Source organism: Dermacentor variabilis, chromosome 11, assembly GCF_050947875.1.
Source record: "Dermacentor variabilis isolate Ectoservices chromosome 11, ASM5094787v1, whole genome shotgun sequence".
Taxonomy (NCBI): Eukaryota; Metazoa; Arthropoda; class Arachnida; order Ixodida; family Ixodidae; genus Dermacentor; species Dermacentor variabilis.
The window spans coordinates 114,236,355-114,308,443 of record NC_134578.1 but is presented as its reverse complement, the minus strand read 5'-3'; the positions used below and the strand labels follow the sequence as shown (position 1 = coordinate 114,308,443).

The 72,089-nt window shown below is 48.3% G+C and overlaps 1 protein-coding gene across 1 annotated transcript; it reads left to right on the top strand.

Moving 5' to 3' along the window:
• Positions 1-11,736: 11,736 nt before the first annotated feature.
• Positions 11,737-71,740, top strand: LOC142563439 (uncharacterized). Its single transcript, XM_075673993.1, has 7 exons — positions 11,737-11,872; positions 12,226-12,364; positions 29,085-29,197; positions 33,818-33,886; positions 45,411-45,446; positions 71,226-71,291; positions 71,639-71,740. Exons 2-7 carry the CDS (start codon positions 12,250-12,252, stop codon positions 71,738-71,740), a joined length of 501 nt encoding a protein of 166 aa, XP_075530108.1. The 5' UTR covers positions 11,737-11,872; positions 12,226-12,249.
• Positions 71,741-72,089: the final 349 nt, after the last annotated feature.

Genomic DNA, 72,089 nt, shown 5'->3' with positions numbered 1-72,089 from the left:
TGCTGAAGTGAACCTTGAAGAAAAAATTCATGCTGCAATGGCTATGCTACTTATGGTTGCATTAAAGGGTGACTTCAGCAATTATTTATTTGCAAAATAGCAATATTTGCCCTTCATATCATCAATACATCAGCAAATTTTAAGATACGTTACAAATTCCTTGCCTATGCTACCTTTGCTTCCTTTAAAAATGTGGGGCCTGTGAGTGGGGAGGGGCCTGGCTGCCATAGTGCCTCAGTGCAGCCAGCAGCAGCTGAAGCAGGCGCTCGTTGGTCTCGTTCCACCGACGCGCCACTTCGAGGCGCTGCCGCTGCACTTCGAGGCGCTGCGACTGCACTTCCCACATTCCTGCCACCTCCTCCCCGAGGTGCGACAGGCTCTCCATGTGGGCCTCGTGGTGCTGCCGCAGGCTCTGCATGTGGGCCTCGTGGTGCTGTTAGCAAAGATGTGCAATTAGTTTAATTACAGAAGCTCAGTAACAAGGCCTTCGTGTGTTGCATTCATCCGCATTTGCAGGTATTGTCTTGTCATTGTATATTCAAGCACTGGAAATATCTTTCTGGCCCATCAAACTTGTGCCGTCGCATTCCATTAAGATGTGTTACACTGCTATACCTGCTTCCTTGAACTTAACGACACTTTTCTTTTTGCCACATAATTGCGTAGATATTTACACATGTTATATCACGCGAATGTGTACAAGATATCACCATAGGACTACACGTATACGTTATGCTTGTTCACTGATTAATATAAATTTTAGAGAGGTGATATGCTCATCAATTTCATACGCAGAAAAATATACATCTGTCGCCTTACACATACCTGCCGGTTTCGCTCCAGCAGTTGTTGGCGGAAGCGGGCGTCCTCTTGAGCTCTGGCTTCCGCCAACTGGCTCTGCCGAACGTATTCGGCAGTAGCCGTCACCACGGCACCATCGAGTTCCTGCTGCCTGGGATGTGTACGGGGTGCCCGTGGCTCTCGAGGGGTAGGCTGCGGCACCTGGGGGGTAGGCTGCGGCACCTGCGGGGTTGGCTGCGGCACCTGGGTGGTAGGCCGCGGCACCTGGGTGGTAGGCTTAAGTACCTGGGGGGTAGGCGGCAGCACCTGGGGGGTAGCCGGCGGCTCTTCATGCAAGGCAAAAGCAAAGATTGCACATTCACTGTTATCCGACCTACACAGATTGATTGCCCTAACCAGTCACTTTAAAATGTCATTATAGCTGCATAGCCACAACAATGATACAGAAAAGGTAGTTAGAGCAAAAGATGCCACAGAAAGTTGCTGGTAGCAGTAACCTATAAGAAGCACAAGGAATCTCTATTGCAACATCATGTCATTTGTAGTCTTGCATTTCTCCTCCATGAATAAGAGCGGGATGCTGGACACAAAGGTAATAACAGCACAGTGACGTACTTTACTTCATAGCAAGATCATACAGCAACTGCAAACGACAATGCTACTACAAAAGCTTGGTCCCTGCCTTACGTGTAAGGCCACTTGGCCCAGCATCAGCTGCAGGGCCCGACACCACGAAGGCAGTTGTGGCTGGTGGATGTCTGCGGGAACCGCTGGGCCCTGCAGCTTCCTCTGAACTTGTGTCCTGCAGTCAGAGTAGTGTTCAGACATTGCGAGCAGTGTGTGCAATGCGCATCATGTACACAAGTTGCTGCTCAGAGTACATAACCTTCATTGTCACTTGCAGAAAAAAAGGGCTTAAAACATTTTGCAATATTCTGTGACAATGTAATGCTGGAAATTTGTGGGGCCACAGCAGGTCACACACACAACACTTTTTTAAATCTAATGTACGCACCTCGCTATTGGCGAAGAACTGAGGGGGGAAACAAGGACCCCTCCTGTCCTCATAAGGACGTCGAGGACGCGGCCGTCGACGCCACCCACTTTGCCACCTCCAGTAGCCCTGCAAACACGGCAACAACAACGACAACGTGAAACGACGTTACTGTCAGCATCATTAGAAGCTCACCTCTTCTCGGTCGCGGCCCTGGCCGCTTCTTTTTTGCTTTATGGGCCATCTTGGCGCAAGGGTTGCGCCAACGGCTGGTGGTCTTTACGGCTGGCCCCTGTGCGTTAAGGACCGCCGCCACCTCCTCCCACAGTTCGTTTTTTCGAGCAGCAGTCATACGTGGCGAGAACTCTGTAGAAGCTCTCGCTAGGTATGGGTGCTGCTCGATGAACTGCACCAGAACAGCCGCCTGCTCTTTGGACACCCGCTGCCCTTTTGCTGCCATTTTTAACGCGATAGCGTTAAGGAGCTCGTGTCGCATAAAAGCCGGTGTCGTCGGCGTCGGTGTCGGCGGCATTGACCGTGAGCGATAAATCACGGCAGGCACTTCATAAATAAAAAGCAACTTCCAAGATTGGCTGGGTGGGAATCGAACCAGGGTCTCCGGAGTGTGAGACGGAGACGCTACCACTCAGCCATGAGTTCGACGCTTGAAAGCGGTACAAAAGCGCTTCCAGTGAATGCGGTGTTGCCTTAGAAACGTGCCGTAGAAAGTTATACTGTGGTGTATATCGGTAATTATGAGCATGTAACTTACAGAAGTCGCAGTTACACGAGTAGCGAAGTACGTTTCCGCTACATTTCTTCTGCGCTTACCGCACACGCAGAGCCATCTTGCGGCAAACACAGTAGACCCCCTCCTGGCGCACTGCCCCGACAGGTAGCGCGCCACGCGCGCATTGGGGCTGTGCGGGGACCGGTGCCAGGCGCGTTGCGGCCCCCACTCCCTCTCCCCTGATGACGCTTTGCCGTGCTCCCACACTGGTTGCTGAATCAAGCGCCGTTCCTTTCTTTAGATTACTATCTATCTATCTGTCTGCCCGTGCCGATCACGACGTTTGGCTGGCGTAGATCGTTTCCCCCTCCGAGACACCGAGTTCTTTGGTTCGTTCCGTTTGCTCAGGCACACGTTTAGTTGCCGCGCCGAACGCTGCGTTGCTCGACGCTCACCGCGTGATAGGTGGGCGCAAAGTCCGATGCGGGGCGCCTCGTAAGTGATCGCTGCGCCGTAGCGCATTGTCTCACACTATTGGCGGGTCGACGGGAACGCTCTCGCGTTCCACTCTTGAAGGCGAAGCTTAAGCGTCCTCCAATTTTTTCTTTGTCAACTTGGGAATTTCAGCCGGCCCGCAGCACAGTCAGAAATTTAGAGGCAAACATTCTTGTCTAAGCTAAGCGCCTGCATAAAGTGCTCACTACGACTTAATAACGCGACAGCGTTAAGGAGCTCGTGTCGAAGAAAAGCCGGTGTCGTCGGCGTCGGTGGCGTTGGCCGTGAGCGATAAATCCCAGCAGGCACTTCATGAATAAAAAACAACTTGCAAGATGGGCTGGGTGGGAATCGAACCAGGGTCTCCGTAGTGTGAGACGGAGACGTTACCACTGAGCCACGAGTTTTTTTTTTTCTTTATTGCCGGAACTTTCACCAAGCTAACAAAAAGGGCATCATTTCTTGAAATAAGGTAAGCGATACATAAATATACACTAACACACATTCAACTTTGTGCGCATGCATATTGTGCAGTCAGTCACATTGTGGCTGGCCATGTCAAGTATAAAATTCCTTTAATGTGGCGAGGGGCTCAATCCTCGCCAGCCAATCCGGAGGACATTCTTGTTATATAATATATAATATTTGGGGTTTTACGTGCCAAAACCACTTTCTGATTATGAGGCACGCCGTAGTGGAGGACTCCGGAAATTTTGACCACCTGGGGTTCTTTAACGTGCACCTAAATCTAAGCACACGGGTGTTTTCGCATTTCGCCCCCATCGAAATGCGGCCGCCGTGGCCGGGATTCGATCCCGCGACCTCGTGCTCAGCAGCCCAACACCATAGCCACTGAGCAACCACGGCGGGTAACATTCTTGTTCTTTAATTACATCAATGAACTTGGAGTTGGATGCTTCAAAGCGATGCAAAAGCTCCTCTAGTGAACGCGGTGTTGCCTTATAAACAAGCTGTTTCTAAGGCTCAGGCGTGCGTCGCTTGCTCAGGCGCACATTTCGTTGTCGCGCCGTACGCTGCGTTGCTCGACGCTCACCGCGTCCGATGCGGGGCGCGTAGTCGCTGCGCCGTAGCCCATTGTCTTACACCCCTTGGCGGGTCGACGGGAACGCTGTCGCGTTCCGCTCTTGAAGGCGAAGCTTAAGCGTCCTCCAATTTTTTTTCTGCCTTTTTATACCACTAATGTAAAGAAAGGTGAAGTCACTACTCACATTTAACTTTGTAGCAGCTTCTTTCTCAGAGCGTATCATTGCAGGAAGTATTACCGATGCAGCGATAACTTTGACGAAGCTATCGTTCTGTCATGGCGGTGCCCTATGGAACATGCCTTGACAATTCTCGATCCACTATGTTGCAAATTTTGACCTCGGGGGCTACGGATAATTCCTCTTGGCCCTTCCTAAAGTAGAAATAATCACACGCTAGACATGCAGCGAAAACCACACGACAATGCAAGCACTACACGAGCAATAGTTACTCACCTCAATCCTGTGTATCTGACGGGGGCGAGGCCGCAATTACGGACACGCAAGGGGCTGTCAGCTGTTTAGACGCACACGCTAGGGGCTGTCAGGCGTTCAGGTAAACAGAGGCTGCCATTTTGCGTGCGCTCAACGGCATGGATTGGATGCACATCCGACTACTATGTGGCTACGGTTTAAAATAGAGCACTTGCGTTTGCATTTCTTTGGACTGCGGCAGCTTTTGCGTTGTAAGGTAACAAAATGAATGTGCTTTACGCAGCATGGAAGTCCGCTTTTATTAAGTGCCGTTTTACAAAACAAATTTGCTATACAGCCCCAGAAGAAGAGAAGAGAGCACGAAAGAAACATCCGCCCAATGAAGGGAGCTTCTGATTGGACGATCCAAGAAACGTCATGCCTACGTAACCACAATTTCCAAAATCGATGACGTCACGCGAAAATGCATTGTCATGAAAAAAGGCATTTCTACAAAATCGCACCCCTGTAGTGCCTAGGCAGAGTCATTATTCAAGGAGCTAAAGCCCCCAGATTTTCGCTCTCGCGCCCGCACTTCCTCGCACCGGCGCACAAACTGCTAGCGATCCCTCAAATGAACGTCTCGTCTTTAGCCCAATCACGGAGGAAGGAAACTAAGGAGAGGCCCTGACGTCACTCTTTGTGAAGCTAAAGTGAAGCCGGAAGTTGGCGTTGCTCATGGCGTTGCTCCGCCTATCGGGCCAGCTCTCCTCTCTTGTTTACTTTTCTCGCGAAACCACGCCGCGCTGCGCGCAACCAAGCTGCTCGGACGCGTGCGCTCCGCAGCAATACACAACAATCGCGATGTCTCATATCATAACCGTTGCCGAAGTTTGCGAAGTTCATAATGAACTTCGGAAATTGGGCCGTGAGGTCGAATCGGCTGCTTTTACCAGTTTTTATGAAAATAAACATGCCTTATAAGGCCAGCGAACTGAACTGCTCCTATCAGCTGCAGGTACCGGCCGGTGCCCAGTTCTTGCGTGTTTTCTTTTTTTAATAAGGTCACCTATCACTGCCTTCTACTTGCTTTTCTCAGCTTAGGCATCCTGGGGCACTCAGACGGACTTGCGAGCTAGACGTCTGGCGATACGAAAAAAAATGTACGCATTCTCACTGCACTGCAGCAAGAACGCACGTGATACACGTACGACACACCAGCCCGGCCATTTGCGATCCATTTGGAGTTTATGAGCACAAACACATTCTCGCTTGAGGAATCGTCGTGCTTTATTGAAGAAAATTCGGGTGGCCGCGCATCACTACGACAGCGCACCCGCGAGGTGGCATAATATGCCATTTCTGACTCGGCGCTTAGATTCATTAACTGCGACGTGAGGTGCCTTCTTCCCACAGTAAGTGAAGCTTAACGAAACCAAACGTTTGCGATAGCCGGCGCGCGCTGCAGAACAATATTATACGCGCGTACATCCGGCCTACGTGCGACCATGGAACAGCCGTTTGATGTGTTCGCAGGCGTACGTTCTGTACAGTCTTGCCGACTCCTGCAGCGCATCCGCTAACCTTCACTTTCCTGCGCTTCTCGCGCGCACAAATAAGATATGCCTGCGGTAGGGAGGATTCGTTCCTTAAGTCAATGCAGCCGCTTCTTTCCCATCTTCCATGATGAAGCGTTGGCTGGCAGGCGCACGGTGCCGAGGGCAGCGAAATTCACATACTCTGCGTAACGCTCTATCAGCACGTGTATTCAGGTACACCTGTGCAGGTGTGCATGAACCTCGAACGCGCTCTGCTTAAAAGACTGTGCTGTCGTGAGTACTGCGAGGAACAAGCAATAGTTAAGCAACTTGTGTTTTAATATGTCCAAAAGCAAGTTGTTACTGAACACGAACTATGCATTCATAACGTACATTCTACGTGCCGCAAATGCACCATATGCACTGTCAAAAGCAGGAATCACTGACCTGCAAGGCGTTCATTGTATACATTCTGAAACGCATCGGTTTCGGCCTTCGATGGCACGTTAGCGACGGCAAAATTGCCCGCGGATATTCCTTCGTCCGTTGCCATTGCCGTGGCGCGGTATATTGCGTACAGAGTTGCATGCGCGTTCATTTCACGAGCTTTAGTTCCTCCTGTCCCACCTGTCCACAGCAACATCCGGGAGAGCACGGTCCAGGTAACGCAGCGCAACAAAACACGGAGATCAACGCAAACCTGCCCGCACGGCGCCTTTGCCACGGTACGAAACCTACGGAGCAACACGTGCGAGCGCACAGAACCAAAACAAAGCCGCCATTGTGGTTCGAAAAGCGTGGCCGTTACGGCAAAGAAATAAAAAATCAGCAAAAAGGAGGCGAGCGTACTACGTCACTTCCTCCACACTTTTCTCCTAGCGCGCGGAGGGGGTAGGGCCTCTCCTCAGTTTCCTTCCTCCATGAGCCCAATCGTTCCCAGATTCGGCTATTTATCACAATTCACTACAGATGGCGGTAGCTGTCTGGTCGGTCTAAGGTCGGTCTGATCTGTCTACGAGTCCTGTGCTTCCAGCGTATGAGGCAGCGGCAAGTGAAGTCAGATACGTTATGTCGCAGACGCTAATTTCGGTAAATTTTTATCCTGCGCTTTAAACGTGACGCGCAGCAGCGTGGCGATCAGTTGTTGAAGAAATTAAGCTTTCGCCGTCAACATCACCGCTAATTATAGCCAATCAAAACAACCTGCACAGAAAGCTTCGTTTACACCGACAACCACAGTGCGTTGTATCTGAACAATTTTTAATGGCGAAGCTCAAGCGTACTCCAGATTTTGCTACCCATGCAGAGAGACACCGCGAACTTGCACTTGCAAATGCAATTGCAATTTAGCGCACTTGCAATTTAGCGTCCTTGCCCGTGCTAGGACGCTACATTTATTCTACGGCTTGGCTGTATATGCACTTTCACAGGGTGGAATGGAGGCGGGCTTTATTTAATACATATTGCCTTTCTTCGTGCTCTTATTATTCAGGTATTTTCTTATATTTTTGTAGTCAAATTCCCGGCTCGCGTGAAATACCGCTACATACGTAAAAAGATGAAACCATCGCTATGCAGGGTTAGCATAATTTTACGTAATTTTCGATAAATTAGGTGATAAACTTTGATAAACGTAATTTCCGTACATAAATGGTTTTATATAATTATGAAGGCAAACAATTTGAACAATTAAGCTGCGGTGGTAAAATATTCACAGAGGGAAAAGCACCTCCTCGCTGTTAATCATATTCAGTCAGTGTAGATGCAAAGTAGAGGAGATTAAAGAATAGATGAGTCTGTATGCTTGTTTTGACAGCCGATAGAAGCTATGTTAATCTGAGCACTTGATTGTTCTGAAAGCGCATAAAATAAGCATCTCAAAATGAAAGAGAAAATTGATTTCTTTAAGGCCTAAGCATCCTTACGGGTAACTGCTTATGATGGCAGAATACACAAGACAACAGTTGGCTCAATGAATCTCGCAGCAGTGCTTAGATTACATACAACCAAAAGAAGTCGAGATCTAAAATAAAAAATAGAAAGGTGGAAATGTTACAGAGAACTTATTTTCAATCTCAGAATTTGTTTGACGTGCTGGCGGCATCTGAGAACTTATAAAAAAACTACCTTGAATGGCCATATGTTCGAAAGAAGCAAAAAAAGATGGCCTCGCATAAATTAGGACTCAACCTATCGTAAATCATGATAGAATGGAACCAACAAGGAATTTGTGCATAAAAAGTGGTGAGACCATTGTCCAATCGCTCCATCCATTATTTTTTAATTAAAATTCTGTGCTCCCGATCACGCCGGCAGATGGCAACTCCGAGCAGTGTCAAAACTCACTAACCAAAATTCGCAGCCCCATTGCACTATGAAAAAAAAAATTGGCTGAAGGCTTAGCTTGGTTAAGCCTGGAAGATTGCGAAAGGAATACCCTTGGCTGCGCCTTGGTTCGGCTGAAGATGTGGACATGGTTGCCCTTTTTTAAACTAATGGCTATACATCATTCGACATAGCGCAAGGCAGCGCGCCGCCCACTGCGAGGAGCCAAGCTGTAGCCCCATTTATCCTCCTAGCGTGAGGTCACACGAGCGAGCGCCCTCTCTAGGTAGCGCCTCAGCAGCGGCGCGCAAGGCTTCGCCTCCGCCATCGATGCCGCGAGCTGGGGCCCCGTCTCTCGGTCTGGCGTGACGTCACATGGTCACGTGACGCGCAGCTGTGTAAAGAGACGCCACGACCACCGATGGGCCGAAAGTGCGAGCAGTATTGCTTTCGCAATAAAAAGAAATCGCACTGCCGCTCGGAAGGTGAAGCACCGATTGCAATAGCAAATTAGTAGATAGCTGCACGATGTAAGGATAGTAGCTTTATCGGCCGTTTAACCTTGTGAACATTCGCTTACTAACTAAATTAACAATGATAGAATGTGTGAGCGTGAGTCAACGAGGACGTAGAAAGCAACAGACACACAGAGACAGCGCTATCTTTGGGCGTCTGCTTTTTTCTGTGTCATTGCTCAGTTGCGCTTAGACAATCTATCATGGATTCGAACCAACAAGCCAGTCAACGCGTATTAACTAAATTAAGCGGCACGGTGTCACGCTCGCACAGGTAAACATGAAGACATCTCGCTCGATGACGGCGGAAACTGTCAGTGAAAACACTAAAGATAAGAATCGCGGCAGCAGCCGCGAGCCAATTGACCTCCGTGCATCTGTCGCTTTAACGAGAACGAAACTTCGAAAGCACAGCGCATACGAAGCTACCTGCCCTATTCGCACTCTGCAAACATCCCAGATTGTTTTAAATATGGGGCCTGCGTGGGCGCACACTTTGGCCACGTCGCACATCACTTTGAAGACACAGGAGCTCTGGCAACGCGTCCCTATGGCGTCTGCGAAAGGCGTCTACTACGGAATCCACGATTCGCGTGGGCAACGCCGCAGTATACGCCGCGGTTGCCTCCGCGCTGTACGGAGCGGCGGGCAAGGAGGACATCGAGGCACCCTAGCAACCACCGGAGTAGAACGCCCCTCCTCCCTCGCCGGACCCCCTTGTCATGCGTGCCGCAGGAGACGGAACGCATCTCGACGTTTTTCGCCGGCTCACCCTCACGCGCTTTCCTTCATACGGAACCTCACGGCGACGGCGACGGTAGAAATGCGCCTAGAGTGTCCATATAGATCACGATGACTTTCGAGTTTAACGCGAATAACAATTCAGCAATGTTGTGACAGAGAATATTCAAGAAGTATAGCTTCTTTAACACGTGTAGTGCTATTTCTCAGACTTTTGTTGATTCGTTTAAATGCCATGCTCTCCGATATCGCCCCACTCTGCTATGACACACGCTTGCCAAGCTCGCTCCTGAGCAGGGAGGCATGACGACGGCTGTATGACACTGCTCCAATGACGACTGGAGGGAGAAGGTATGATGTGGATGGAAGGACAAAGGCGCGTAACGATGACAGCAGAATGACAATGACAATCCTATTCTTGAGTTATGACGGTGGTATAACGACAACAACGTGACGATGATGACCACAATGACATGGTGACGATGGTGTGACGACGACTGCATGACCACAATGGGATGAAGAAGCAATAATGACTGCGATCGCATGACCGAGGCCCCATAACGACGGCGGCATCAAAGCGTATGGTGAATGACGTCTCTGTGACGATGACGCAATAACGACCATGCCAGCCCAACGATGATATGATCACCATTTAATGACAACAGCACGATTACAAAAGCATGCAGAACAAGGAATGACGTCGATGGCTCGACCAAGGTGGAATTTCGATGACGGCATGGATTCACGGTGGACGATAATAAAGCGATGACGGTGGTGAAACAACAGAGTGACGACGGTGACATGACAACAGTATGGCGACAAATGCATATTGACGATTGCTAGAGAAGGGCATAAGGATCGTTTGATGATGGCGACTCTATGATGACAATGGTGTGACGATGACTGTACCACGAAACCTGTATTGTGACCATGGCACGAAGCCAGTGGGATGACTGATCATGAATGACGATTATGGCACCACCACGATGGCAACACGACGACGGTTCGACAATTGACGCATGATAGCGGCTGCCGATGACGGCATGACAATGGCCTCATAATCACGTTTAAATGATGGCATTATGATCACAATACAATGACGAAGAAATATTGTCGTCGACGGAACGACGAAGGCGGTATGATGACGATGACATGGTGACAATGGTATGACGTTACTGAAGTAATGAGAATGAGAATGAGACGAAGGCAAAACTACAGCGGCATCGTCAGATGACGACGATGCAGTGACGCCACTGTCCCAATGGCGGTGTGACAACGAATACATGACGAATGTATGCACACCATGGCGTGATGATGTCGGCCTGACGAGTGTTGGATGGCAAAACTGAAATAATGGCGATGCAACAACTTCAATGGCATCACGACCACGAGGCCGCTCTTAATTACCCGAGTTATTAGACAACTTCGTCGACTGGGTAAGTATATAAAGCGTCCCGACGACCGCATGACGACAGTAAAATTATGTAGCTGTCATGACGACAGTGGAACGACCACGACGGCATCACAAGCAGGGGCTCATACCTAGCGTCTCAACTAGGTAGACGATTTGCGACACTGGAAGGGCGTAAGGAGATAGATAGATAGATAGATAGATAGATAGATAGACTAATTAAGTAGCCAATAATGCTATTCGCAATAATAAGTACTTGTTACAATACCGGTCTCTCAAATAAAATCAGCCTCAATGGACCTTTTTCATTATGCATACTTTGTCTTACAACCTCAGAACTTGGTATGAAGCGTCCATATGAGTACGTCTACGCTCAGCGCTTATCCTGCAGAAAACCATTAAGCATAAAACATAAAGCATAACATTGTATATTCAGCAAGTAGATTCCATTTCTTGCCCTGGAGTCTATAGGGAAAATACGGAGTACTCCTTCGCAAAGCTCATTTTTGTAAGGTCAACGGCGGCTACATGGAACCACATGAAGGCTTATAGCTCATGTATGAGAAATGATGCGCGATGAGCGTCGGTTTCAGTGAAATGACATATTTACCCAGTCGCTTGCGCCTAGGACAGGTAATATAGTAACGGAGTTCTTTTTTTACATCTCCCGTAGTTCAGGGGACGCTCTCCTTGCTTATAGAGTGTAATTTATTTATGGCGTGTGTTAGCGGCTGTCATACTTTCTCCGTGCGCTTGTGAAGTGTCACAGGAGTTTTTCAGAGAGAAGTCTTGCAGTGATTTGACCAGAACCTTTTTGTCCGTGTGCGCCTACTCTGCTGATCCAGTTCCTCCGAGAAACTACAAGGTAAGCAGAGGATAACTAATGTTTACAGTATTAACTTCTGAAGTGGGACTCACTATAAGGAAATGGTGGACTTAAAACCACTCCCAGAAGTTCCACAATTTATTTTGTGCCAAAATCATTAGGCGAGCCAGCGCTCTTGGCCGCTGGCGATGTGCTGCGCGCACATGCCTGCTTTCTTTGCAAGACGCTACATTAATTCAGAAATGTTGAGTGCGATATTATTGAATTCCTCGTCTAATTTTCATCCATTCTAGTTGTAGAAGTAAAACTCGGCAATCTTGTCCAGTGTTAGGGCCCGTGGAAATATGTTCAGCATCCAAACAATATTAGGTCCACTTTTATTGACTACGCAGGACCGAAACGAACAACTTGGACTCATGCAACCCAATCTGATTCGATGGCCGACGTGGACAGCTGGTTTTATCGGCATATTATGCGTCATGTCGTGCCTCTTTTTTCAGCAAACAATGAGCTGCAACACACAATTGCCCCGTGAGGAAAACATTTTCATTGCTCATTTTGCATATTTGTGGATTTCTTCACTTTGCAACCTTGTGATTTAGTTTCTGTGTTTTTCGTGGCTGATAGCCCTGCGTGTGATGTTTGTGGATGCGAGGAGAACATTGACTACTTATTGAGCCATTGTACTCAATTTCAAGCACAAACACAATCTTTGTCTCACACATTGAGGACCTTAGATGATCGTGCTCTGAGTGAGAAATTCGCCGCATTAGGAGAGAGAGACTGAGAGACGAAGAGGAAAGGCAGGGAGGTTAAGCAGATATCAGTCGCCGGTTTGCTACCCTACAATGGGGATGGGAGATAGGGGTTAGAAAGAAGACAGAGAGGAAAGCGTTAAAAAACACCCACACACGGAGACGCATACACACCCAAAAGGCGTTCCAGTTAAAGACGTTCACAAAGGCCTCTAGATCGCAGAAAGCGCACTAGTGCTTGCACGGCCTTCTGTGATGTTAGGTCCTTTCGATGGGGTAAAATTCGTTTTTCTGATAGCGGTTGGTCGTCCAGCTGGTCAAGTTTGTGGCGAAGGCATTCCCTCTGTGGACCGTACTGCGGGCAGGCGCACAAAATACGGTCAATCGATCCTTCATGGCCGCAGTGCTCACAGGTTGCGGTGTCGATTATCCCTATACGGAATCCATAGGGTTTGATAAAGGCAACGTCGAACCACAGTCGATACAGAAGCATGACGTCTCTACGGCGAAGCTGTGATGGCGCTCGAAGATTTAATGTTGGATCAAGGGAGTACAGTCGAGTATTTCTTAAATTTGGTTCAATCCATTGCAACGTGGTGCACTGCCCAGCAAGCAGGCGGAGCTTCCGTGCTGCGTCAATTCCAGAAAGTGGAATTCTTATTTGGTGCTCCTCAATATGGGCTGAGCGGGCAGCTTGATCGGCCTGTCCATTGCCGATAATCCCACAGTGACTTCGAAGCCACTGTAAGGTTATTTCATGGCCTGCATCACTTATATGGTGTAACGTCACTGTAATGTGAAATATTTGCTGTTCATGAGGTCCGCCTCCTAAAGGTGACAATAGAGACTGTAGTGTCGCCTTAGAATCGCAGAATACCGTCCACTTGTGTGGTGGTTCATCACCAATGTATTGAAGGGCCGTAAACAGCGCTGCGAGCTCTGCTGCCGTCAATGTTGTTGCGTGAGTCGTTTTAAATTTGATTGTTGTAACTGTCGCTGGTATGACGATTGCCGCCGCGGAGCTGGTTGGAAAGGCAGATCCATCAGTGTAAATATGCGTAAAGTCGCGGTAGTTCTCGTACAAGAATAGTAGCGTGAGCTGTTGAAGGGCTGGTGATGATAGATCAGCTTTTGTCGCGGTTTCAGGTATTGTGAGGTTTATTTTTGGCTGAGCGAGACACCACGGAGGAATCTAAGGCCTCGCAGCCGGAGGGAAACAAGCTGCCAATTATTTATCATATGCGGTTATTGTTTGGCTGAAAGATGTGCGTGGTCTGTCCGCTGGTAGACAGGATAAGTGGTGACGAGGAGTCCTTTCTAGATGCCTTATATGGGTCCTGAGCACTTCAATTTCAATGTGGGTCTTGACAAGGTAGTGTCTAGCGATCGCTATCGTAGCCACTGTTGAAGCACTCTGAGGCAGGCGTAGACAGATTCAGAGGGCTTGAGGCTTAAGACTGTATTGTGCGTAGATTTGTTTTTCCTGCGTTGGTTGTTGTTGGTAAGCTGTATTGGAAAAAGCCCAAGTAAGCACCCTGTACAGTTGTAACATGGCACTTGTCGACATTCCCCAGGTCTTGCCACTGAAAAGCTTGAACAGGTGGCAGATGCCTGTCAACCGTTTTTTTCACGTATGATACGTGAGGGCTCCATGACAAGCCCCTCTCGATTACGACACCTAGAAACTTGTACGTTAGAACACGTGGTATTATTTGGCCATTTATTATTACCCTGTAGTTTGTCATGGGTTTGCGCGTATATGACACTAGCGCGCATTCCTCGGAGGATATTTCCAGGCCCCGATTACGGAGGTAGATAACAGTTTCGGTGGCGGCTCTCTGAATTCTCGCTCGCGACTGTAGGCGTGTTACTGCACACGTCTATATGCAGATGTCATCCGCGTACAATGATAGCCTGACTGTGGTTGGCACGTGCTGAATGAGAGCAATTAGGGATAGAATAACACAGAACTATGTACGCCGCCCTGGGGGACGCCGAGGTAGCTATAACGTAGGGAAGTATGACCTTCCTCGGTGCTCTGAGTGAACAAACAGTACTACATCGTCGACTCAAAGGGTAGTGAAGGCACTTTTGTGCTTTCTGAGAAGTCAGGTTTGCACGAACGTCTTTGACTGAATGACTATCTGTGTGTGACTCTTTACCCTCTCTCTCTCTCCCTTCCTTCTCTTCCTCTTCTCCTTTCCCCCAGGGTAGGGTAGCCAAACAGACTCTTGACTGGTTAACATTGCTGCCTTTCTTATGCTCATCTCTCTCTCTTGTGGATTTCGTATTAAGTGGAACAAATATATAGTTATTTATATTATCCTATAGTATAACTATGCCACACGGTTCCCACGATTGCGAAGAGTGTTGAGTGATGTCACACGTATCCCATCAAATCTTTTCGTAACTTCAAAATAATTTTTTGATGTGAAATTCTGGAGGAAAGACGTAATTGAATTGGTTTCTATGCCACTGTGATCTTCAGTGTCCTCATTCTTGGACGGTCCTACTTATATACAAGTCTTTAATATAACGTAAACTAGACCTGCAATATTTTGTGAGATTGTCTCATCGGAGTAGCAGGAGTGCAATTTATGAACATCAGCTTTAGTATGCAGTTGGCATTTTAAACAAAAGGCTCAGAGCAGGTTAAAACAAGCACACCATCGTTTAAATAAGGTTACCGTGAGCCAGGTTCACGTTGGCGGGATTCTTTATAAATCCCTTAAATTGCGGAAGTGCCCCTTCACTCTGTGTTTACACCGTTATATTACAGTACTCCCTAGCACCTGTTTTATATATAGCAGCAGCATTCCTGCAACAAAATTATCAAGCATTATAGTGAACTGACTTTGTGTGATTCTATCTCTCCTATTATCGCTTACACTCTTGTGTGCCCTCTGTGCGATGAATCTGGTGGCGGGTCTGTCTGGCTTATACAGACGCTCCCTAGTGGCACCTGCCTGCAGGTTTTCTCCGCGGAAGATTACGGTGGGCCCTATTGAAGAAACCCCTTAAGAAATTTTTAGCATTGTCATCGACAAAACTGGAGCATGCAGAAAAAGAATACGAAAGTGATTTTGCCGTTAGACGCGTTGGCCTGTTCGTAGTCAAAGGTTTTACATTCCCCTTGGTTTTTTCACGATCTGCGTTGTTCTGGTTCTTTTTTTATCTACAACCGTAAAAGTACAAGTGCAACGATTTGAAAACCTCCTCGAACGTGCTGCATTCTGTGCGCGCGAATACGTATTGCTTAAGTTCATCAGTACACGACAGCTTCTTATTTGGTATACGTTATCGAAATTCATCTCATCAGCTTGTTTGTAATATCTTAACATCTTCTATTTTTTTCTTTATTATTAGTTAAATACATGTACAAAACATTGTGGACACAATGGTGAAATGTCATTGGTTAATGTTTTATAAGGTATTCGCCACTGATGGTGAGTTTCCAAGAAGTCCTAGCGGAAAGTGGTGAGACCTCTTGATTACTGGCTAATAAAATTTTATTCCGAGTCGTTTGTGCCACACCTGCTGAAGGCCTCTCGAGGCGCCATTGAAACAGCATTGCAATCACGTATGTTTTTGTGACGATAGCATTGAGACTTGTTCAAAATAGGCCAGCTAAATATAGACGAGCGTCCATAGCACTACTAAACTTTTGTTGATCTTCTACTAAAGATGCATTTATATTTCTCCCTTGCATACTATGATGTTGACTAAAAGCATGAATAGTACCAATAAAAGCATGTACACAACGCTTAAAAACTGTTCTAGCTAGCAACATTTCGGGGCAAACAAACCCGGACGCTTGTTTCTGCTAAACATGGGTGCGATCGGAGATCGTTGTTCGGCGCGTTCATTCGGTTATCGGCGAGCCGGATTGGCCTACTACGCGCCCACGTCACCAGCCGCGGCGCACGGCCACGTTTTTGCTGACATCAAAATGGCGACACGCTCCTGTCGATATTCGTGAAACCGAGCACTGTCGTCTGCTAGGCGCCGAACCTGACGGGAGTTGGGGTGGTGGTGGTGAAAACTTTTAATTGCTGCAAGAGAGCTTGGGAGCCACAGAGTGGCCCCGCTACAGGGTCGGCGTCCCTAGTCCGGGACATCGCATGACAATGTCCCGTCTCTCGCCCGTTTCACCAGAGCCCTTTGGGACTCAAGCGAGGAGCAGTTGCGGAGGGCAGTCTCCCATGCCTCTCTGGAAGGGGTAGGGGAAGGGGGGAGGTGGGGATCTTTAGTACATGCCCACACCATGTGGAAGATATCACAGGTCTCCCCACAGTGCGGGCATCGCCCATCCGTGTTAGGATCGTAATGCTTTAAGATTGCAGGACAGAGCAGAGTACCTGTCTGCAGGCGCCTTAAAGTTCGCTCCTCCGTCTTACTCAGCCCCTTGGCAGGGGCCGGGAAAAGGCGGTGGTTGCCGCTGTAATGCGTTATTATTTCCCTGAATCGCAGCAGCGGCTGGTTAATCTCCGAGCCAGAAGAGCTGGGATGAGGAGCCCGGTAAATAAGCGCGCGGGCAGCCGCGTCAGCGGCCTCATTACCTCGTACGCCCTGATGGCCAGGAGCCCAAATGATTGTTTTCGGTGTTGAATCAGTGGCAGTCCGTCTTAGAATGCAAGCAGCTAAGGGGGAGATCTCCCCAGCCAAGTAAGGATCACATGCTTTTCGGGAGTCCGTAATGATGATTCTCCAATTGGCGTGGGCGGCAGCAAGCGCTATCGCTACTTCCTCGGCTCGCATTGAATTCGGGGCTCGAAAAGAGAGTCCATCGACGTGCATTTCCTGGTGAACAACAGCGGCTGTATAAAATCCCGTGGGCGACGGCCCTGCTACGTCTACATAATATACACCGGGTCGGAAGCCGTGTTGTCTCTCAAGAGCCCGAGCCCGCGCTTGTAGTCTGTTTTCGTGCATGTCGGTGTCCATGTTACGGGGGAGCGGGGAGACCCAGAGCATATGGCGCCACAGTAATGGGATACGCTCCGTCTCCTCTGGAGTGCAGTCGTGTTGGATGTGTAAGCGGTTTAGTAGGCGGCGCCCAGGGGCCGTCTGCATGGGCCGCGTGTATTGGTTCATGAGGTGGGCCTCCCGCAGCTCCTGGTAGGAGTTTAGTACCCCCAATGCCTTCAGTTTGGCATTAGAGGTAGCCACCGGGAGATCCAGGGCTCGCTTAGTTGCCTTGCGGATGATGGCGTCTATTCGCGCCTCGTCTTGCTTAGTAGTGCCGAGAAATGGCACGGCGTAGAGGATCCGGCTAGTCACGAAGGCATAGATGAGCCGAAGCGCGTCCCTGCCGCGCAGACCGCCCCGCTTGTTGGAAACGCGGCGGATCATACGCACTACCTGTTCGCCTACTCTGATGAGTTTCACAATGGTGGAGTCCGGTCTGAGTCTGTGGTGAATGAAAAGGCCCAGAATACGGAGCTCCTCCACCTCTCTAATAGGACCTCCTGACAGAGAGATGTGAATTGCTGTCCTATCCTTTGGGTTCGCTCTGACATGCAGAAGCTCTGATTTCGCTGGAGCACATTGGAGCCCACAGTCCATAGCATACGCATCGACTATGGAAGCGGCCTGCTGACGGCGGGCCTCCATGTCTCCCAGGCCCCCCTCAGTGGTCCAAATTGTAATGTCATCTGCATATAACGCTTGTTGAATGCCTTCCACCCGGGCCAGTTGGCTTGGGAGGCGCATCATAGCTATGTTGAACAGGAGCGGTGATAACACAACTCCCTGAGGGGTACCCCGTGTTCCCATCATGTAAGGGCCGTATTCCTCGCCCTCAATCCGAAGGAAGGCCTGGCGATTGGTCAAGAAATCTCTTACATACGCGTAGGCCCTAGCCCCACAATCGGTAGAACTCAAGTTGGCCAGGATGCTTCCGTGTTTAACATTGTCGAAAGCCCCTTTCAGATCAAGGGCGAGGTTGTGGGTCGTATTACATCCCTGTGCAGCTGGAGAAGGACATCCTGTGCAGACATGTGGGGGCGAAACCCGAACAGGGTGACTGCAAAGAAGCCCTTACTCTCCAGATATGGAGAGAGGCGATCCCGAACCACCGTCTCCATAAGCTTGCCCGCACATGGGGTCAGTGATATGGGCCTCAGGTTGTCCGTATTCACGGCCTTACCTGTTTTAGGGATAAACGTCACAAGTGACGTTTTCCACTCGGGAGAGAGTGGACGCCCGTCCCAGATCTGGTTGATGTATTCTAATAAATGGAGGTAGGCTGGGTCCGGTAGGTTCGCCAACAGGTTCACTGTTATATGATCCCGTCCCGGAGCCGTACCCCGGCGCATTTTTGCTAAGGCCGCCTTAAGGTCGTGCAACTCAAAAGGGGCATCAAGTGTTTCATTAGGCCTGCCAGAGTATATGTACTCAGGCCCAGGCGAGTCCTCCGTACGACAGAGATATCTGTCGCACAGAGTGTCCGCAAGTTGCGCCGTCGTACCTTGATACCCTTGCAGAGCCCGCCGGAGCTGCTTTTGCGTCTCCCCTCTCGTTTGGGAGGGGTCGATTAGACTGCGAAAGGGACGCCACGTCCCCTTCGAGCTCATCTGATGAGCTGCGGCGTCGCAGCGTGCTATCCAATTTGAATCTGAGAGTTCGGCAGCATACGCTGCAGCCTGCTCTGTGAGTTTGGCTATGCGGTCGCGTAATTTGCGATTAGTTTTCTGCTTTTTCCACCGTTTAGTTAAGCTCCGGCGCGCCTGCCACAAATGCAGGAGGTGGGTGTCCACTGCGGGGATCTCTTCGGTGGTTTGTAGTGTTGTGACGTGTTGTTTCTGAATGTTGTATATGTGGTTAGCCCACTCCGCGTAGCCGCCGGAAAATAGTACGGAAGGGATAGTCTAATTTCGGAATTTGTGCCAATCGGTCAGCTTGGCCTGACCCCATTTTTTGCGCGCTGCCTTCGCCATGAGTGTAATCCGGAGAAGGAGGTGATCGCTGCCTAGAGAATCTCCCAAGTTCTCCCAAGCAGCCGCTCTAGCATTTTTAACCAGAGAAAGGTAGGGACACGTGTCGCGGGTTACCGAATTCCCCACTCGGGTGGGATACGCCGGGTCCGTGAGCAACGTGAGGCTGAGGGTCGAGATGAGCTCCGCAGCTTACGTCCTCTTGCCTGTTCGAAGTGGTAGCCCCAATGAAGGCTGGGAGCATCGAAGTCTCCAACAATAACTAGAGGCTCTTTGGCTGTCATTTTTATCGCGCGAAGGAAGATTTCATTAAAGTTACGCGCGGCTTATGCGGAGGGCAGTATATGTTGAGGATATGTATTGACGGGTCGCGGCGTCTGAGAGGCAGTACCCGGACCATTGTATATTTTTGCTCGGTACTCAAGTCTAAGTCGACCTGAACCACGGTGTAAGCTTTATTCACCAAGATGCACGTAGAGGCGCCCCCCTGAAAGGTGCTGTAACCTGATAATTTAGCGTCTATGCCGGGCTCCTGCAGGGCAATGAGTGGCGGCATGTCTCCTAGGGACTGCAGGTAGGGCTGGAGGTATGACCGTTTTTTCCAAGCTCTGAAACCCCTGCAGTTCCATTGGATGATCTGGAATTTTTCAAGGTTTTTATCATTCCTATTAGATCTGCTAGACATCTTGTTCTATTTATTTACGGGCGAGCGGACTAGCTCTGGCCGGGAGCCAGCGCAACCTCCGCGAGGGGCCGCACCGACCCACCAGCTGCAGAGCCTGGACCATGTTCCTCCGCTGCCTGGCGGGAGGCTGTCTTACGTTTGAGGTGAGGGGATTCGCAGCTAGTGGCGTTCTTAATTTGGGTGCTGACCCAGGGCTGCACGGCTTTAAGGACCGAGTCAGTGACCTGGGCCATAAGGTTGGGAAGTGCTTGCGTTAAAGCTGCCTTGAACATGTCCTGGAAGGACTCGTGGACTGCTGACATGATTTCATTCGGGAGGGCCGCCACTTGCTCCTCCAGTTGCTCGGTTTGGCGTTGCAGTGCCTCTAGGCCGGCGACGCGACCAGCAGATCCAACTACCGTGTCCCCGCACTGCCGCGAGACGCTAGTGAGGCAAGCTGTTACGGATGATCCGTCATCCTCGTCATCTGGCTCAGCTTCTTGCATTGGTCCGGATGACCCGGCCTGTTTGGCCTCTAATTCTTGAATTTTGCGTGCTAGAATTTGGTTTTGACGCCTGAGCTCCTCTGCCTGCTGCTGTAGGGCGGTTTCTGTAGGGGAGGGACGGGTAGGGGGCCCGGAGACTGCCCTACTCCAACTGCTCACCTGTGGTTGGACGGGTGCCAAGGGCGGCAAGTCCCTGGCGTTGAGGAACGGGGGCACCGCCTGGGTCGCGGACCTGACAGGTTTCGATGTGCCGGGCTTGGCCTTGGTTTCCTGATCGGGTGGCGCTTTCTTGGCCTTGGGCGGAGGAGCCTGCTTGGGCCCCGTCTTTGTCTTCGGTTTGGATCCGGATGGGGAGCTCGGTTTGATGTCTTTCCGAAACCACCCGGCACAGCCAGGAGCTCCGGTAGGGTGGCCGCCTCCGCAGATGAGGCAGCTCGGAACACAGTTATGTTCTGCCGGGCCGTCAGGAGTGGCATCGGGAACCTGGACTCCGCAGCGTTTGCAGCGTCCCCGCTGCGGTCGCGGGAACGCATCGGCCCGATGGCCCACTGTGCCACAGCGGTGGCATGCAGGCACTGTTTTCTTGTACAGGCGAACAGGGAGCCGTTCGTAGCTGTACAACACCGTCCGTGGCACCTTGGTCCCCGCGAAGGTGATCGCGGCAACCGGGGTTCACCCTAGCTTGCGCACAGACACCACATTTTGTTCCGCACTGAGTTTTCGTATTAACGCTTTCAGACGTTTCGTCTGGCGAAACAGTCACGACGCCTCGACAGAACGCTCCGGAGTGTTTAGGGTGTCCCCGGAACGGTAGCTCGCGTTCCCCTACCGGGAGCACAATATCCCGGAGTAGCTTCTCCGCGGCGTCGACAGATTTCAGTGCACATACAAGGACGTTTTGGTCACAAACGGGCCACACCTCAAGTCCAGCATATGCGTCGTCCCCGAGGATGCTCCGGACTGCAGCGCCGGCTCGTCCAGGACCAAAAGTTGCCTTGAGGTCGACCGTGTTTCTTGGTTTCAGCACCACGACGATGTCATCTTTTGCAAAGCTTGGCGTGTTCTGCGGCCGCCACCGGAGTTGCTTTGAGCTCGTCGAGGCTGCGTTCAGCGCACTCCCGCCCTGCGTATGCGCAGAGCTAGCCGGCGCCTGTTGCTGGGTGGCACCAGCACCAGCGTCCCTCGATGCCGCCACCGCGTTCTTCTTTCCGCGCCAGACGCAGACCATATCTTGGAGGTAATCGTCCTCGGTTGGGAGAGGATCCTCGCCTTGAGTCGTATCCTCGGATTGATGGGTATCCATTGTTACGATCTGCAAGGACTGCGGGTCGTATCCGGTGACTTGATTTGGAGCCGCCAGAGCCGAGGGATCCCCGACCGGGGCCATCGCAGGCCCCGGCGCCGTTAGGCTTAGCACCACTGCGGCGTGACGAAAGCTTCAAATGACCGAAAAGTGGTCAAACATTGGTCCCACCTTAACAAACGTTGTGTAGACGGGTGCCGCTGAAGTTCCTGGAGACGATGATACCAGGCTTGCAGGGGAAAAAGTTGGTGTAGCGCAATTGATTGCGATCTGTCACGGAGCCGACGCGGTATTCGACCGCTCCCGTCACCGACCCGCGTAAACAAGGCGTCAAGGAAAAGGACTTGTGTAAGCTGGTACAGGCGTTTGTGCTCAGTAGAATAGTGTATGCGACGCCTTATATGAAGATGGACGCGACGGAGAAAGGCAAGGTGGAGGCTATGATTAGACAGGCGTATAAGGCGGCCCTTGGGTTGCCTAACAATACTTCTACCGAAAGGCTGCTGGGATTAGGGGTGCATAACACCTTGGAAGAACTGCGGGAGGCACACTTGGCGATGCAACTCAGTAGACTTTCCAAAACGAAAGTAGGGAGGGATATATTGGAAGGGATCGGCATTGGAGTTGATCCTCCAGCTGGGGACATGAAAATTCAGGTGAAGCGAGAAATGCACAAGGGCTTGTACATAAAACCTTTACCTAAAAATATGCATCCGATACATCACGAGAACCGTAGGAGGGCAAGAGCCAGAGCTTTACATGCTAAGTACGGGAAGTACAACGGGGCAGTCTACGTAGATGTCGCCGAGTATAAGAACAAGGACGCATTTGCAGTTGCGGTGGTGGACGGCCGGGGACGCTTAGTCACCTCTGGATCAGTCAAAACCCGCTCCTCAGAAACTGCAGAGGAGGCGGCGATAGCGCTAGCTATAGGTAATACTGAAGCTGACCTGATTTTCAGCGACTCTAAAACAGCCATCCGAAATTTGGCGAGGGGCAGAATCTCTGCCACAGCGGCAGGATTACTAAATCGGGCCACGGGGCGAGGGACTACGGAGGTGGAAATTGTCTGGGTACCGGCCCACTCTGGGAACCCTGGGAACGAGGCGGCTCACATGAATGCTCGAGGTTTCGTCAGCCGAGCAGGTGAGCCGGACGTTCCCGGGAGGTCCACGAGAGATGGGCTGGTGTCCTTTCACGACATTACTAACCATTACAAACTTGAGCGGAGAATTTACCCTCCACCGGACAAGCAATTGGTGAAGGCGCAGGAAAGCGTCTGGCGAAGATTGCAGACGAGATCTTTCTATAGCCCATACGTGTTAAACAAAATCTACCCGGACGTTCAGCCGGAATGCAAATGGTGCCAGGAACTGGCCACCTATGACCACATATTATGGAGCTGTAGCATAGCGCCGCCACCGGCGGATATTATGCGTGATCCTTCTCTCGAGCAGTGGGAGGCCGTGTTGGCCAGCTCAGACCCGGTCGTCCAGACCAGGGCCGTGGAGTGGGCCACCCAGGTCGCCGTCAGCCATGAGCTGATGGCCATCTAGCACGGAATCGTCCGCACATGCGTTCTGACGAAAATAAAGTTTTTCCATCCATCCATCCATGTGACTGCGGGATGGAACGGTCGGATCCAATCCATAGTTTAATCCGAGAAAATGGCGCTTGCATTGGGAACTTAGTTTATTGCGCTGGCGTTATTCAAGGAGGAAGAGAGCGGGTGACGGTGCGAAACGTGTTTGACGAAATGGCACAAAGCGCATTCCGGCGTCGCTTTCCTTTATCGAAAAAAATAGTGCGTTGGTTGTACAGCGAAATCGACCCTATCATCGGTGCCAGCGAGCCACTGGACTGTTGTTGGTGCCTCTTGAAAAGTGCGCCACCGTTCCCGTCATTTCTTCGTTCTCGCTGTGCACGACAACACCTAGGGCCGACGCAGGGAAACTAATAGTTATAAATTGTAGTAGGCACACGTACTCCTATTTAACACCGTGTTTAAGCTTGAGAAGAACAAAGTAAATATTTAGATAAAGGTTTTATTCATTGGCAGACGAGAAACATTTCCTTTTGTAATATACTGTCTGCAAGTAGACGACAAACGAGGCAAGTAAACTTCCAAGGAGTTCACCTCTTCCCGATTGGCTGCTCTCTCCGCCCCGTTCTCAGAAATTTTGCATATTGCCACTTTGTCACGTTGGCCCAACCGAACAGAACGCGTACCGAACAAAGATCTCGGATCGCGCCCCATAACAACCATTTAACTAGTAAGTAAACGGAAGGGAAACGATAAGGTCAGCGGGTATACAAGGCAAATAAATCCCACAAGGGCGCAAACTGCTCTGTATATGGCTTGAAGGCCCTATTGAAGCTTGAGTGGAGGTATTATTAGGTGAAAAAATCTTCTTGGTTTGTCTTTCATGCCTTCTTTCACTTGACTAAAGGAAAGACGCAGAATACTTCATATTATCACTTTATTGCTACGAAATATTGAAAGAATGACAAGGCCGGTAGAGAAAAGAACCACGAAATAGCTGGCGCTGAGCTTGTTTATGAATGCCTAGGGCGAGTTGTTCATGGGGAAAAAAATTGGAGAAATGAATATTAGTGGTGTTCAAAAAATAACAAGACAGCTATACGGCCGTTACAACCCGACAATTCGATAAGATGGTTTCACGACAGGGGCCGCACGTACGCTGCAATGAAGCACGCACTTTCCCGTCTCGACGTTTATCACGCCATTGAAAGATCAATAAGAAAGAAGAGGAAAGCCCGCCCACCTGGCCGTGGTATCCTTCTAGAACGCGGCGATACCTGAGCATCAGTCAGCAGGAAGAGAAACAAGAGAACCATACATCGTAGACCTGGGAAATGGAAAAATACGAAACTGCTCGTCGCAAAACTTAAGTTTACTCGCATCCTGCGAGAATATTCCGAAATATTAGAAGAGCGGGTCGCGCGGCGTCATCCATGCACGCTTGTCTATTTTGGGAGAGCCCGCAGTTCTAGCTGCAAGGGGTGGGAGTCACTTTGTTGGCAATGCTTTGGTTGCAGTTAGTACTATGCAGTGTGCCTCTTACCAATTATCTGTAGCTGCAATGATTTGATCATTCAGTCACTTGCTCTCATGCAACCCACATAATAGCGCCAAACCGTAGGTTAAGACAGAAAAAGGCACGTTAAGAAAAAAAGTATAATTGTGTTCGAATAGAATGCAAAGCGGAAATGATGAACAAACCTTCAAAGGCAGAACAGACGTGCACCGCACTATTTCAGCAAAGCGAGAGCAATGTAATCACACATCAATCTTACTGCGTCCTTCCCTACAGAGTGGCAGAACACATAGTTCAAAGCTGGTCCTGCAGTAAAACCGCCATCATAGCGATAATGCCCGCGCAGATCTGTTTCTAGGCCTAAATTCAGGTCACCTGTCCAAAAGCTCCGCAAAAACGTACTTACACATTGATAGGTAATTGAAGCACGTGTAGCTTAGCAGTTTTATAAGAGCTGCGTCCATCATCTCAGTGAATGATGGCACGCTTGGGAATTGAAAATAACAACCAGTCAACAAGAAAAAATGTGCGCGTGTGAAACAGCTGTGTCTGCGTTGACAGTCGCTAAATAGCACGAGCAGTATGGATTGGTTCAAACTATGTTCGAAGTCTGTGCGAAATTTCTACTAATGTTCGTACCAGTTAGTTATGTCAAACTTAGTGGCTAACCTTCTTTCAGGCTTCCATAAGGATTTACGAAAAATTCAAGGCTCGTAAATTTATTCCTTAGCGGGTTATTTTTTTTCCACCACAAAGGAAGGTACAACAGGGAGTTAGCAGATTCATCTTAACACATGGAGAACGAGGTGCGCATACTATACATTCGAAACCATGAAAGAGAGATAGAGACAGAGTACAATCCTTATTCGCGATCCAATGGTCCTTAACTTGTTCTGAAGCTACTTGGCTAACCTTCAAGTTTCTAAATTAATTTATTTTGGGGTTTTACGTGCCAAAACCACTTTCTCATTATGAGGCACGCCGTAGTGGAGGACTCCGGAAATTTTGACCACCTGGGGTTCTTTAACGTGCACCTAAATCTACACATACGTACTCGGGTCTCAGTACACGTAAGTATACGGGTCTTTTCGGATTTCGCCCCCATCGAAATGCGGCCGCCGTGGCCGGGATTCGATCCCGCGACCTCGTGCTCAGCAGCCTAAGCCTCCAAGTTTCTATCTCATAAGGCAGTACCAGTAGAATGCAATGAGGGACATTTTTATTTTCAGTAATAGTGGTAATCTCCCGGACATTATATGGTAGAGACTACCCTATGTGCTCCAAGCCACTTCAATTCTTTGAGAATTTTTGCTTCTCGCCATGAGGATGCATTTTGGGCAATAGACCTCCATAAGCTTATTGCTGCAAAGACTGTAGATGCTTAACTCCGACTACAAACTCTTGTTCTCGTACAACGCCAATAAGCATTACTTTTGTCTTCTAAATATTATTCTTCACTCATGACCTCTCGCTATTTAGTTAGGGTCCTCAATCATTTGTCGTAATTTCTCCCTAGTATTCCTTGTCCGCGCCTTGTCCTGTCCGTATTCCTTCTTGTGTGTCGTCAATTTTGGCGCTTATTCTATTGTAAATTCCTTAACAGGTCAATGTAATCCGCGAAGCCCAGGTTGTTGACGTAGTCACCATTGATCCTCCATCACAATCCGTCGTCGTCTAACATCTAACAGCTCGCATACTTCTAAGGCTGCAGGGAATAGCATTGAAGAAAGCGCACTCCCTTGTAAGACCCTTTTCTTGATAGGTACTTTTCCCTTTACTTCTGGGAAAATACCGATCATACACTCAATAACTACACAACAACGAAGTAACATGAGGTCGTCAATGAATTTTTATTGGAACATTCTTAAAGATGATATCGCGCTGATCACACCTTGTGTGCGGTCGATAGCGGTTAAAGCATCAAAACACATTGACTCGACCGTATATCAACGATATGTCAAGAACAATAAAGCCATGTTAATCTGTTATAAACAAATCTGTGTGTACACCAATTCAATAGAACTTCACTGCCACTTGTGCATATATTTTCACGAAGGCAGGTAATACGCAATAATTAAAATCAATTCAAATAACTAACCAAAAATAAATCATCTGTGCTTATTCCACATAGGAAAATATGAAAGCTGCTCCTTTATTGACAACCAAATAGCGAGGCTGGCCGTCTGCTAAGCAAATCGAGCAAGTGAAAGAATAAATTACTAGTGTGGGCTCCACTGGTTCGACCTGCAACAACTAAAGTTTATATCCCTTATTCAGCGAATGATTGCTTGATTTTCTAAATCTTAGTTAAATAACAATTTGCCATAGTTTTAGCACCGTAAAAGCACCGCACCGAGCCGTACATAATACCCCTAGACGCAAAGATGAATTTTCATTATTTTGGGCACTACATAGAGTGAATCTGGGGTACTCCGTTGTTATGACGTCCACTGTTACTATGTCTGAAACAAAGATCTAGGTTGCAAGATGTCAAGGAAGCCTTGCTGACACTGTTATTGTTTCCATGCAACGGTTATTCGCAACACAGGTTTTACACTTGAAAGATGCAGTGTTAACGAAAGCTCACTGTTGCGAGCAACGTCCATTGACTCATGCCAGTCTGGTGAAACGCCTTGGGCCATTCCTTTGCTATCGTTAGTATACCTCTTGACATAGTAGTACTGCTTGCACTGCCTGCGATGAAAGCGAAAAAATTGTGTTCCCGTTACCAACCCTGCGTTTTAGCGCAGGCAGGGCGGAAAACAACTACTGGAATCTTGATTTGGCAATTTCTTGATTTGCTCAAGAACGAAAAATCCAAGGAGACCTGAGCACTTATCTGTGGTGGATTCGAAAACGTTAATGTCCAATAGAACGCGCGCGTGCGGTCCTCCTAGCAATCGATCCCTCGCGGGCAAGCGAGCGCGCTGGGGGTCTTGGCCAACATCTCTTACATAGCACAAGGTCGGTGCACTTCGGTGCGTGACGACACCTTGCTCGACTGCCATAGAGTATAAAGGGCACGTTCGCTAGTATGCCACGGTGATTTTGCCGTCACCGCTTTTGTCATGCCCAGCTCGGCAATGGGAAATTTCGGTGCGTGCAAGCAGCATGATGTCACAAAGTACTGTGTCCAGACTTGGGATCTAGGAGGCGTTGGTTTATCCTAAGGGGTAAGGCATCCGGCTTCTTAGCGTGGGGTCGTAGGTTCAAAATTCACTACTGCCGACGTGTTTTCTTTCGAATTTATTGATTTTATGCACTGATTTATTTATAGCAGTTACCGAGGTGAAGTTAGAACCCGGGTGGAAGCTTGAGCGTACAAGGTAGGCGCACATAACACAGGCCTCCGAGAGTGAGGGTGATGTGGCGTCGTGGCGAATCCCTCACGTAACAAATGGCGCGCCAGGGCGTCAGTTGGTGTTCTCTTTCGCCCCACTCTGCTCTGTCGAGGCGCGCATGTGAAGTGGCGTCGCAGCCAATGGGAATTTAGACGCCGTTTCGGTGCTGCAAACTCCGGCTTTTTTCGCTGAACGGGCCATTTGATGCTTTAGCCTCAAAAATTCGAATTGCTAATGTTGAGTCACCTTGTCTCAGCTTTCACTTTCTGTCAAAGAGGAATCTTTATTCATATGCTTCGTAAGGAACTGCAGCAGGTCTTCACGTTTAAAAATATTTCTAACGAACCACGTTGAGCCAGATGAGACAAGTGATGCATTATTCGTATACTTCACAATCATAACTCATATTTCATAATATCGCCAAGGAAACATGATGCATTTCAGTATTGTATGTATTCAATGCGTGGAATGACAATAAAACACTTTCTCTAAGGCATCTTTCATAATTAACTAAAGCAGAAAACAGAACTTTTCAAAGATATTGTAATGTTGTTTACTAAACGTCTCGACTGTGTGTACTAGAAAAAAAAACCTTATACCATGAATGCTGTTTTTCTGTACATAATATGCCTTTCTTTACACTTATGCTGCATTGCCGATGACACCCATTTTCCCTATTCCTGATCAGCATTTGGGCCTCGTCTCTTTCGAGCAAAGGCTCTCTTTGGCCAAGCAATGCGGTCATGCTCAAAAGAAATATTGGCAGCTGCCAAAATGATTCCCTCTGAGAAACTTGGCAAGGTAAGTGGAACCCTTCACTACTTAAAGCCAGGGAGCGGGTAAGCCGCCTCCCCGCTTTCGGCAGGTAAACTTAGCAGTGTGGCACCATTTGACAAACATTGGAGTTCACTTTATTACAAGTGGCGTATTCTCTGGGGAAATTCAAACTGTGAAATCTTTTATTAAAAATTTCATTGCGATTTATCGCCTTATGTTGCACGATCAAAAAGATAAAAGCAGATATTGTCGTACTGCGGCATGCATTTTCCCGAGGCGCTGCATATAATCGTCTCCACCCTTCTACGGTTAAAATTCTTGCCACAGTACAATGAGCAAAACGAGACCAAGGTAAAAGTGGGTACCAAAGGTTCCACGAGTGGACTTGGGATTTGATCCTATTCCCTACCTGCAAACTTTCGGCACTATCATTGGAGGATTATTCGCTCCCACGTATGCCAACATTTTCATGGGACAGCTTGAAGGAAACCTGATAAACTCACATCCTTTAAAACCGCACACCTATCTGCGTTACATAGACAACATATTTAAAATATCGGAGCACAACACAAGTGCTTTAACCGACCTAATTAGCCATTTCAACTGCTTTCAACCAAGTATTAAATTCATTCCTCACCACTCTCCTAGACAAATCAACTTCGCCGACACGATGGTCTAAATAGAAAATGGAAAACTCAGGACGACATTTACTGGACGAATACGGATAGTCAGCAATATTTATATTACAACATTCATCATCCGCGGCACTGCAAGCAAGGACTTTTGGCGTACAAGCGCAACGAATAAGAAGAATCAACAGCGAAGGCAACGATTATATGCACCACCTAAATGACCATAAAGCAACACTATCGGAAAGGAACCATCCACAATTCATCTCGACATAGCTTATAACGACGCGTCAAGATCGTAGTGGCAGTTGGAATTAGCTAAGAAACAGCCTACGCCAGAATCTGAGAGACCACCTGCCTGTATTACAAGATATTCGAATGCCATCTCAAACATAAACAACGTCCTACAAAAATACCGCCCAATTTTATGAAGTAACGAGCGTCTGAGGATAGCGTTCCCAGCGGCACCAAGGATAACCTATTGCCACAACAGAAACGTTAAGGCCATGTTAGCGCACACCAAAGTCAGTCATCATCATTCCCCGTAATAAAGTCATGTTGTCGGCTCATGTGCAAAACCTGCATGTACCTTCAAAGTAACATGAAAATTAAAAGCACCGCATGTAGTTCTACACAGGAAGTGAAAACTTGGGTTTGCTTGCGTTAGTTCCAATGTGATTTATATGCTTGATTGTCCCTTCCGTAAGAAACTATCTATCGGTCAAAAGGGACAATAAATGAACGTTAGATTAAACGAACCTCACGCGGGCACAGCTAAAAACCTTCTGAAAGCTGCCGCCGAGCACATCAACCAACCATGTCACAACTTTGACAAGCTTAAACTCTTCATCCTACACTTAAATTTCCGTTCTGCGCGAGACAGAGGATCAGAGAGTCATACCTAATCCATAAGTTCAAGACATTGCAAACAATAGGCATAGACTTTCCAAATGAAGCTTTAGAATCTATTCACTGTGCTAAATTTCAAGCTATAGGCAACCGCACTTAGCTGTCATTGGGTTGCTTAGTGTTTTGTTTTGTTTTCATATCCCTTTCCATATTTATTTATATATTCATTCTACCTGAGTAATTTTTCTTCCACGAACACCATTTTCTGCCGCTTCTTTTATTCTCGCTTTCAGAGAGACGATAGCTCACTGACCTCCATCCAGCTGAGCAGATAAACCTCCTCCCCCCGTTGTCCCGCCCCTTCAAGGAAAAAGACACGCGGCCGGCTCACACGGCGCTTTCTCGAATTCCTCCAACGACGTTGAATGGCGCACCTTTATTTTTGTTTCTACAAACTCGCCGCTAACACACCTTCGGTCGTTGCCTCATACGCCCGCCTTATCCCCACCTCCCCTTTAAAAGAACCCTACGCATATATACTGGGCCAAGGAAATCATATGTCGCCTGGAAGAAAAGTCCACTTATCGAAACATTGGCTCCGCTTTTACCGTCTTCTCATTTCGCGCACTGCCTTGAATTTGCATCTCTCGTCTTCCCCTTATTTTTGGTAGATTGCAGTAGCACACTGTTTCATGAGCCAGCTGAGCATGTAGCTACCTATTCACGAAACGTTGAAGACTTATCTGAGTTGTTTGCGTTTCCATCTTATCTTTATTTCTTAATTCTGCATGCGTTATCCCCAAGATGCATGAATTTTGTCCACTTTTGTAGGTAACTATCTGTGAAACTAGGAAATATAGTGTTGTAGTGTCTCAGGATTTCAAATGGTCGTACGTCCTCCTTCTATTTCTTGCCCTGTTTCACTGCAGTATCCAGTGATTCGACGCTTTGCTTATATATATATATATATATATATATATATATATATATATATATATGTGTGTGTGTGTGTGTGTGTGTGTGTGTGTGTGTGTGTGTGTGTGCGCGAGCACGCGCGCGCACATGCTATTCTGCTTGTGGTCCTAGGAAAGGCTGATCTCCCGTTGACGGGAGACTGGGCCCTGCTTATTTGGTCATATAAGAGACAGATAGCCAGCACTACAGTACAAGCTGTAGATAATATAAGGTAAAACGAACTTTTCTTTTGTACCAGTAGTAAATTCGCAAAAACACAGTACGCTGGATTTCTTCCTGAAGTTGCGGCGGGCCTGTTATGATAGTGTTTACATATTGCACCATCCAGTGTGTGAGTGTGTATTTTGTTCGTACGTGAAACCTTGAGAGCAGCAAAGCTAAGTAGGCGCCACCAATACGAACTTGCATTCTCACAAGGACGCTGGCAATTGAGGCAGGACAGTAACCACCAGGCGTGGAATTCACTCAGCGTTGCCGGTCGTGCGTGACTTCTCACTCAAAAAGATCGTACCATTAGGTAAGGGTGCAACCGAGGTAGCAGCGAACCTACCTTACGGCGTCGTATGAGAGTGAAAATGAAGCAAGGCTTGGAATAAACTACAATGAAAGCAAGAAGTGTGATCAGTTGTTAGCATGATTGCACATCATGCGTCTGTAGTTGAGGCTATGTCCTGACGACAAATCATGGCACACCCCTCTTCGAAAGCTGCCATTTCTGGGAGTCTGCTAGACAGCCGACAAGCTAAACTGCTCTATTCCCTTCACCGCTCCTTCAAAAGAATGGCAATGTTAATATTACTAAGCGGCTGAATGTCTGTATTTTGGATACTTATCAGATAAATTAAAAATAAAGAGAAAATGGGCTCACGGCAAGGCCAGCATAAGCCACACGTCCATCGGGATGGTATGTGGCCCGCTGCTGAGGGTTCCAGATGCGGTTTGAATATCAGGCGTAGGCTCAATACATGTTGCCCTGACATCCGGTATACCGTATAATGCGCTAGCCGACAATTTCGTGGAGCGCCAACCGACGTCAAATATTCGCGGTCCCTTTGTACAGAATCCCTGTCATGGGCACTGTAGATTTTCATGCATTAAATACTGGATAAAAAATTCCCATTACTGTCTACTGGAGCTTCAGGCAGGGCGGTTCAGCATGCATGGGAGTGATGGTCAGTACATAGGTTTGCTTGTACTTTGTCGTTCTGGCTTCTAACGGCTTCGTGACGTTGCGAACGGATCATTTTCAAATAAGTATGGTATTATAACTACTCAAATAAACATTCTTAATATTGTCCCTCGGATGGATTCGAACACATGGATCTTAGAACAGAACCCGTATACAGAATCCATTTTACCACTGACGCATGTGTGTACAAGCGGCGTAGAACAGCTTTAGGATTTTATCATGGGAAAGCTAACGCAATGATATGCCTGGCGCGTTTCCATTTGGACATTTCGACAGGCGACAACTCCGCGTTTAGTAATGTATACATTGCTTCAAAATTTCTGAAAGCGAATGCACATAAAGCACATAATTAACAGAGGCAAAAGAACGTCTCAAGCTCCAGCCACGAAGATGAGACAACTCATGAGACCATGAAAAAAGAAAGATGCAGAAAGAAACAGTGGCTACCGACATGGCCAAATTCATAATGGAAAACTTTGCTACGTAACATGCGTACATGCAAGTTTCGTGGCCTTCGCACGTGGAGGTCGTATCTGCGGTCACCGGTTCTCCTTGGCGTCTACTGAGCTTATAAAACACAATGATGCTCGCGCCAAATCAAGAAGCATAAGCACGTACTACGCTGCGATTTGGCTGCCCGGCAATAAAACATAGGCTGGTGACGGTGTGTGTCCTAGCCGAAGGTGCACCGTATGGAAGTCTATGCTAATCAGCCAATATCACCACATTGATTAACGCTGATTTTCTATAGCTTGGTCCCATAGGTCAATCTGTGAAGTGCTTGTCCGTAAAGTAATGAGTACCTTATGTTTTTTTTAGCTACAAATTAAACCGCCCTTCACTGTTACATTTATGGATGACTCCCAACATTGGTGCAATATTCCGCCAATATTATGCTACGAACAAATGGTGGCTACGAAAACGGTCAATAGAAAAAAATTGCGGTCGATGTGTGAGTGTCAGAAAAAAAAAACTTGAGATTTTTAACCACTCTCTTCGCAGCTCCTGTTTTTCGCATGCAGGCTCTACAACACGTGCAAAGACACTATACCAGAAAAAGAACCAGAACAGGTATGTCTCTTTCTTTTGACGCAGACAATACTTATCTTATTACTCTTGTTATTCGGTGAAAGCGGGCTCCCGCTTTCGACTTGTTCTCCTTTTGCTCATCGGCTTGCATTTCCATTTCCCGCCTTCTCCTTGTTCTCTCTTGTTTAATGAAGGTTTCATGTAAGATTTATTCTACGTCGTTTTTTACAAATGTATTTATTTATCATTATTGTATATACTCTCCCTGCCATCGGGCATGATAACAGGGAGGGCTCGAAGATAGGTAATATTATTACATAGATCTTAATTTGTCCAAATGTGAGTATGCAAGATGTTAGTTAGCAGTATGGTAAGAAGAAGCAAAAATATCACATTTTAATAAACTTAAATATAACAATGCAGTATGATAAGGACAGGCACTGCTGAAGGCGTGACAAGCACTCGTTAGCATCAAGACGATAGACAAGTCGAAGCGCGAATTCGCAACTGGGTGATTTTCTGTAAAAGCCTGCGGCTTATTTACAGAACAAGAAAAAGCTACGTAAAACAGAAGAAACATGATACAATAATACTTTTTCGTCGGTATCTAGCTATCTATCTATCTATCTTCTTACGCCAACTGGGTAACCCAAAATTCTATCTATCTATCTATCTATCTATCTATCTATCTATCTATCTATCTATCTATCTATCTATCTATCTATCTATCTATCTATCTATCTATCTATCTATCTATCTATCTATCTATCTATCTATTTATCTATCTATCTATCTATCTATCTATCTATCTATCTATCTATCTATCTATCTATCTATCTATCTATCTATCTTCTTACGCCAACTGGGTAACCCAAAATTTTCTGCTAGCTTTGACCACTAGGATAGTGCTCGTGGTCATGATTCCATGGTGGCCGGTCCATTGTCGTTATTTTAGCTAAGTCGTCTGACACTGCTCAAACCGTCGTCGTTGTCACGCCGTCTGCGCCGACTCAGTGGCGCATGGAGGATTTTATTATCTTAGGCCATAGGTGTGTGCTCTTTTGCATCGACGTCATTTCAGCTTTGTCGTCCACTATCGTGATACCATAGTCGTCACTTCAAGGGCGTCCTGTATTCATTCTCATATCATCGTCCTGAAACCGTCGCGGTCTTTCCGATCTTGTCATTTCGGCATCATTCTTCACCTCTCGTCATGCCTTCATCCTCAAGCCATCATTATTGTACACTGATCGTCATTCAACTGCCCTCACGCAATTTGGGAACACGCTGTTTTTATAAAGTGACGTATATTTAAAAAATGTAGCCATCATTATAAGAGCAACGTTGCTCCGGCTGTATGCTACATACAGGGTCTGCGGTAGCGGACCACATTGCAATAGGACTCGATTACCAAGGTCGCCCACAATCATAACGGCATAATGATGACTGTATGACAACGAGGCAATAACGGCGATGGGGTAACGAAGAAGAACTAATCTCGATTGAAAGATAAATGGGGTATATGACGACAGCACGACGTAATGAGATGGCGATCCTGAAACGTTCAAGATGCTATAACGACAGCAGCGTGATCACGATCGTATGAACGTAACGGAATGACGGCGAGCGTAGGACGATGGCGTGGTCAGGTGGGTACAAGTTGGCAGTTATGTGGACACCAAGGTACTTGTACAAGTTAATTGTTGAACGTTGTTCAGGTGGTAGCAATATTGGTGGCGATTCACCCGCGAAGAGATGTGTATTTTGCATTTGTTAATATTTGCTCACATAAATGAAGAGTTACGCCATACAGTATTGAAGCAAGATCAAGTTATGGTTGGTTACGTTGATTTCTTCAGTATTTTTTGCAAGAAATCGAATATAAACGGGAAGTACATCTTAGAGGACGGTGTAGCCGTGAAGTAGGTAATTGTTAATATGTATGAAAAAATCAGTGTGCGCAGAACCGAACATTTCATTAGGCCAGAATGAAGATCACTGAAAAAGCAACTGCGTCCATTAGATGTAACATAGCGAGCGGGATTTGCAAGAAAACGCTCAATCAAGTGCAGTGCTTCAGGATAGATGATTAGGTTACTTATTTTGAACAAATATGCTTGCGAGAAACTGCGTCAAACACCTTAGCGAAAAAAGTGCATTCTACATATGCAGAACAGTCTAAGATTCGATTTAACTTATGAGCGAAAGAAGCTGCAGTGACGTTTCACATGAAATAGTTTCGGGAAATCTATACTCTGCTGCAGAGGTGAAGAACGGATTATTCTCAAGAAAACGTGCACCAGCCATGAAAGTGCGACGTTATTTATTAGGCGTGTTGCGGTTACCTGATTTATATTGAAAGACCACCTTCCCGTTTATCCACTCATAGACAGTGTGCATGTGACTAGAGATTCATTAAATAGCATTGACATATAATAATCCACTCACACCACTGCATATACCCAGTTGCACGTACTCAGTCACCTGTGTGACACATATTTGTAGACTACGCCATCAACTGAAAAGAATCACGAAAGTGGTGAGATATTCTGAAGTACCACAAAAATCTTATACCCTAAAACGCTCACATGCCACATCCGACCTCATGCATACCCGCCTGCAATAAAGTCGTTGCACTCGGAGACAACTGTTTCGCATTAAAATAAACCAGTTGTGAGTTCACGCTTCACTTTGTGCGCCTTGTTGTTCCAAACCAGCCCTTCGCTAAACATAAAACACAGCGTCTACACAGTGATGTTTTACCAATTAGCCCCATTGCAAGATCACTAACAACTTTCAATAATCTCTAAGGCTCAGTCGAGGTATCAGGTATAGAAATCCAAGATCATGGGAACAATAAGCAACGCAGAAGATCAAAATACCTCAGGTTGGTCATAATCATAAAACATATTTTGTTTTTTTTTAATATTCATACAAACTTTGGTAATGTGTAGCTGTTTGTTCGCTAGGTGATACTTTTATTCCGATAAGAAAACAAAATCTGTTTCCTTTCTTTTGTGTGCTAGAACAACCACACCGTAAGTTGTAAAATGAACCGTAAATTGCATGCAAATCCCCTAATTTTAGTGATGAGTAGAAACAATCTTATCCTATTGTCACGTGGTAGTGACGTTAAAGAACGCAGTAGCAATACTGCGAAGGGCAAAACTAGCCTTTAGTGGGTGAACCTGTGCCCACAAAGACAGGCTACACTTAAAGCACAACGATAGCGGCGAACACAGTCGGCGATCGTCGAAAATCTGATCAGCAGGTCAAGCGCGTCGACTTCTATGCATCAGTCGTCGAATGTACCATAGTAATCGCTGGGACCCGTATGTCTTCCACAAAGTTCTACGCCTTTCGCGTCGCGCATACACGATATCAGATTACGCAAGGTTTGGCCACGACAGCGGATGAAACTATCGATAACATTCCAGAAACTTCGCACACATGCAAGCGCGTCCTGCGCTGTGCGATAAGATTTCTTAGGTGGTGAAACGTGTCGCGCGATAAAGACAAGTACACGTGTCAAAACCCCCCTCTTAAAAAGCATCGACCCGATGCTGCAAACAAACGAAAGTAATAAATAAAAGCACTCGCAGCAAAGAAAACAACAAAATAAGGAATTTCGTCAGCGTTCGTAAAAGGGTTTAAGACGCACCACGTGGACCACTTCAGATCGTGCGCGGCGCCGCTGTGAATGCGAAATGCCGTCTGACACGACCTCATAGTCCAGCGCGCCAATACGTCAGATGAACTTGTAGGGTCCGAGATAGCGTCGCAATAGCTTCTCACTCAGTCCTCGTCGGCGTATCGGGGTCCATACCCAAACACGGTCGCCGGGCTGGTACTCGACGAAGCGTGGTCGGAGCTTGCAGTTTCGGCTGTCGGTAGGCTGCTGGTTCTAGATCCGTAGGCGGGCGAGCTATCGAGCTTCTTCGGCGCGCTGGAGATAGGTAGCGAGGTCAGGATTCTACTCGTCAGTGAGGTTCGGCAGCATAGCGTCGAGCGTCGTCTTCGGTTTCCTGCCTTAAACCAGCTTAAACGGCGGGACTTGTGGTGTTTCTTGCACCGCCGCGTTGTAAGCGAATGTTACGTCCGGCAGGACGGCATCCCAGGTCTTGTGTTTGACGTCCACGTACATTGCTAGCATGTCGGCGAGGGTCTTATGCAGACGCCCCGTAAGACCATTAGTCTGTGGGTGGTAGGCCGTTGTCCTCGTGTGCCTTGTCTGACGGTATTGCAGAATGGCTTGGGGGAGCTCCACTGTAAAGGCCGTTCCTCTGTCGGTGATGAGGACTTCTGGGGCGCCATGTCAGAGCAGGATGTTTTCGACAAAGAATTTCGCCACTTCGGCTGCGCTACCTTTCGATGTGCTTTAGTTTCAGCGAAGCGGGTGACGTGGTCCGTCGCCACGACGATCCACTTATTTCCGGTTGTTGACGTCGGAAAGGGTTCCAACAAGTCCATCCCGATCTGCTGGAATGGTCGGCAAGGAGGCTCGATTGGCTGTAGTAATTCCGCTGGCCTCGTCGGTGGTGTCTTGCATCGCTGACAGCCTCGGCATGTTCTGACATAACGGGTGACGTCGGCTGTCAGGCGCGGCCATTAATACCTTTCCTGTATCATCGATAGCGTCCGGGAATATCCGAGGTGTCCAGCGGTCGGATCGTCCCGTAGGGCGTGCAATGCTTCTGGACGCAGTCCTGACGAGACAACAAGAAGGTAGTTGGCGCGCGCTGGTGAGAAGCTATTCTTTACGTGTAGGTTGTTTTGAAGCAAGAAGGAAGACAATCCTCGCCTAAATGCCCTAGGGACAACGTCGGTGTGCCCTTCCAAATACTCGACGAGGTTTTGCAACTCCGGCTCTGCTCGCTGCTGTTCGGCGAAGTTTCCCGCGCTTAAAATGCCAAGCAAGGCGTCGTCATCTTCGTTGTCTTGCGGCGGCGAGTCAATCGGGGCGCGTGTTTCAGAGTGTTTTCGTCCGGACTTATAGGTTACAGTGATAACATATTCTTGCAGTCTTAGGTTCCACCGCGCCAGCCGTGCTGAAGGATCCTTTATATTCCCCAGCCCACACAAGGCGTGGTGGTCGCTGACAACTTTGAATGGCCTGCCATATAGGTAAGGGCGAAATTTCACTCTAGCCCAAACGATGGCGAGGCATTCCTTTTCGGTTGTAAAATAAATGCCTTCCGATTTTGACAGCGACCGCCTAGCATAAGATATAACCGGTTCATGTCCGTCTTTCTTCTGGACTAGGACAGCACCGAGGCCTAGGCTACTGGCGTCAGCATGGATTTCAGGATCGGCGTCTTCGTCGAAATGTGCAAGTACTGGCGGCGACTGCTTGCATCGTTTTAGTTCGTGAAATGCACCTGCCTGCGGCGTTTCCCACTTGAACTCGACGTCACATTTAGTTAGCTGTGTCAGAGATGCGTGAAAAGTCCTTGACAAAGCGTCTCTAGTAGGCACACATGCCAAGGAATCTACGCACTGCCTTCTTGTCGATGGGCTGCGGGAACTTTGAAGATGGCAGTTGTCTTGTGCGGGTCGGGGTGGACTCCAAACTTCCTGATGACTTGGCCTAGGAACAGAAGCTCATCGTAAGCGAAGCGGCACTTTTCTGGCTTCAGAGTGAGCCCTGATGACTTGATGGCCTCTAGTACTGTCGCAAGCCGCCTAAGGTGATCGTTGCAATTTCAGGCGAAGACGACGACGTCATCCAAGTAAACAAAACAGGTCAGCCACTTAAATCCTGCTAACACCGTGTCCATGACGCGCTGGCACGTTGTAGGCGCCGAGCATAATCCGAATGGCATGAACGTAAACTCATAGAGACCATCTGGCGTAATGAAGGTGGTCTTTTGTGATCTCTCGTCGACTACTATTTGCCAGTAGCCAGACTTGAGATCCATCGACGAGTATTTTGTGTTGCAGAGCCGATCTAATGCGTCGTGTATGCGTTGTAGGGTGTTTACACCCTTCTTTGTGATCTTGTGCAGTCGACGGTAACCGACGCAGAAGCGTAAGGGTCCGTCCTTTTCACCAAAAGAACAGGGGATGCCCACGGGCTTTTTGATGGCAGCATGATGTCGTAGCGCAGAATTTCGTCGTCTTTTTGTCTTATAGCTTCGCGTTTTCGCGGTTAAACTCGTTAAGGGCTCTGGCTGAGTGGTCGAGCGCACTCCTCCGTGATTATTCGATGCTTTGCATGTGGTGTTTGTCGAATCCTCGATGACGTTGAAAAGCAGCCTTTGTATCGTCGGAGCAGACTTCTGAGCTGTTGTTTGAAAGGAAGGCTTTGACGTAGCCGTAGACTCTCCTCCCGCAGTTCAGTTCGTTCATGCCCGTGAGGATAGCTTCGTGGCTTACATTGTCAAAAGCCCCCTTGATATCCAAAGCCATTATTATATTCTCCCCGCTCCTGGGGACGTTCCCGAGTCAACAATTGGCCTCGGAGGGCTCCGATCAGAGAAGTTCCTTACTCCAAACAAAGGGATGCCTCAAGGGTCGGTCATCTCCCCCACGCTTTTCAACATAGCAATGATTGGCTTGGCAAAACAGTTAAATGAAATCGACGGCATACACCATGCCATGTATGCCGACGACATCACCATCTGGGTTAACACAGGCTGGCTCAGACAGAAAGAAGAGAAGTTACAAGAGGCAGCCACCTGCGTAGAGGACTACGTCAGAGCAAGAGGGCTAGCCTGCTCCACTGAGAAGTCCGAGCTGCTGAGAGTTTGGAGAGGAAAGCAAAACCGCACAGTCCCCACCAGCGACGAGTTAAAGCTCAACGTCTACCTCGAGGGGAAGCCGATACCGGAAAAGGCGCTCATCAGAATCCTGGGGATGTGGATACAGTCAAACCAACGCTGCACCCACACCCTCGCCCTACTCAAGGCATCCACCCTACAAGTGGCCCGCATGATCACGCGCATCTCACACAGACGCCACGGCATGCGAGAGGAGGACACACTCAAGCTGGTCAGAAGCTTGGTCGTCAGCCGAGTGGCATACACCCTTCCATACTACAATCCCATCAAGTGTGAGGTACAACAGGCGGACGCGATTCTACGCAAAGCCTACAAAACCGCACTCCACCTTCCACACAACACCTCAACCGAAAAGCTCCTAGCCTTAGGACTACACAACACCTTCGACGAATTGAAAGAGGCGCAACTAGTCTCCCAACAACGCAGACTACAGCAGACCCCATCTGGCAGGGAGCTCCTGAAGAAACTAGGCTGCGCCGACCAACTTCAAGAGATACAGAGGACCGAAACAATTCCGGACGAGTATCGCAACACACTAAAAGTAGCACCCATACCCCGGAACATGGATCCCAACCTACACAAAGCACGCAGAGAAGCGAGGGCTGAATACCTACAAAAGACACTAGCACCCCAACAAAGGACAGTATACCTGGACGCAGCCACGTACGCCAGAGCAGCGGGGCAGAGCAACAGCAACGCGGTAGCAACGGTGATTGATTCGAACCCACGCGATATCACCAGCGCATCACTACAAGGCTGTACGATAGTCGAGGCTGAAGATTCGGCCGTCACTCTAGCGGCAGCGGAGGGATATCGGTCTAAACGGTCTCTAACAATCCTTACAGACTCGCAAACAGCGTGCCGCAAATACCTACGCGGCAGAATAGGGCACGGAGCGCTTCGCATACTCCGCTCCGGAGACCCCATAACAGAACGACAAACAAAAGAAGAACCAATTAGGCATAAGATAGTATGGACGCCGGGACAGGCGGGAGTGGCAGGGAACCAAGAGGCGGACAGGATAGCTCGAGGGTACACTTATTACCGAGCATCCAACATAGGCGACCTCGAGGAGCCCGAACCTGTACCCCAAGACTATTCGGCGATACTAAATTACTACAAGGGCTGCAGAAAGCGGTATCCACCACCGAACAACTCCCTTAGCAGAGAGGACTCTGTCGCGTGGAGGCAGCTACAAACGGGCTCGTACCCGAACCTAAACGTACTCAGCAAAATTTATCCCACACAATACAATGACAAAAGCCCCTGGTGCCACGAAACACCCACGCTGTATCACATAACGTGGGCATGCCAGAAGATAGACGTGGTACGCGTTATACCAAACCCGAGTGCGGAGCAATGGGAGGGAGTGCTCTCCAGCGATCGCCAGGTCGACCAAGAAGGTCTGATTCGGCGAGCACAACTGGCAGCAGCATCCGGCGGAGCCCTGGACTAAGGGCAACCGACCGTTGTGCTAGAAGATGGACGATTCCATCTGAAGACTGCAGAAGACCAGCGAATCTAGAGCTGATAAAGTTTTTCACTCACTCACTCTGAGCTGTCGTTGCTTAATCATGGGGAGACTTGTATTAATGTCGTTGTCTGGTTCGGGAACCATGGTGGTCGGGGTAGCTGCGGAGGAATCCGAGAGACAAACGCATTACTGGTTTCGGGAATTTCCTCGATGTACGCGATCGTCGTGCCCTTGTTGATGTGCTTGAACTCCTGGCTGAAGTTTGTCAGCAACACTTCAGTTTTCCCTCCGTGCTGTCGATCGATCCCCCTTGCGACGCAAATTTCACGTTCGTGCAGTAGACGTTGGTCACCCTCAATGACGCCTTCTACATCGGCAGGTGTTTTGGTGCCGACGGAAATGACAATGCTAGAGCGAGGCGGAATGCTGACTTGACTTTCGAGCACGCTTAAGCCATGGTGACTTCAAGAGCTCTCCGGTGGAATCACTCGATCTTCCGACAGCGTTAACGGATTCGACTTCAGGTCGATGATTGCGCCGTGTTGATTCAGGAAGTCCATGCCGAGAATGACGTCTCGTGAATACTGCTGGAGGATAACGAAGGTGGCAGGGTAAGTCCGGTCATGAACGGTAATTCTTGCCGTGCTGATTCCAGTCGGCGTGATGAGGTGTCCTGCAGCGCTTCGAATTAGAGGGCCTTCCCATGCAGTCATACCTTTCTTCAACTGGGCGGCGAGGGGTCCACTCATGACGGAGTAATCGGCTCCTGTGTCTACTAAGGCGGTGATTGCGTGGCCGTCGAGAAGCATGTCGAGGTCGGTGTTTCTTTGTCTTGCGTTACAGTTAGGTCTTGGCGTCGGATCACGGCTGCGTCGCGTTGGCCTGTGGCTGATACGTGGCGTCGTGAGGTTGTCTTTCGTCGACGCATTCTTTGCTTCCAGACTTCGTCGCGACGGCGGCGTGTCGTTATGTCATCGAGGTGTTTTCTTTGGCGTCTTCGTCGGCGTCGGAGGATCTTCGTCAGTTCAACGAAAAGCAACCGCACTTGCATCAGTTGCTGCTTTTAGTTTTCCGGATATGGGCTCGCAGACCGGCCCCGGGCTGACCCAGTGTATGGTCGGCACTCTGGCGACAGGTAGCGGCCTGATCACGGTGAACGGGACGGTCGTCGAGGGCTCCACTGAGTGGTCGCGAGGTAGTCGGCGATATCGCGAGGTCGTTCACCAAGCTGTGGTCGCGGCGCGTTCATGGCGAACCTTCGCAGTCCCATCTCCCGGTATGGGCATCGGCGGTAGACGTGGCCGGCTTCGCCGCTGTCGTAGCAGAGCGGGCGGCGGTCGGGGGAGCGCCAAATGTCCGTCTTCCTCGCGTAAGTGCGCTGGGCGACATGTGGTCGTTCTGGCGGCGGCGGACGACGGAATTCCGGCGTTACAGGGCCCTCGCGTGGTTGTGGAGGGGGACCTTGACGGCGTGCGACGGCGGCGTAGGTCATCGTTTCTGGCTGAGGCTGCGGTAATTGACGTTGCACCTCAGAATCTCCCAGCGATCACTGAACTTCATCTTTCACGATGTGAGCGATCGAGGCTACTTGATGCTGCGATGAAGGCAACACCTTGCGGAGTTCTTCGCACACAATGACCCTGATGGTCTCTTGGAGACCACCGGAACCCAGTGCTTCGATGGGGCACTGAGGTGTGAGCACTTGGCGGTTATATTGCCTAGTGCGCATTTCTAAAATTTGCTCAATCGTCGTAGCTTTTGTCAGGAACTCAGCTACGGTCTTAGGTGGGTTTCGGATTAGTCCGGCGAAAAGTTCTTGCTTTACGCCTCGCATCAAGAAACGCATTTCTTTTTCTCTTCGGACATTTCCGGGTCGGCGTGCCGGAAAAGACGCTTCATCTCTTCTGTGGAGATGGCGATGGTCTCATTGGGTAGTTGGCCTCAGGTTTCCAGCACAACTTCGGCCGTTTCTATTCGGACAACGCTCGTGAACGTCCTCAGGAAATTACCGCGGAAGAGGTCCCATGTTGCAAGGGTGGACTCCCCGTTCGCGAACCTACTATGCGGCGATGCATAGGAGGGGCATCGCCGGTATTATTGCGATGTTTAACAGCTGTAGTTTGGGCCAAAGGACGATCGTTAAAGTAAAAAAAAATATCGTTGTAGGAAAACAGAACGCGGTAGAGTTCACGAGCGTGCTCAGACGGCATGTCGGGTGCAATCATTTTTCTGTAAGTTGGCAATAGTACAAGTTCCCGACTGCGATGGTAGAGGGGATCGGCTGAACTGTCGTCTACTGGAATAGATGCTACTGAGTGATCCTCGAATGAGCAAAGCTGGGCCAGAGACATCCCGCGTGGCAGCACTTGTGTCGTGAAGTGAGAATTGACCACTGGCAGGGAGACGCAACTCGCCGTAATATGTAAAACTCTATGAGGTACTGTGATGCCGCGTGTAAGGAGGACGTCTTGCATAGGAGCCGCGATGTAGTGACCGTCGGTGACTGGTCGGGATGACACGAAGTCAGCATAACTCAGTGCTGAAGGTGCAAAGCGAAAGAAGTCGACGAAACTGAGACGACTGGGTTGCGGTTCAGCGGGATCCAAAACATGCAGGTCAAGGCCGAGAGTACTGGCGGGACAATCGGCGAGAGCAGAATGTGCGGAGAGGAAGCCTAAGCCGAGGATGATATAGCGCTAGATGATAAGCTACTAGAGTATATAGTGCAAACAACCCTCGGAGATAGTGCCAACCACCACGACCCGGGTTGCGGCTCATGCACTTAAGAACTGACCTTCAGTCACCGGACAGAAGTTCCAGGATTGCTTTGCGTTGAGGTAATGCCGAATCTACTTAGAACATGTCCGAATTACTGTTTAATTGCATTTGAATGGGGCCTTTTGTGTCATACTCAGGTCATGCAGAGGAAGCATGTACGACTTCCAAGAATAAAAATATTTTATTTCCTCTATGAGTTCATTGCCTGCTTGCACGTTGCTTCCCTACAGCTTTATATATATATATATATATCTTATAAAGGTAATCGTTTTTGTCAGTGTGCGTGCGTCTGCTATGTGTACGAAAATCTCATTGCCATTTATTTCATATAAAAGTAGGATCAGTAAACTCCGATGAATTGTATAGATAAATGCGCGAACGATGTGTCTGCAGAATGAATACCATAAATTTGTCACGAGGGCGTGGGCGCAGTTTTACGGCGAGCACTATTTCGACCTTGCTAAAATATTTGTGGAAGTAGCACTACACGAAAAAAGAAATTATAATAATTTTCTTTAATGCATATTTTTTTCAGTTAGTGGAATGTTTTCTTTCCGGAGTGCGTAACGAGGTAAGTTACACCTTTGTTTGATGTTACGTTGTTGCTTGAAATACTAGAGCGAACCTTCTTTGTCTTGAAATTGCGAGGAGACGATATAGGAAGATGCAGCTTTCAATAGTAAGACATAGTGTATTATTGCAGACTATGCTACATTTTTCGATGAGGACAAGGCGATGTCAAACAAAGTGCTAAAGACACTGAATTGAATAAGATTTTTCAAGGAGCTCTTAGTTAAAGCGTAACTACTGAAATTGCGTCGGTGAACGTGTACGTTTCCAGGGTGAAGCATATCTAAAGCAGTATGTGTTCTTTCACATATGCATTCGTTAGATATCTAATATATATTGTTTAAATAAACATATAAATGTAGTTATAATGTACGTCACCACAAATATGCGTGTAAAGGAGGTCCTGTTCTCTGCAAGGAGAAACGAAATTATCATAAAGGGACGCCACCTTTTAATACAGCTACGCTGTCCTAAAATGCTGTAAGAAAGCCTACGGAGCACTAGTTTTCTAACAGTTTCACTCTAGCTCCTAGTTACATTCAAGTAATAAGAAAATGTACGATAAATGTGCGGTGATTTGCAGCAAAAATCTGACAGCTGTTCCTGTAATATGGTGACTCAAATAGCAGAGGTAATTGCTGGCACCTGATCATGTTCATCGCTCCACACATCACTCTGGCAAGGCGCGCATATTACGTGCCTAAATACAACAGTGCCTTATATCATGGTCTCAGGAAAAGGTGGCTGTCACCTTCAACAGTTCAATGTACATCTTTGGTTCTCTTTCTGTGTCTTTTTATTTCTTGCGTGATTCGAAAGTTGCGCAAGCATAACTAATACAAACCAGGTCACACACAGCGCATGACCTTCTATAACAAGTAAATTCAGGCATGATATTGTGTCATACGTGCATGGTATAGACTATATGTCTCAAAATAAGCTCTTGATAATAGACTTCATAAATATTTAAAAAAAACTAGGTATAGTTTGCTTTGGCAAGTGAAATTTCATTTTGCGATAGACTAAGCTATTATCGAGATACTACTAGGTTAGGCGCATTGTGATGTAAACAGTCCTGTAATAAATTCGTTGTAGACGCATACTCACTCAGAATTTTTTTTTCCGCAGGTCCGTATAAACCTGAATAGATCAAGTTAGCGCAGTCAAGAAGAAATACTTTTTTTTCCTGATAGGCTAACATGAAGAACACTGAATCTCCTCTGCTGTCACTGTGAACGAACTTACGTATTTGCTCCAGTAATGCAATTCTTTCTTGGTCATGATAATTCGAGAAAATATTTGTTACATTTGGAGAGCGGCAATTTACAAAAGTCCGAAATACCTAATGTATAAAAATGTTAGAGTCGTATACTACAGGCCCACTTTTGTCAGCATTGTTTGTTATATAGAAACACTGACCTTAGCATGTTGAAGGCCTTGAGAGTTACAAAACATAATAATGTGTGGACGTGATTTCAAATTTCTTAATATTTGCAAACAGCGAGCCGCTCTTCGCATTTTTGAACACACACAAACAAGTTAGTATCATGTTAGCAAGTAGCGAATAAAGCGGCGGAATCGTAGAAGATGCCTATATTAATTTACATTACTTCACTGATCTAGGACAAAAACGTCATTAGAGAACACTAGAGAGAAGAGATGAAGATGCAATAATACAAAATGCGCTGCCTCTAAAGAATTGCGCCTGAAGGCGGTTGTGCAACCAGTGATATTTCTCAGAACGTGCGTCTACATGAATGAGGCTGACCAAGTTGTTGCAGACCTGCCAGCTGTTATTGTAGGAATTGATGCTACAAATTACTTGCATGCCTTCTAAACGTACACTGTAGTGCGAAATAAACTGTAGCTGTACTTTATTGCACAAGAACTAATGAACTGCCCGGGCTAATGTTATTTCAACAATGCGAAATGGAGCAACCTACTTTTTCGTTGCTGAACATATTAAAAATGAAACTTAAAGCATGGTAAGTGTACTTACTATGCGATAATAACACAGGGGAGCAGGCTCATCGGTATCAAATATCGCCGTGAAATGAATGAAAAGATTAATTAAAATCCAAAAAATGCATTTCTGCTTCCCTGGAAATCTAGCTGGCTAACAGATCTCAAATGAATAGAGGATAAAATTGTGTTTCGACGAATGTAAAATGTGCTGCTAATACGACTCATTGCAGAAATTTCGCTCCATCCTTCGCGTTCTCTATTCAAACCGTGCTGTTAACGGCGACCTGCTTTAATATGTTGCAATGCAGGAACCGGTAAATCCTAGAGAAAAAATTACGGGGTCTCTTAAGATCTGTCTTAAGAGATGAACGGCGAAACCTACTCTTCCTCCTATTATCATTCGACAATTTTACTTTGCCTGGATAAAATTGTGTTTTGACGAATGTAAAATGAGCTGCAAATACGACTCATTGCAGAAATTTCGCTCCATCCTTCGCGTTCTCTATTCAAACCGTGCTGTTAACGGCGACCTGCTTTAATATGTTGCAATGCAGGAACCGGTAAATCCTAGTGAAAAAATTACGGGGTCTCTTAAGATCTGTCTTAAGAGATGAACGGCGAAACCTACTCTTCCTCCTATTATCATTCGACAATTTTACTTTGCCTGGATAAAATTGTGTTTTGACGAATGTAAAATGAGCTGCAAATACGACTCATTGCAGAAATTTCGCTCCATCCTTCGCGTTCTCTATTCAAACCGTGCTGTTAACGGCGACCTGCTTTAATATGTTGCAATGCAGGAACCGGTAAATCCTAGTGAAAAAATTACGGGGTCTCTTAAGATCTGTCTTAAGAGATGAACGGCGAAACCTACTCTTCCTCCTATTATCATTCGACAATTTTACTTTGCCTCTTCTCTTTCTCTTTCTTTTAGTTACTGCTCACTACTCAGCTTTTTAGTCATTGGTGATCTACTGCGGTCATTAAAAGCCTTCGTTAGAGATGTTGGTCATATCCTAGTCATTAGTACTCATAACAAGTAACTTCAGGCATTATTAGTTATTACTGGTCATTACTAAACATTTTAGCCAATTCTAGTGAATTGTAGTCGTTACAAGTTGTCGTTAGAGATATTCGTCATATCGTAGTCATTACTAGTCATTACTAGTCATTACTGGTCATTACTGGTCATAACTAAGCATTTTTTGTCATTTCTAATGAATTTTAGTCGTTACAATTCGTCGTGAGACATCTGGTGTTTCGCAGTCTTTAGTACTCATTACAAGTCATTTCAGTGAATATTAGGCATTACTGGTCATTACTAAGCATTTTTAGTCATTTGTAATCAACTGGGGTCATTACAAGCCATCGTTAAACATATTGGTCATTTCGCAGTCATTAGTGTTCATTAGACGTCATTAGTAGTAGTAACAGTAACGTAGTAAAGTAACGTAATGTAGTAAAGTAGACGTCAAAATAGTAGTAGTACGTAGAAGTGCAGCGGTCGCATTGAAGTATCCGCCTCGCGTGCAAGAGGACCGTGGTTCGAATTCCGGTGCCGCGCATATTTCCATCAGATTAAAAAAAATCCGCGTGTTGATGAAAATTGTATAAACTGGACTGGAGTGCGGCCTGATCCCGGTGACCATAACCGGTAAAGCACTCCCTCACCAGAGCAGGATTTACCACCCTGGTACAGCACCTGGCCACAAACTCTTATGTGAATACAACAATCAAACCCCGGCCTTCAGTCCACAGCAGTTGCGAAGCAACTGACCACGGCGGCGGTCAGACCTGTGACGCAGCAAAGGGTGCTAAGAATCCCTGGATCTGGACAGGCCGCCATTGAAATCTGAACCTGGCAACGCTTAACGCTAGAACGTTATCTAGTGAGGCGAGTCCAGCAGTGCTATCGGAGGAGTTAGAGGGCAGTAAATGGGATATAATAGGGCTCAGTGAAGTTAGGAGGCCGAAAGAAGCCTATACAGTGCTAAAAGCGGGCACGTCCTGTGCTACAGCGGCTTAGCGGAGAGACGAGAACTAGGAGTCGGATTCCTGATTAATAACAATATAGCTGGTAACATACAGGAACTCTATAGCTTTAACGAGAGGGTGGCAGGTCTTGTTGTGAAACTCAATAAGAGGTACAAAATGAAGGTTATACAGATCTATGCCCCTACATCCAGTCATGATGACCAGGAAGTCGAAAGCTTCTATGAAGACGTGGAATCGGCGATGGGTAAAGTAAAAACAAAATACACTATACTGATGGGCGACTTCAATGCCAACGTAGGCAAGAAGCAGGCTGGAGACAAGGCAGCGGGGTATTATGGCATATGAACTAGGAATAGCAGGGGAGAGTTATTAGTAGAGTTTGCGGAACAGAATAATATGCGGATAATGAATACATTCTTCCGCAAGAGCGATAGCCGAAAGTGGACGTGGAGCAGCCCGAACGGTGAGACTAGAAATGAAGTAAACTTTATACTCTCCGCTAACCCTGGTATCATACAAGATGTTGACGTGCTCAGCAAGGTGCGCTGCAGTGACCATAGGATGGTAACAACTCGAATTAGCCTAGACCTGACCTGAGGTGGGAACGGAAGAAACTGGTATATAAGAAGCCGATAAATCAGTTAGCGGTAAGAGGGAAAATAGACGAATTCCAGATCAAGCTACAGAACAGGTATTCGGATTTAATTCAGGAAGAAGACCTTAGCGTTGAAGCAATGAACGACAGTCTTGTGGGCATCATAAAGGGGTGTGCAATAGAAGTCGGTGGTAACTCCGTTAGACAGGATACCAGCAAGCTACCGCAGGAGACGAAAGATCAGATCAAGAAACGCCAATGTATGAAAGCCTCTAACCCTACAGCTAGAATAGAACTGGCAGAACATTCTAAGTTAATCAGCAAGCGTAAGACAGCTGACATAAGGAAGTATAATATGGATAGAATTCAACATGCTCTCAGGAACGGAGGAAGCCTAAAGGCACTGAAGAAGGAACTAGGAATTGGCAAGAATCAGATGTATGCGTTAACAGACAAAGCAGGCAATATTGTCACGTGGTAGTGACGGTGAAGAAAGAAGCAGTACGGTGAAACACAAAACTAGCTTTTATTGGGCGAACCTGTGCCCACAAAAACAGGTTACACCTATAGCACAACGATAGCGGCGAACACGGTCGGCGATCGTCGGAAATCTGATCAGCGGGTCAAGCGCGTCGGCTTTTATAGAGCAGTCGTCGAATGTTCCAGACTAATCGTTCGGACCCGCGTGCCTTCCACAATGTTCTACACCATTCGCGTTACGCGATGGAATCAGATAACCCAAGGTTCGGCGACAACAGACAGCCGGGTAGAAGCATCGATAACTTTCCAGAAACGTCGGATACATGCAGGCGCGTCCCTCGCTGTGCGATTACATTTGTTAAGCGGCGAAACGTGGTCGCCCGATAAAGATAAGTACACGTGTCAATACCCCCCTCTTAAAAAGCATCGTCCCGATGCTACAAATATAAGAGAGCGAAACACAAAAGACACTTCTTAAACATAAGTAACAACAAAAAGAAATAAAGTCCAAAGGTCAGTTACGCGAAGCCACAAAGTTCATTAACGCTGGTAGTAGGGCTTGAGTCGCACAACGTGGACTATTTCAGGTCGTGAGCGGCGCCGCTGTGATAGCGAAATACCGTCTGGCACGACCTCATAGTCCAGTGCGCCAATACGTCGGATGATCTTGTACGGTCCGAAATACCGACGCAAAAGCTTCTCGCTCAGTCTTCGTCGGTGCATAGGGGTCCAAACCCAAACACGGTCACCGGGCTGGTACTCCACGAAGCGTCGTCGGAGGTTGTAGTGTCGGCTGTCGGTCCTCTGCTGGTTCTTAATTCGCAGGCGGGCGAGCTGTCGGGCTTCTTCGGCGCACTGGAGGTAGGTACGGACGTCAAGGTTCTCCTCGTCAGTGACGTGAGGCAGCATGGCGTCGAGCGTCGTCGTCGGGTTCCTGCCGTAGACCAGCTTGAACGGCGTGATCTGTGTTGTTTCTTGTACCGCCGTGTTATAAGCGAATGTTACGTACGGCAGGACGGCATCCCAGGTCTTGTGTTCGACGTCGACGTACATCGCTAGCATGTCGGCGAGGGTCTTATTCAGCCGCTCCGTAAGACCATTCATCTGCGGGTGGTAAGCCGTTGTCCTCCTGTTCCTTGTCTGACTGTATTTCAGAATGGCTTGGGTGAGCTCGGCTGTAAAGGCCGTTCCTCGGTCGGTGATGAGGACTTCTGGGGCGCCATGTCGCAACAGGATGTTTTCGACAAAGAATTTCGCCACTTCGGCTGCGCTACCTTTCGGCAGTGCTTTTGTTTCAGCGAAGCGGGTGAGGTAGTCCGTCGCCACGACGATCCACTTATTTCCGGTTATTGACGTCGGAAAGGGTCCCAGAAAGTCCATCCCGATCTGCTGGAATGGTCGGCAGGGAGGCTCGATTGGCTGTACTAATCCGGCTGGCCTTGTCGGCGGTGTCTTGCGTCGCTGACAGTCTCGGCATGTTCTGACATAACGGGTGACGTCGGCGGTCAGGCGTGGCCAATAATACTTTTCTTGTATCCTCGATAGTGTTCGGGAAAATCCAAGGTGTACAGCGGTCGGATCGTCATGTAGGGCGTGCAATACTTCTGGACGAAGTCCTGACGGTACAACAAGAAGGTAATTGGCGCGGACTGGTGAGAAGTTCTTCTTCACGAGTAGACTGTCTTGAAGCGCGAAGGAAGATAATCCGCGCTTAAATGCCCTGGGGACAACGTCGGTGTCCCCTTCCAAATAATCGACGAGGCCTTTAAGTTCCGGGTCCGCTCGTTGTTGTTCGGCGAAGTCTTCCGCGCTTATTATTCCAAGGAAGGCGTCGTCATCCTCATCTTGCGGCGGTGCTTCAATGGGGGCGCGTGATAGGCAATCGGCGTCCGAGTGTTTTCGTCCGGACTTGTATGTTACAGTGATGTCGTATTCTTGTATTCTGAGGCTCCACCGTGCCAGCCGTCCTGAGGGATCCTTTAAATTCGCTAGCCAACACAAGGCGTGATGGTCGCTGACGACTTTGAATGGCCTGCCATATAGGTAAGGGCGAAATTTCGCTGTAGCCCAAACGATGGCGAGGCATTCCTTTTCGGTTGTAGAATAATTGCCTTCCGCTTTTGACAACGACCGGCTAGCGTAAGCTATCACGTGTTCATGTCCATCTTTTATCTGGACCAGGACGGCGCCGAGGCCTAGGCTACTGGCGTCAGTGTGGATTTCGGTATCGGCGTGCTCGTCGAAGTGCGCAAGTACGGGCGGCGACTGCATGCGTCGTTTGAGTTCTTGAAATGCGTCGGCCTGCGGCGTTTCCCACTTGAACTCGACGTCACATTTAGTTAGCTGCGTCAGCGGCTCAGCGATGCGTGAAAAGTTCTTGACAAATCGCCTGTAGTAGGCACACATGCCAAGAAATCTACGCACTGCCTTCTTGTCGATGGGCTGTGGGAACTTTGCTATGGCAGCTATCTTCTGCGGGTCGGGGCGGACTCCAGATTTGCTGATGACGTGGCCTAAAAATAGAAGCTCCTCGTAAGCGAAGCGGCACTTTTCCGGCTTCAGAGTAAGTCCTGATGACCTGATGGCCTCTAGGACTGTTGCCAGCCGCCTAAGGTGAACGTCAAAATTTCCGGCGAAGACGACGACGTCATCCAAGTATACGAGACAGGTCTGCCACTTCAATCCTGCTAAAACCGTGTCCATCACGCGCTGGAACGTTGCAGGCGCCGAGCACAGCCCGAATGGCATAACCTTGAACTCGTAGAGGCCGTCTGGGGTGATGAAGGCGGTCTTTTCGCGATCTCTTTCGTCGACTTCTATTTGCCAATAGCCAGACTTGAGGTCCATGGACAAGAAGTATTTAGCGTTGCACAGCTGATCCAATGCGTCGTCTATCCGCGGTAGGGGGTATGCGTCCTTCTTCGTGATCTTGTTCAGACGACGATAATCGACGCAGAAACGTAGGGTTCCGTCCTTTTTCTTTACCAGAACAACAGGGGATGCCCACGGGCTTTTCGACGGCTGAATGATGTCGTCGCGCAGCATTTCGTCGACTTGTTCTCTTATAGCTTCACGTTCTCGCGCCGAAACTCGGTAAGGGCTCTGACGGAGTGGTCGAGCGCATTCCTCGGTGATTATGCGATGCTTGGCGACTGGTGTTTGTCGAATCCTCGATGACGTCGAAAAGCAGCCTCTGTATCGTCGGAGCAGACTTCTGAGCTGCTGTTGCTTAATCATAGGGAGATGTGGATTAATGTCGCAGTCTGGTTCGGGAACCATGGTCGTCGGGGTAGATGCGGCGGAATCCGAGAGGACAAACGCATTACTTGTTTCCAGAATTTCCTCGATGTACGCGATCGTCGTGCCCTTGTTGATGTGCTTGAACTCCTGGCTGAAGTTTGTCAGCAACACTTCAGTTTTCCCTCCATGCAGTCGAGCGATCCCTCTTGCGACGCAAATTTCACGGTCTAGCAGTAGACGTTGGTCGCCTTCGATGACGCCTTCTACGTCAGCGGGTGTTTCGGTGCTGACCGAAATAACAATGCTGCAGCGAGGCGGGATGCTCACTTGATCTTCGAGCACACTCAAGGCGTGGTGACTACGAGGGCTCTCCGGCGGCATTGCTTTATCTTCCGACAGCGTTACTGACTTCGACTTCAGGTTGATGATTGCGCCGTGTTGGTCCAGGAAGTCCATACCGAGAATGACGTCTCGTGAACACTGTTGGAGGATAACGAAGGTGGCAGGGTAAGTCCGGTCATGAATGGTTATTCTTGCCGTGCAGATCCCAGTCGGCGTGATGAGGTGTCCTCCAGCGGTGCGAATCTGAGGGCCTTCCCATGCGGTCTTAACTTTCTTTAACTGGGCGGCGATGTGTCCACTCATTACGGAGTAATCGGCCCCTGTGTCGACTAAGGCAGTGACTGCGTGGCCGTCGAGAAGCACGTCGAGGTCGGTTGTTCTTTGTCTGGCATTGCAGTTAGGTCTTGGCGTTGGATCACGGCTGCGTCGTGTTGAACTGAAGTTGGAACGTCGCGTCGTCAAGTCGTCTTTCGTCGGTGTAGTTTTGGCTTCCAGACTTCGTCGGGACGGCTGCGTGTCGTTATGTCGTCGAGATGGTCTCTTCGTCGTCTTCGTCGGCGGCGGAGGATCTTCGTCTGTTCGACGAACAGCAACCGCACCTCCATCGGTTGCTGCTTTTAGTTTTCCGGGTATGGGCTCGCAGAGCGGCCCCGGGCTGGGCCAGTGTATGGACGGCGCTGCGGCGACAGGTAGCGGCCTGGTGACGGCGAACGGGACGGTCGTCGAGAGTTCCACTGAGTGGCGGCTAGGTAATCGGCAATGTCACGTGGGCGCTCCCCAAGCTGTGGACGCGGCGCGTTGACGGCGAACCCTCTCAGTCCCATGTCGCGGTATGGGCATCGGCGGTACACATGGCCGGCTTCTCCGCAGTGATAGCAGAGCGGGCGGTGGTCGGGGGCTCGCCAAATGTCCGTCTTCCTCGCATAGGTGCGCTGGGCGACGGGTGGGCGCGCGGGCGGCGGCGGCGGCGGACGACGGAATTGCGGTGTTGCAGGACCTTGGCGCGGTCGCGCAGGGGGGCCTTGACGGCGGGCGACGGCGGCGGCGTAGGTCATTGCTTCCGGCTGCGGTGGTTCTGGTTGCACCTCAGGAACTCCAAGGGATCGGTGCACCTCTTTTTTCACGATGTCGGCGATAGAGGCCACTTGAGGCTGCGACGAAGGCAAGACCTTGCGCAGTTCTTCGCGCACAATGGCCCTGATGGTCTCGCGCAGATCGTCCGTGTCCAGTGATTGAATTCCTGCGTAGTGGGTAGAGCTTGTGCAGCGGTTGAATTGCCGGTTCCGCATTTCGAGTGTCTTCTCAATGCCGGTGGCCTCGCGAAGGAACTCTGCTACGGTCGTCGGTGGGCTTCGTACCATTGCGCCGAAAAGTTCTTCCTTCACACCACGCATGAGTAGGCGTACTTTCTTTTCCTCGGCCATATCCGGGTCGGCGTGGCGGAACAGACGGCTCATTTCTTCCGTAAAGATGGCAACGTTCTCATTTGGTAGCTGCACACGGGCGTCTAGCATAGCTTCGGCCCTTTCCTTGCGCACGACACTTGTAAAGGTGCGCAGGAAGGCGCTACGGAACAGGTCCCACGTTGTCACGGTCGACTCCCTGTTCTCAAACCAAGTTCTGGCGGCGTCTTCTAAGGCGAAGTAGACATGCCGCAGCTTGTCGTCGGGGTCCCAGTTGTTGAATGTCGCGATCCGTTCGTAGGTTTCCAGCCATGATTCCGGGTCTTCGAATGTTGAACCGCGGAACGTTGGAGGCTCCCTGGGCTGCTGCAGCACGATGGGGGACGCTGGGGCTGCCATTGTGGTTTCCTTGGCCACAATCTTCTTGGTCGTCTCAGGTAGAAGTCCGTGCTCCGGGGGCAGCTGTTGAAGACGGCGGCTTGCTCGATGTTCCGGGACGGCGCTGGTGTTGTCTTTGCGGTCTGGGCTTGGATTACGGCTTGTCGGGGGCGTCCGGTACATGGACGTAAAGCACCTCCACCAGATGTCACGTGGTTGTGACGGTGAAGAAAGAAGCAGTACGGTGAAACACAAAACTAGCTTTTATTGGGCGAACCTGTGCCCACAAAAACAGGTTACACTTATAGCACAACGATAGCGGCGAACACGGTCGGCGATCGTCGGAAATCTGATCAGCGGGTCAAGCGCGTCGGCTTTTATAGAGCAGTCGTTGAATGTTCCAGACTAATCGTTCGGACCCGCGTGCCTTCCACAATGTTCTACACCATTCGCTTACGCGATGGAATCAGATAACCCAAGGTTCGGCGACAACAGACAGCCGGGTAGAAGCATCGATAACTTTCCAGAAACGTCGGATACATGCAGGCGCGTCCCTCGCTGTGCGATTACATTTGTTAAGCGGCGAAACGTGGTCGCCTGATAAAGATAAGTACACGTGTCAATATCATTAGTAATATGGATGAGATAGTTCAAGTGGCTGAGGAGTTCTATAGAGATCTATACAGTACCAGTGGTACCCACGACGATAATGGAAGAGAGAATAGTCTAGAGGAATTCGAGATCCTACAGGTAACGCCGGAAGAAGTAAAGAAAGCCTTGGGAGCTATGCGAAGGGGGAAGGCAGCTGGGGAGGATCAGGTAACAGCAGATTTTTGAAGAATGATGGGCAGATTGTTCTAGAGAAACTGGCCACCCTGTATACGCAATGCCTCATAACTTCGAGCGTACCGGAATCTTGGAAAAACGCTAACATAATCCTAATCCATAAGAAAGGGGACGCCAAAGACTTGAAAAATTATAGACCGATCAGCTTACTGTCCGTTGCCTACAAAGTATTTACTAAGGTAATTGCAAATAGAATCAGGAACACCTTAGACTTCCGTCAACCAAAGGACCAGGCAGGACTCCGTAAAGGCTACTCAACAATAGACCGTATTCATAGTATCAATAAGGTGATAGAGAAATGTGCGGAATATAAGCAACCCTTATACATAGCCTTCATTGATTCCGAGAAAAATTTTGATTCATTCGAAACCCTAGCAGTCATGGAGGCATAACGTAATGAGGGTGGAGACGAACCGTATGTAAAAATACTGAACAATATCTATAGCGGTTCCACAGCCACCGTAGTCCTCAGTAAAGAAAGCAACAAAATCCCACTAAAGAAAGCCGTCAGGCAAGGAGATACGATCTGTCCAATGCTATTCACAGCGTGTTTACACGAGGTATTCAGAGACCTGGATTGGCAAGAATTAGGGATAAGAGTTAATGGAGAATACCTTAGTGACTTGCGATTCGCTGATGATATTGCCTTGCTTAGCAACTCAGGGGACCAACTGCAATGCATTCTCTCTGACCTGGATAGGCAAAGCAGAAGGGAGGGCCTAAAGATTAATCTGCAGAAAACTAAAGTAATGTTTACCAGCTTAGGAAGCGAACAGCAGTTTACAGTAGGTAGCGAGGCACTGGAAGTGGTCAGGGGAATACATCTACTTAGGGCAGGTAGTGACCGGGGATCCGGAGACGGAATAATCAGAAGAATAATAATGGGCTGGGGTGCATTTGGCAGGCGCTCTCGATCAGGAACAGCAGGTCGCCATTATCCCTCAAAAGAAAAGTGTATAACCAGCTGTGTCTTACCAGTACACAAGTACGGCGCCGAAACTTGGAGGCTTACGAAAAGGGTTCTACTTAAATTGAGGAGCACGCAACGAGCTATGGAAAGAAGAATGATGGGTGTAACGTTAAGGGATAAGAAAAGAGCAGATTGGGTGAGGGAACAAACGCGAGTTAATGACACCTTAGTTGAAATGACGGAAAAGAAATGGGCATCAGCAGGACATGTAATGAGGAGGGAAGATAAGCGATGGTCACTAATGGTAACGGACGGGATTTCAAGGGAAGGTGAGCGTAGCTGGGGGCGGCAAAATGTTAGGTGGGCGGACGAGATTAAGAAGTTTGCAGGGATAACATGGCCTCAATTAGTACATTACCGGGGTAGTGGGAGATGTATGTGAGAGGCCTTTGCCCTGCTGTGGGCGTAACCATGCTGCTAATGAAAGAATGATGTATTTTCTTCATGCACAAATTATATTTCGTAAAGTGGACGCAGATGTCGACTTTGCGCGTGTGATCATTGATTTATAAAACGAGTAGTTTTCTCGCGGTAACAGCGATGTCACAAACACGGTTGGCAGCTAAACGAGGCGGCTGTTTACACTTCTGTATCGAAGGGGCCTACGATCGCTGCCAATTCGGGATACGAGGGAAGCAGTGCACCTGGGAAGCTAAATAGTAACTCGACATGACAGTACGTAAAAATAAACTAATCTTAGTAGTCGCAAATAATTTAGGGAAGTGCCGGTGAGTGCGGCGGGCAGGTTTCCCTGGAAAACGGCAACGTACCGATGTCGATACTGCTCCGTGTTGTCAATTCTAGTTTTTTTTATTTTGCGGGCACTGTACCAAATTGATAATGGTTTATTTTAAAACCGTATGGGCAAATCTGAACCACAGAAGTAGTTTTCTTCGTCCTGATGGCTTAATTAGCTTCAGGTCAATCGCGCAAGTCCGCCAGCTGCAGACACACGAAGTACGTGACTTTGATATTTAGGCTTAACCTCGGCTGAACGCGATCGGCATCGGCTCAAACTGTGTGTGCGCATCGCGAGGGCTACAGTTCGTGCAGCCAACAACACAACACCACTTGCCGCCACCCCATCACTTGCACGTCCACAGGGACTGAAAATTCTCATTACATTAACTGCTCACGCGAAGCAGCTCACGTTCATTGCCTCCTGCGTGCTCTCGTCGCTCAGAGCATGATCCCGGCATGCTTCGCGTGGAACTCCCCCGACGTCATACGCAATACTGCCTGTAAATGAGGAGCAGGTAACGCAGGGCCTTCGAGGCAGTTTATTAAGCTAACTTATAAAAAAACCTGTGGAACTCTCAAACCTGATTTTTTAGGGGAGTGCGCAGAAGAACGTACCCAGCGCATTTCATCGACATCCTTTGAGATCGAGGAATTGGCCGACTTGCCCTTAAAGGCCTCGTGAAGCAGGGAAACCCGGGGTCAGTGTAGCTGTCGGCGCCAGTGGCCGAGAAAGTCATCCTGAATCACGCATACTGCATACGGCACTAAAGTTGTTCTTTTAACACTAAAGTTGCTCACTTCTTGTCTTAAGTACTTTACAAATTTATTCCTCAGAATTTGGCAATGGCAGCCCAAAGAACGTCGACAGCGCATGCCTTTCATGTTAAATCTTAGACAGAAATCTGAAAAGTGCGACACAATAACAAAATATCGGCGAACGCAAGACGCCGCGTTTCTGTCAGAAAGCTCGCCTTCGTGCATACATCTCGTCGCCAGCGTTTCCCGGTAAAGATCACGGTTACGTATAAGCTGCAGTTGCCCAGAAGCGTAAAAGCAGTGAGGGATCTTTGAATGTTATCGAATTCCACTGTTAAATGCGAAGCTTGAGGCTCTTCCAACTTTTTATAACATTTACGAACTCGAACGTAGTTTCGGGACGCATCTGTAGGATATGCATACTGCATATTATGCATATACGTACCGAAGTGAGAGGAAGAAACTCCTTACACCAAAATGGCTTTCGCAATTTGCATTATATGCTCCACTAACTTAGTTGCCACACTACAAATCTGACAAGCTTTCAACGGCATCAAAATTAACCCGACATCTAAGGCTCAGGGTAATTTAAGACATCCCGCAATTCTTTCACAGCGGAGCCGTATACATTGACTCTCCCATACATTTTTCAATATCTGTGCCAGAAGGGCGAAAGGACGGTCACCGCTGGACGCGAGGTGGTGTGTGGGAGGTGGGGGGGAGGAGGCTCTGCGAGCGCGCGACGTGAACAGACGCGTGTATTTCAGCTCCGCCGATTTTCGGCTGGGGCCGCGACCCAAATCATCCTACCCGGCCGAAACTATCACTTATCAGTCCTAAACATCGAGCGCCGTAACTAGATACGAAACTCGTCCAGGCTATTTTCTCCAAATTTACGGCCTTTCGTCGGCCGACTAAGTGGGTGCCAACGTTAAGCCTATCGACGACGCCGTCGCCCGACGGGATGGAATTGGCCCTCCGAGGACAAAATGGCGACTTCCGCGCTCCAGTTACGCCGCTACGACTCTGAGGCGATGGCGTGGACCTCGCTCCGCACCACCGGTGATGCAAATCCGACGGCTTTTTCGAACATTCGGAATCAAGTTTACTTCAAGCGGCTGCACTCCGTTTCCAGGAAAAAATCCAGTTGGTGGCATACGGCGGCCCCCTGGCCGCTGGCTCGTCGGTCAGAACGAGAACGCTTCCGTGACGTGAGCCATGGGAAACAAGGCCAAGGTGTTTATGAAGTGGAAGCCGCGTCTGATGCCCAAACGCGCCCCCAAAGACTACGTTTAGTCATGAAGCCTAGAGAACATGTTTCTCTTGACGAGGCGTTCAAGAAAACTGGCTACGGCGCCGCCATTGCGGCGTACCTATGGTTGGAACGGGCTTACGCCACCTCCGTTCTGCCTTCGCGAGGCGAAAGCATTGTCACCGTGTATACCTCGCACACCGAGGCGGCCGACTGGCTCACCGGGGACTTTTCAGTGAACATCGAGAAAGGAACAATCCTGCATCAGGGTTACCTGAGACAAGACGACGGCAACTGGCACCACGGAGTGATAGTGGTCCGGAACATGGACTCCAAAGAAACTCTTGAACACCGAGTGTGCTGGCGTGCCGGCACCGTCGTGGAAATCTGAAAATACGGAACATTCGACAAGGCACGCATCACGTTCGCGAGTAAGAAGAAGCAACGTTACGCGCATTATGATAACATGGTCGACTCTGTGCAAAAGAATTACAAAGCTATCCCGGCCTGCGGCCAGTGTGGGGTCTTGCGACATCGCGCGGATGCATGTTTACACCTGCAGCCAAACACGTGTGGACTCTGCCGACTCCAAGATTCGTTAGTCTGAGTGTGCGGGCTCCTCACAATTGTGTTCCCCCGTATTATGCGTTTGCTGGAGCCCATGCCACTAACTGTAGCGACTCTGCGGTAAACTTCCGCACACCCAACATTGCCGCTCAAGCGGGCGGAAGAAAATGGCGTCCAAGAAGAAAAGCCGCAGACTTGGGCCTCCCAGCGACCAGTCTCGCTGGGGAACATCCAAGGCCGAGAAGCTTGCGCCATTTACCGGAGGTGCTGGCAAGCGACTATCGACGGCGTCGCCACCATATGGTAGCCTGGGCAAAGGAGCGTCAAAGACGCGCGGCGAGACCGAGTCCTGGATCAACGCCGTCAAAAACGGACACCAGGTGAGCGGTTTTGGCGGGGCCCTTCTTCTCCCTCTCTTGCCAAGGGCCCGCAGCGCCGACCAAGATAAAATAGCCGCACTCATGACCAAAAACGAGAAGCTAATGAATAAAATTGACGAATTGGAACCCAAAATGCACCAGTCTCCCTCTCGCCCCGCCTCTCCCGCGGCTGAATTAATGGAACATGAGCTCGTGGCGCCGCAGGCGGCAGCAAGCGCCGAGGACGCATTCGAGACCCGGCTCGGAGCCATGGAAGTCCGATTCGCCGCCTTTAAAAACGAAATCTCAATGATTGTTAACGCCATCTTCAAATTGCAAGATGCAATCCCCGCGATGATTGGCCAACAAATTGCGCATTCCTTGCGCCCCTCGAGTAGATACAGCTGTCCCTACAAAAACGTAAGCGGCCGTCCTCCAAAACCTTCCAGTCGCCACCTAGAGGTAGATAATGACAACAGCTGTTCGCTCCAAGGTATAGAGGACACCCCCCCCCCTCCCCGTGAGTGCTTACTCCGGAACAGCTTCACAATCCCTCCTCTGCCTAACTGACCATGGCGAGCAGTCCAAAGATCAGGAACTCCCCAAGAACCAAGTTGGCCACTCCCGTCCAAATTGTCCACTGCAACTTCGGGGTATTCGTTTTCCCGCAAAGCGGGTGGATCTCCGACTTTTTCTTTCAACACTTGACTCGATTCCGGCGGTGGTTGCCCTCCAGGAGACAGGGAGCGGTTCCACCCTTAGAAACTACATAACCTGCCAGCAGGAACCCCTTTCTTGCGTATGTGTGCAGAAAAATTATACGGCTAACCTAGTCGACTTGGAACTTCACACTGAATATTCGTATCTGATCGTGACCCTTCTTCCGCTCAAAAAAAAAAAAAGAGCATGCACCACTCCACAGACTCATCTACTGTTCCCCCAGACTCACACATGTAACGTTTACAGAATTTTTGAGCGAGCTCTAAAGGCTGCGGGCAGGACCGCAGGTACACGCACGAGGAGAAGTGGGGACATAAGCTAGCGGAACTTGCGTCCACGCTGGGCCTGACTTTCCACAGCGACCGTGCATATGTAACGCGGGTGGGTTTTTGCGTGACCCGGGATACGTGTCCGGATCTCAAATTTACCAAAAATATTAGACACGCAGAATGGGCCCACACCGAGGAAACCCTTGGTAGTAGCCACTGTCTTATCAATACACCGTAAGGACTAAACTATTGGGAATACCCCACGCACAAGTTCTGTTCCCCGACTGGAATAAGTTCCGGCACAAGGGTACCACGCGTGGACACGATTGGTTTCACGCCTTCGTTTGACGGAAACCCAAATATAATACTCGCAGGGAACGCCGGAGATGGACGCCCACTTTCTGTACATCTATGAGGCTCGGCGCAGCCTCGTCCACAGATGGTGCTGCCAAAAACACAAGAGAAAACTCCAAATTCGAATCGCCGAGCTCACCCAGTGAGCAGCAGAGTTCGCGGCCCAACTCGCCGACTCGAATTGGGCGGACCACTGTAACACAGCGACCTGACAAATGTCTAGTCGGAGCACGTGGCGCCTCCACCGCGCTCTAATTGACCCGACTCATACCCGCGCTCAGACACAAAAGCATCTCGAACGAGCTATTCATAGCTCCGATGGAGATACCTCAAAAGTAACGTGAAAACTATGCGACCAGTATCTTTCCGCTCAACAGGAACCCAGAGTGTCCGCGTACACGTATGTAGGTTCAAAGAACGCGGCACTGGTTCAGCCGTTCCAGCTAAACAAACTGGAGGCGGCTCTGGCTAAAAGTAAACGAGGAACGGCACCGGGCCCGGACAAGATAACTGTGAAACGGCTTGCGAATGTTCCCGACCTCGCCTACGAAACCCTCCTCGCTTTCATCGATTCGATATGGCTTGGTGAGGCATTCCTCCCAATCGAATGGAAGACCGCCTGGATAACTTTCCTTCCGAAAGACGGCAAAGCGACAACTACAGACAACGTCCGCCCCATCTCCCTGACATATTGTGCGAGAAAGCTGATGGAGGCTATGGTGTGGGACAGGCTGTCAGTGTTTGTGGAAAACAAAAATGCATTCGCAGACACCATGTTCGGCTTCCGCCCTCACCGGTCCGCGCAGGGTGTTTTGCTTCAACTCCACCGAGAAGTTCTCAAACCTGTCACATACCTTCCCATCGATAATGCAGTACTCGCCCTAAACTTTAAGGGAATTTTCGACAACGTCACACACGAAATCATCCTGCAACATCTCTCCTCGATGAACTGTGGACATAACACCTTTAAGTACATCAAGTAATTTCTCTCGGTTCGACACTCTCTCATACGAATACAAGCCGAAGAACACGGCCTCTACCAACTGGGAAACAGAGGAACACCACAGGGTGCCCTCCTCTCGCTGATAGGTTTTAATCTCGCCATGTTGAAACTCTCGGCTCAGCAAGCGAAGCTTGAAGGCGTCGAGCATACGCGGTATGTCGACGACATAACTATGAGGGCGAAAGACGGATCCGTTGCAGACATTGAGGCCAACCTGCAGCAAACGACGGTGATCGTGAACGCCTACACCAGCCGCTGCGGTGTTCAATGCTGCCCGTCCAAATGCACATGTGTGTAGATTCTTCCGTCGCGTAAGTGCACCACCGAAATGGAATTATCGCTGGCCAGTGGCCCGATTCCCTAACATGATGAGATTACAGTGCTTGGTCTCTTTATCCAGAAACATCGTCGAGGTGATACAACGCTAGCCAAACTGCGCAAAGGGACCGAGTGGGCCGAGTGGTCCACCGAGTTCCCAAAAAACGCGAGGGGTTACGGTGCAAGGACGCCTTGCAGTTGGCGCTTGCATTAGTTACCAGTCCGGTCCTTTCCTCGACTCCTAGCATCCACCTGCGCAAGTTTGAAGAGAACGCCCTCCAGGTGATTCTCGGAAAGATGTACAAGCGTGCCCCGATCTCCCGATGAACACGTCCACCCATCGCCTCATGGGCCTTGGGATGGTAAACACCTTCACGGAGCTCCGGGAGGCACACTTGACGAATTGATATACAGGCCTTTAAAGGACACAGTTGGGACCCCACCTATTAGCCCGACTACACACCCATAACCGAACACTGACGGAAGAACGCGTACGCTTACCCAAGTCTGGAGCTACGCCCTGCGCGTGCGCCCTCTCGCAGCCAACAATACACGTGACGACCACAGCGGCAGGCGACTTGCGCGGGCGGAGGCACTGGCCCGCCACTATGGAAACAAACACGGAATGTTAGATGTGAACGCATCCGGCACTTACCTTGGCGGTGGGGGGGGGGGGTTAAACGGCCGTAGTCGTCCACCAAAACGTCGCGATGAATGGCCTAACATTTAAGCTCAAGACATAAAACATGCGGAGGAGGTCACCATCGTGCCAGCCGCCACCGACCAAGACTCGCGAGTCAGCATCATGGACTCGAGAAGGGCCTGGAGAAATATCGAACAGGGACGCATTCCTCTTTTCGCGTACCACATCCTTCAAAACAACAACTACCTGGAGGACCCCGCCTCTCGAAGGATCGTACGAGCTCCTGCTTACATGGGCCTCGAAGGCAACGAAACGCAGACGCTGCCGCCCGCGCACTCACTCTCCGGGCAATGCCTTCAGACACTTCCTAAACGCGACCCGAACCCAGTCCGGCTCTCACTATTCGAGAAATTACTCAGTTTTACCGATTCGGCCACACGATTTATCCTAAGCCATGTAATGGTCTTACAAAGACGAAGGAACGCACACTCCTACGTCTTTACATCATAACACTGCTGTCCCTGGCAATCTTAAAACACTTCGATCCGGCCTGTACAGGAAAGTGCCCGCACTATACGGAGAACTCTTTGGACGTCTTCCACATTGTATGGGCATGCCAGTCAACCCCGAACCTTGCGCCAAAGCGCAACCCCACCCGCGAGGACTGAGAGGCAACCCTGCTCTGCTGCTCCAACCTGGCGAGTCAGAAGGCCTTGGTCGACCGTGCACGACCGCAGCGGTCGCGAGTGGACTCTTGTAGTGAGGAGCAACTAGTGATTTTGTGAGGTGGCCCCCTGCAGGCCCCCTCGAACTTGCTCCCTCTAATATACTTTTAATAAAGTTTTTCGGGCAGACAGTGCCTCGAAGCTCCCGCGCCCTCTATGAGGAGGCAAAGCAAACCAGTAAAGCATGTGCTGACACCTGGCGTTGCATGAGGAAAGCTGAAAAACCTCCGAACTAGTCTCACACAATAATTACTAGATGAAAGTCTGACGCTAGTGTCTATGGGAGCTGCAATCTGGGCGGCTCAGTCAGCGTTGTAATTATGGGAAGTAAATGGATTTGCGTAAACTCCGTCCTTCTGGCATCAAACTTCTGTCTGATTTCTTAAGTTCGTCATTTTCAATAAAGTGCTGCGTTATAAATAATGAAATAAGCATTACTGAGATCATCCGCCGGCAGGATTAAAACACCGGGCGTATAGCACAGCATCCCAACATTGAAACCATTACGCTACGAATGCTTTATTACTTTATTGCCTCGCTTGACAAAGAGTTTACAAGCTCAGAAGAACAGAAAAAGAACATCATAGTATCGATAACCGTCATCTGTTTTCTGAATACAGGTCATCAGTATTTCGGTATGTGCAACAATAATTCCAATCTTGGAACCCACTCCGGTACATACGTCTGCACCTTCTGCACTTCGACAAAGTGGGACACAGATTCTCAAAAGTATTCGCGAAATGGTCTAACGTTGATGAAATCCGCGTTGTGTACCGCAGTCCAAGTTCGCCATATACTGTGCAGGCCCAGGAGCATGACCAGATCAAAAGGCACACCATTGTCGTTTTAAACCGGGAGATAAAGGATTTCATGGGGACCTAATGGCAACTCTTTTTTTCAATGTTCTCTGTGAGATATCCCAGAAGAACACCCCACCCCAGCAATCTAAAAGACATGCTCAATATTCTCTGGTTTGTTGCATAATAAACAATGAGTACACCGCGGATCAAATAAACCCGTATCTTCTAAGCATGTTCTAACTGGTAAGGCTCCTGTGTGAAGCTTAAAAAATGGTTTTAACCCCTAGCGCAACGAGCATTTCTTTAATACGTTTCAAAAGATCTCTTCATTTGCCTGCACAGCATAATTCACGGTACAACGGCACAGGAAATAACACATCAACAAGGTCTCTGTGCAGTTTTTTACGTCACACCTCAGTCATACATTGTAAAGAAAAACGCATCGAGAAGAAGGGTAAGATGACAGCACTTCTTTTAAATATACCCGTACTGGTCCTTGCTGGCACACCGAAGACACAACAAATTCCGGTAGCTCTTTAACCAGCCTCAGTTGAATCATAGTTCTGAGAATGGTGTCATCTACATCTCCGAGAAAAACAAATAGACTGAGGTGTTGTCTTACGTACAGATGCACTAAACGAAGCTAACCGTCACTCACTCTATTGAGCGTATTTGTTCGGCTCGTTTTTTCCTATACAGAGCTCCGAATAAGGACCAGGAACAAATTGTGCACTTTTTTGTACATTTAACCTGCTGAAATACAAAACTTGAATTGCATACAGAGCGTGCTTACGAAAATAAGTAGCAGGTCGTGGGCCGTGCGAAAATTGACTTATCCCAACCTTGCCACTTTTGTGCATTCTCACGCAATACCTCTGTTTGTTTTTTCCAACAGGGCTCGTTGTCAAAGTAGTACTGCAGGGGCACTCCTAAACATTTTGTCCGTGTTTCCTGCCAATTGATGTTCAAAAACATTTTTCGTGCCACGTCCTATTACCCATGCCAATAGCCAAGGCGCTTGTCCCTCTTTACTGGATTACCACTTCCTTTACAAAAACGTTTTACAGCATTGACAGTATGCATTACACTTTCATGATCAACACAGAAAACTGCAATGTCATCGGCATAAGCTAGAAGACTTACCTCGGCTTGGTGTAAGTCAAATCCTCGTATCACGTTGTTTCTAATTACACTCAGCCAAAAGCCTACTTTCACATATTCAAGTATAGATAGCAGCGGATCATGCGGCACCCGGTAGAATTCCTTCTCAAGGTCAACTTGCAAAATGGCGACACTGAGTTGCATTACGGTACAGCATTGAAGGATTGATCGTGCTATGTGTTACGATGTGACATTACGTAATCTGGTTGGGCCTTCAGTTTTTGGTATTAGGACCATGTGGGCTGACAAAAAGAACGGCGGTATACGTTTGTTCTCGTAAGTGTCGTTGTGTACTTCAGTCAAAACTGGTTCGATAACACCCTTAAACTCTTTGTACAATGCAGGGCCTAAGCCATGCGGCCCCGGTGATTTGCCATTATTTAAATGATCAACTTCCTCCACTGTTATAGGTACTTCTATTATTTCTTTGGTTTCTTCATCTAACATAAGCATCGATCAAATGAAGTGATCTTTAAATCTATCAGTGTCAGCTTGGCTACGAGAAAACAATACTTTGTAATATTCAAAAAAAGAACTTGCTATTGTTTTTTTTTTGTTGGCAGACAGTGACCTATTACGTAGTATTTCTGTTATTGCATATTGGGAAGCATATTTCTTTTCGACTACCAAAGCCCGCTTTATTGGCATTTCCCCTGTGCGCAATTTCTCATCTCTGACTAGAATAAATGGTCTCTTGTATCGCTCTTGGTCTATCAGCTCAAGTTTTTGCTTTATGCTTTTTATGTCTTCCAATAATTGCTTCAGATTCCATCTAAGACGGGACTAGAGTTCTTTTTTCGCGTGACTTAAAGCACTGGGCTTTTCAGGTGCTTTCAATTTGATTGTTTCAGTGGTACTTGAAATACGACCGTAGGCTAATCCTGGCGGAAGATTTCAGTTGTGTTTGTGCGGAACGTGACAAAACCAGTGGGAAAGAGAATGATGCGAGTACTGCTGTTTTAAAAGATATGACTGCAGAATTTCGTCTAGAAGACTTGGGATAATGTCTTTGCGGCGGAAAAGCTGGCCATCGTTACCCACTTTGACGGCACGAGCCATGCTAGACTTGACAGAGTGTACATGTCGGCTGAACTAATTCATTCGTGTCGGGATTTTCGAGTCACACCTGTTGCGTTTAGTGACCATTCTTTGGTTTCTTTCTGTGTTGGAAAAGAAAGAAGTAGTAAGAAAGAATTTTTTGAGATCTCTGGAAATGTAATGCAAACTTGCTGAAAGGTGGCGAGTTTTGTAAGCAGTTTCTCAAGGCTATCGATAAAACAACAACTCAAAACTTGTATAGCTGGGGACATACATTTGATATTTTATTACGCCACGGACGCATGCATCGACAACTGGCATAGAACGCCCTTACAAATTTCTTGCGGACAAGCGTGCCTCTTGAGACGCTTCGCACACTTCATTTTGGACATATCAACAGGTTTAGCAGCTATTGGTAGCAATCGTGCGTCTTCGCAAGGTATTCTACAGACGCCGAATGGGAAAGTCCCAAAATAACTAAACATTTACACTCAGTGGTGTGCTTTGTTATCTTACACTGTGGAATGGCTGAGAATTTTTCTTAGTGAACTTCGACAGTGGTCATAGTTGCTATCTGCCTGTGTGTACATAGGTATCGGGTTGTCGGGAGCGTTGAATGAAAATAAGAAAAATGCGTGGAGTGGCTGTACAATGGTCTCAGAACGGTTTGTGCCCAAATTCTTTGTAGGTTTCATTGTATCATGATTTACAATATTTTCCGTCCTGATTGAAGCGACACCATTTTTGTTTGCTTCTGTCAAACATTTCGCCGTTCTTTGTAATTTTTTGATAAATTCTCAGATGCCGGCAGCAAGTCAAACAAATTCTGAGATTGAAAATGAGTTCTCTACCACCTTGCCACTTTTCTGATTCTTTTGCATCTCTGTTTCTCCTATACTGTACTGCAAGCGATGCTTCGAGATTCATTTAGCCGACGGCGGTCTGGTGTCTTGTGCCATTAGGAAAAATTAACTGGAAGGATGCTTAGGCCTCGAAGAAATCAATTTTTTCTTTGATCTTGAGATGCTTATTTTTATGCGCTTTCAGAACAATCGAGTGCTCAGATTAACACACTTTCTGCCGGCTGTCAAAACAAGCACACATACTTATTTATTCTTCAACGTGCTGTACCTTGCATGTACACTGGCTGAAAATAACAATTAAGATTGATTAGATGCTTTTCCGTGCGTAAATATTTTACTACCGCAGTTTATTATTTCAATTTGTTTACCTTAATAATGATCAGAAAGCTTCTTCTGTAGGGAAATTACGTTTATGTAAGCTTATTGCCTAATTCATCGCAAATTATGTAAAATTATGCTAACTTTTCACTAGCATAGCCTTCAACTTTTTGCGTATGTAGCTGTATTTCACGGGAGCAGAGATACTTGCTACAAAACTATGAGAAAATACGTGAATAAAAAGAGCAAGAACAAAAGGAATATGTATTTAAAATCCCGCCTCCATTCCACCCTGTGAAAGTGCATATACAGCAAACCTGTAGACTAAATGTGCCGTCCTAGCACGGAGGTGGCGGTGCATGTTAGGGGCGTCGCTTTCCATATGTCGTAATACTTGGAGTACGCTTAAGCTTCGCCTTTAAAACCTATGCAGATCCTACGCTCTGTGGGAATCAATGTAATCGAAGCTTTCCGTGCAGGTTGCTTCGATTGACTATAATGAACGGTGATGACAACGCGAAAGCTTAATTTCTTCAACGTTTCATTTAACACGAGAGCGGCGAGTTGGTGTTAACTGTTACCTTCCGTGGACCACTGCTGTTTGTCGGCGTAATACGGAGAAGACACAGGGAGAGGTGTTTGCTTGAAGCGTTGTTGTGTGCCATATTCGATAACCATATTTGAGAGGCTTGAGCATTCTCATTGCCTCATATGGCGCATCACATAGTGCAGAAGTATTAAACTTGAATTAGACTATGGGGCTGGTACGTTCGAAAACCACAATCCAATTATGAGACACGCTGTTGGGGTGGAGTCCGAATTAATTTTGACACCGTTGTGTTCTTTACGTTTCCCAAAACATTAGTACAAGAGCCTTTTCTGTTTCGCCGCCATCGAAATGCGACTGCCGCGGTCGGAGAATCATGAAGGTAGGAGAATTTTGGTCCGGCTCTGAAGTGTCTTAGGCAGAGCGGTAACGGCGAAGCGTTCCTCCACGATTCCGAGGGAAACACTTCGTAAAGCGCGCCCGGAAGGCGCGAATGACTTGTGCTTCCCCGCTGGCGAGTCTCTCGCTGGTCCAACGCGGTGAGCATCATGACATTCCCCAGTAGAGGTCGCTGCCTTTCTGCGGCGCTTAACACACCAGCATGGTTAGGCATTGCGAGCGAGGCAGCAGGCGCCGTGAAAACACTGCTGCTGCGCGTTTAAACTGCACTCCCAAGACAACCGGCGTATGCTAATCCGACGTTGAAGACAGCGCATGCGGTAAAACTTCTTCGCTACGGGAGGCCCATTGAAAACCAACTCAGAGAACGGTTGAATAGCGTCATCTCTTGCCCGGAGATGGCAAAAAAAAAAAAAAAACAAGCGTGCTCTTTTTGTCACGTCATTTCCAGGAAGTAGGTTCACGAGAAAATTTTTGGTGGTGCCGGGCATAAAAAACTTTCGTGTTGAAATACCGTTTGAGGCCATCGTAATTTTAGCTACACCTGTCGTGCGCTAGATCCAAGTTTGGATAAAATAATAAATGTGTGCACCGCGCAAATTCATTAGTGTCTTTGCTTGAGTAGTCTCTACACGCAGGAATTAGCTGCTGCATGCGTTGTAGCTTTTTTTACTTGGCTGTTGACTTTCGGAGACAAGACGAAAGATTACTTCCTCGATTGCTTTTCTTTCAGAGCGCAAGAACTTACACGAAGTTATATATTCCCATGGCTTTTATGAAAGCTTCCGAAGAGGGCCTGGTGAGAAGATATTGAACTTTGAACCTATGCATTGAGAAAAAAGAGTGACTTTGCAATTCTGCAATTTCGTTTTAGTGAGGCACTAATTGGTGCACGAGGCATACCACGTATGAAAAATCTTTGCTATATTTCGCACCAGTCTGCCAATTTATCTTGCTTATCAGGTTCCCCTGTCAGCCACGAAAATAACAATATGATATGACATCTGTAAAATAACCTAGCTATCGAAATAAGTCATTGACGCAAGCGGTGCTCGATACATGTAATAGCAAATTGTAATCCGAGTTAGATTATTGCCTGCTCTTGTTGCAATGTGCCAATCAGTATTTTACGCCTCACTTTTCCAGTCTTGCCTGTGGACAGATCTTGGCCCTTCTCTTGACATGCAAGCCATCGACGATAGCGTCGCTTTTGCACGAAAAGCAATACTGACCTTTGGATGGACTTGAATAAATTGTCATTCGTGAATTTAGCTTGTTATTGGGCTACTTTACGTGCGTATTACGCAAACTGGCAACTGCGTGGAGCCACAGATCATAAGTAGGAACGCTTTTTAAATGTCCCAAATCGAGCGCTCCCACATGACTTGTACTGGTACTCGATTGGTATACGCCAATAGAACCTGACCTGTGAGAGTTAGAAAAGCTGTTAACATATCAAATACTGCAGATTTCTGCAATTCCTTCGGCTCTGAACTCATTAACTCGCACAGTGAAGACCACAACGTTATGATGGTGAAGCTATTTGGAGATATGGCCCGTAACCGCAATGTGGAATGTGCCATGGTTGAGCTGGTTG

Bases quoted from the DNA above. Each gene is read 5' to 3' on its own strand.
- LOC142563439 (XM_075673993.1), top strand. From the start codon at position 12,250: ATGCAACCCAATCTGATTCGATGGCCGACGTGGACAGCTGGTTTTATC. The intron at 12,365-29,084 runs GTGAGGAAAACA...ATTCCTGATCAG, and splicing joins CTGCAACACACAATTGCCCC to CATTTGGGCCTCGTCTCTTT. The intron at 45,447-71,225 runs GTAAGTTACACC...CTTTTCTTTCAG, and splicing joins TTTCCGGAGTGCGTAACGAG to AGCGCAAGAACTTACACGAA.